Below are 72089 nucleotides of genomic sequence, written 5' to 3' on the forward strand. Positions count from 1 at the left end.
CCACAGGGTGTGGGTCATCAACAAGAGGAAGAAATCGTTGAAGACGCAGATCCTGTAAGAATTCAAAGGCCCTCTTTTATTTATAAGCTTTATCGTGCTTTAAAGAGTATTGGTACTCCATTGAACTACGTCGATGAGTTTCTTAAGGACAAGGGATATGGGAATGAGTACATCTTTTTGCGAAAAATGGAGCTTTTGGGAATTGCTCCTAGGGGGATGGCAGAAGAAGCCCTTGCAAATATCCCAAGTGATCCGCGTGTTGGGGGATTTAATCCGACAGATGGAAATGATGATGACAAATTGTACAACCAATTTCAACCGAGAATGGGTATTGCAGCGGAAATTCGAGGAAAAAGGACAGATTTGTTTGGATCAAAGGAACAGAAGGATCTATACTCCAAATTGTTGAAACGTGGGGTGATAAACCCTAGGAGTGTGAATTTTGATTTCCTGGATGCTGTGAATGTGAGGGAAAAGTTCAGTTTTCTTCAACTAGAATAGTTCTGTTCTGACACCACAGAGGCCTATGCTCAATTAACTGCATATTTCTATTCAAATCTTAGTTTCTTGGATGCGAATAGAATATCTTTTAGTGTCCGAGATCAGGACTTGGTGGTTGATGTGGATATGCTAGCAGATGTGATTGGGGTTGAGAGAGGAAGGTATCAACCCATCAATGTCTCTATTGCTCGTGCAACATTGGAACTTGTTAAAGACAGAAGGACAGAGGGAATGATTTCCTACTCAAGAATGCGTGCGAACAACATTCTGCTTCACAAGATTGTGATCAATTGCCTCAGACCGAAATCAACTTCCAAGACTGATGTTTCAAACTCAGAGGCAAAGTTGATGTACACCATCAATGCTGGGAAAAAGTTTTCTCTTCCTCACACCATTTTGTTCCACATGTATAGAGCAATGGTGAAGGACAAGGGCCAACTTCCTTATCCAGGTCTTGTGTCAAAGATATTCAAACATTTGAATATTCAGCCTCCACAAATTCTCTGTGTTCGACCGTGTGACAAAATGGTGGTAGGACTGAAAATGGTGTCCAAAATGCGTCTGAAAGAACTTGACAAGGTGTTGGAGAAATTTAAGGAGAAAACTCCTGTCAAAACTTATCAAGTCTCTTCTGCAGCGAAAAGAAAAGGGAAGGAGCCCATGGTTGCTCCATCCAAAAAGAGAAGAGCTCTCATCATTGAGGATGAATATGATGAGGATGACCTCACCATTTCTACTATAGCATTGAAGAAGCTAAGTCGTTCTATTCCAGAATCAATGGAACGACAGGAGAAAGAAGTAGAGGAGAGAGAAGGACAGGAGAAAGAAGAAGAAGAGAAAGAATAAGAAGAGAGAGAAGCAAAGGAAAGAGAAGCAGAGGAAAAAGAAGAAGAGGAGAGGGAAGCTGAAGAAAAAGCAGAGGAGGAAAGGGTTGAAGAAGAAGAAGAAGAGAGAGAAAATCAAGAGGAAGAAGAGCATGAAAAACACTCTTCTCCACCTGAAGCCATAGAAACAGGGGGAGATGGGGAGCAAAGAGGAACGACCTCATATCCTGTTACCAGTGAAGGAGTCAGCCGCTCTCCAGCAGATCCATAGGACATTTATGCCTCTCAATTTCCTGAGGAGGGTCATGATGGTTCATCGCCAAATCTGCGTGATTATGCTGATATACCATCGTTTGCCTTTACTCCATCAAATCGTGCTGAAGCTAGTACGCAGACTGATAATACAGCAGATTTTCGTAGAATACTTGATGTTCTCTTGGAAATGCAGGGTCAGATATATGCTTTGGAGTGCGAGGTTCAGAACTTGAAGAATGCTGGACAAGTTTCTTCCGTTTCCTTGTTTGATCAGATTCAAGCCCTTTCTACTCAGATTCAAGCCAATGCTAAAGGTGAAGAGGTGGCTCATCTAAGGGAAGACTTGAAAAAGCTGGAAAGCATCGTTCAGTCTATGGGAGATTTCCAGCTTGTTCGCGTTCCAAGCAAATTTGACTTCATTCTATTCCATCTCAACCTTTTTTTATGATGACAAAAAGGGGGAGAAATGCAAGCTTTGAAACTTTGAACTTAACTTGTTGAATTTTTAGTTTGTTTTGTTGTTTGACTTGTGTGTCTGGATAAGGACTGAATGTGGATTTGGATTTGACTGCTGCTTTTATATTAAGTATTATTGATATCTTATGAATGGCTTTACTCTCATGCAAGACTAACCTATTTTATGTGGTTGCAGATTATAGTGTTATCATTAAGCCATGAATCTTTATGAGATAACCATATTGCTTGAGTAATGTTTTGCAGGTCAAAGTTATTCAAATCCGCAGGAAAGTTTTGTCACCATCAAAAAGGGGGAAATTGTTGGAGAAATCTTTTTGGAATATTTTTAAGCTGACAAAACGTTTCTATTAGTCTAGTCTGAATATTTGCAGACTCTACTATTCAAAGTCTGAAGACTTCCGGACTGCCAGACTCAAGACCTAAAGTCTATTCTCGGATGGTTTCTAATCCGTTGAAGAAAGGCTATCCAGAACCGAGTGCTTCATTAAGGATTTAGCCTTATCGACTGGAGAAGATCTCTTGGCTGGATGTGACATAACGGATTCCTTTATTCGAATCAAGATTGATTAAGGATCTGATGATTGGCGAAGTATTCTTGGAATGTTCTACTTATGGAAACCAAGATCCTGATTATATGGGTGAGCAGGATTGATGTGCTATCGACATGTTCCTTTAATAGCTCGAATGATCTTCCTAATTGATTCTGTCTAACGGGAAGATTGGAAGAATTCCTTTGGTAAGTGCCAACGGGTATGATGGCATAAAGGAGTATAAAATGAAGACGTTCCAGTTGTTCGAGTGAGTGCACGATAGAAGAATTCCAAAGTCTGAAGCTCCTTGATTCGTAGTCAATTCATTTGCTGAGCGAAATCTTGTACACAAAAGAGAGTCTATATTTCGAGATACCTTGAGGAAGTGTGGTAGAATATCTACACTGTGGAATCAAGGGAGAGCATTGCTGTAACATCTCTTTTGTTCATAGTGAAATCCAGCCAGTGGGCTGTCAGTGCAGAAGAGTGGATGTAGGCTTGAAATAAGCCGAACCACTATAAACCTTGTGTTCAATTTTCTCTTCTCTACTCTCTGTTTTACTTTGATAATAGTTCGTTCTGTTAACTAAAGGAGATCCTCATTTCTATTGTCTGCCTAGTATTGCTTTCATATCTTGAGAAATTATTTTTACACCTATTCACCCCCCCTCTAGGTGCTTATACTAGCTATATCATCTATATCTTAGGTTGTACTCTTGATTGGATCCTAATGTTGTCCTATCGTCTAGAGTTAGCAATTAGATTATGATGTTGTGTCTTCATATCTATTTAGGAGCAGTTTTTACTAGATGTTGTTTCTATTGGCTAGTGTCATCGATTAGATTTCAACATTATATCTTCATATCCATCTAGAAGCAGTACCTGCTAGGTGTTGTTTCTACTGTTTAGCATCGTCGATTAGATTTAGATGTTGTGTCCTCATATCCATCTAGAAGCAATACTTGTCAAGGGTTGTTTTCACGGTCTAGCATCGTTGATTAGGCTTTGGCATTGTGTTCTCGAACCCAATTAAGAGTAGTGCCTTACCGATATTGTTTTCAATATCTAATGTTGTCAAATTAGCTTCGGTATTGTACAAACCACTTTGATTTTAATGGGCTTTCATTAGTATGTTGAAGTGAGTTTAGATCAAACTATTGATTACATTTCATCATTGGTTATTATTAATTCTAAGCTTGTATTAAGCAACTCCATTAGATTTGGGACCACATAATATATAGCTCCGTTAGCATTTGACCCCTCTATCCAATACTAGCACATAACCTAAGTTCTCTCTAATAAAAACAAAATATAAAACTTGATGAAAGATATTCTGTTGTGGGATCCAAAATCGGCGAAACACACTATTATACTTGTTTTTGAAAAATTAAAAATAATTTGATATATATAAGAAATGCTTCTAATATTTAATCGAATATCCCAATTATCAACACCTAAATTTTCACTTGAAGGCTTTCATTCATAATAATACTAGGGATGGAATTTGTCGATATCAATAGAATTGGACCCCTAAGTCAAAACATTAGTTATGTCTAGTTCCACACTCATATTTCTTGCTGTATTTCTCTACTTTTAGATATCAGGGACATTTAGGTATAGGAATAGCATTTTGCATCAAATGTATCAGGGGATTTACTACAAATGTAATTAGCCTAATATAAGGCCTGGCATGCAACATGAATTAGAATTCAGAGGTGAGGTGCCTAAACTCTATTTAATTTTTAGGATTGACCCCACAAGAGTGTTAGAGAATACTATCTCTCTCTCCTCTAGATCTTTCTTTCTCTAGATTTTTCCAGCCTTAAAATTTGACTAAAGCTAGCTACAAAATATTAAAATTATATGAGATATTTGGTGTGAGAAGTCGGTGAATGAACCGACTTTACACCCTACAAATAGGGGCCCTTTCCCATTGAGTGTGCAACGTGTGAAGTGTGGGGTGTGTGAGGCATGCGTTGTGTGTAGAGAGTGCTAGGAGTGACGTGAGGAGTGTTGTATTGTGTATATGCATTATTTGTAAGAATAAGTGTGTGAGTGATATGTGAGAAGCAAGTTAGGTGAGTGGGTCTCGTGAGTGTGATAGTTTGAAGAGTTTGTAATATTGTCTATAAAAGGAGCAATTATTTTACTTGTATATCCACTTGCTTCTCAACAAGTGGTGTCAGAGCTAAGTTGTTAGGGATTGTAAAGCCAAGGAGTGGAGGACCTTGGAGTTTTGTTAGGGCACAATCTGGGATTGTGAAGTCGGTAGGTCCAGAACTAGGCTTACTTGGTATAATGCTTGGCATTACAACCAAGTCATCATGGCAGATTTCTCGAGTTTGATAAGCTGTCAAGAAGCTCAACAACTCCAATTATAACAATTGGAGTACCCGCATGTAATATTACTTGCTAGGTCAAGATCTATGGGATATCATTGACATCAATAACACCACACCACCCATGAATGACAGTGAATTAAGAAAATGAAACATCAAATTAGGTAAGGCTCTTAACGTGTGACATCCTGAAATTCGAACCCTCTGAAGATAGAATGAATATGAATTTCATCAATGCATTGTTGGTTGATCTCACTCGGAATTGATAACTCCTAAGATACTAACCCTAAGAGGATAGGCTAATGAGGGCAGAACTCGTACAACTAAAGAACTTGACTTGGGAAAACAACTTGACCGTGAGACTTGCAAGAGGACGATCCTGTAGATAGGCAGGCCGATTTCAAGGATGACTAGAAGTCGATTTGCGAATAGAACATAATGGAACGACAGGTGATTCTGTTTACTATTATCGAGCCTGTGAACAATCCTAGGTCGATCCTTAGTAATCGTATACTTTGAAATAAGAATCTATCATCTGCAATTTTATGTAGTCAATGACATCCATGTGTCGAGAATGTCCGAGATGGACTTTGGATGAAGCTACTTCGATGGTCAACAGTGCCAGTTAAGCCGAGTATTTGGAAAAAGGGATTTTCGGACCGAAGGAAGCCAGCCCATTAAGACGTGGGCCGGGCTAGGCAAGCGTGAGCCTCAAGACCATGGTGGGCCTAAGGCAAGCAAGTGAGCCCATTGGGCCCAAACCACTATTTTTCTTCCAAGTCCATCATCAAACCTTAAACTCATTTGAGTCCAATCAATTCCCAAGCCCGTTCCTATTCATTTCAAGCCAATTTCTTAGGTCCACCCATCAATTTCGGTCCAAGGGTAGATTGGGAATTTGTGCAAGGTGGAAATGACCAAATTGCCCCTAAAAGCATGTGGATAAAGGCAAAAGAAAAGAGAGAATATGATGTCATTGCATGGGGACTTGAAGCAAGCATTGAAGGGCTTGATGGGGGCTTTGACAACTCTCACTTCACCCTCTCTGTCTCTCCTCCTTGAGCTCTCCCTCGATGGAGCTCTCTCTCTCTCTCATTTTCCTTTCCTTCCAGTTTCTGCTCCTGCAGACCTTCCTATGAAAACTAGAGTTGATTGTTGGCTTCCCGGACAAATAAGCTCTCGTGCCATCCACCATTATCTTTAGGACACCCATACCATCCGCCCTGACTTGGCCATTTGCCGGTTGGAGCCGCCGTTTGACCCGCCGGCTGGCTATAAGCTAACGGCAGTCTGACCGCCTGGCCCTATTCTGCTCCAGCTAACCTTCTTGCGAAAACTCGAGTTGTTCATTGCCTTCCCATGAGAATTAGCCCACGCTCTACCCACCATTGTGTTGAGAAGGCCTAGACCATACGAACGAGCCCAGCCGCTCGTTGAATGGAGCCACCATCCATCGGCTGGAAGCAGCCCCACGCCGAACTACCTGGAGTGAACTATTTCGCGTTTTCAGCCTAGTTTATCCCATTCCGACCCTTCCTTCACCTAACCCAGCTACCGGCCACTCCTTCTTGACCCCCGGTGTGGCTAGTTCCCGGCCATCCTCTCACCAGAGCTCCGGCCAAGCCATTCAACCACTCTCCTCCTCTACTATTTAGTTTCCAGGAGTTTCAATGGGAGTTCGAATCTGTGGCTACTGTTCTAGCCCCAGGACCGCCTTGGATTGTCGTGGTTGAGGTCCCTGAGCGTAGCCACCATCGCCGTCGCTACATCCATGTCTTCGGCTCACTTAATGGGTGAGTTTAGCTCCTAATTCTTCGATTAGTGCCTAAACTTGCTTAGGATTGATTTAGTTAGGATTAGTTATGGTTTATGAGGTTTACTTAAGTTGTATTAGCCCTAAGATAGGTGGTTAGATGGATGGATTAGATTAGTTTAGCTTAATCTCGCTTTATTTGCTTAATGATGCTTATGTGCTTAATTAAGTATGTTTAGCTTTAATTAGTTGATGGTTTGCTTTAATTAATGTTTTGGTTAATTTATGAATTTAATTCATTACTTATTTAATTCTAAAAATTTACTATTCACGCGACACTATTCACAATTTATTGTTCACTGATTATTACTGTTCACGCGCACTGCTCATCCAGAATGCAAAAAGTGGTCTAATTTTATGTGTGTTGATTTTATGAAGTGAATGGATGTGTAAATGCATGGGCATCCGCATGAATGGAGTGATGATATGTGCATTTGTGTGGTGATTGGAAACTTTTGGTATTTGATTAGAAAATTCCGGGTGTCGGGTTTTAACACCGAAAGTGGTTTTAAAGACTATATCAAACCGTGAGATTTAAAAAAGGAAGGATACCAATTTTTAAGGTTCGATCTAACCGGGTACCCACACATGATTATTTTCACAGAGTATCTTTAATACGAAGAAAACATGCCAAGGTCGTTATCTTAATTGAGGCATGTGAGTGCAAAGCACAATGCCCTTGGCCAAAATTGAATGATCGTGTGCTGGTTAAAAGAACATGTCCTTGGTGTGTGTCGGTGGACGTTACCCCTATATGGGATGCCATAATCAATACCGATGAGTGTCGGGTAAAATTGTCCGTGTGGGTAGTAATAATCAATACCGATGTGCGTCAGGTAAAACTGCATGTGCAGGTAGTAATAATCAATTGGAGCGCATAATTGATTAAGATAGATGCGCCTTATTATGAGATAAAATTGTGTGGCATGGAATGGAATGTGTTACATCGATTTTACCTTATAATCGGAACCTGTGTGATTGATCGATGTGTGCTGTGTGGCGCACTAATGTGCAAGAGCATATGAGAATCATGGCATCATTGGTTTTGATTGTGCATGAGTTGTGTACATTGTTTATGGCACGCACGCATGAATCGATAACATGCAGGGTGTGGCAATGGCCAAATGAGAGCGCTTGTGATGCGACTTGTATGCGATTGATGAATTGCATCATTTAATGGCCATATGCATTGCGTGTATTGTGCTGAGATTCAATGTGCAAAGTATGACATACCATGTAAGGTTACATGCAAACCGACTATTGAGTGTTGGTTGTTGATCTTTGGTTTGTTTGTGGGGTGGTTCTGAAGAGATACCTTGAGTTGAGTTGGTGTTCTAATCAGGGGACTAGGGGAGGACTCACTGAGATTTATATCTCACTAGTTATTATATAACCATTTTTAGGTCCTTAGTGTGAGAGAAACCGAAGCTTGAAGCGAAAGGGTCAAGAGCATAGGTGGCTCAATAGTTCTTTAGACCTTATGTATAAGCTTGAGGTGTTTATGAAAGTGTATTTGATTTGAAACTAGTTGTCCTACTTTTATATTACATGTTTGTTGTTGTTAGGGGATTAGTTAATTCGCTCCCGCATGTGCAATAAAATAAAAAAGGGCTAGCGACGAGTCCTGGAAACATCGCAAATTTATATCAACCACCGAAGGATGTGCGCGCGCTGAAGGTTCGGGGTGTGACATAACATCCTTGTTGTAACTGTTGAAGATGAGTAATTGTAGCACTTAAAGAATGTAAAGACCTCAAAAGAGGCCTGGGATAACTTGGCAGCATTGTTCACAAGAACGAATGATGCCAAGTTACATCGATTAAAAAACGAGCTCCTCTCAATTTTGCAACAAAATATGATGGTAAGTCAATATTTTTCCGAAATTAAATCTATTTGTGAAGAAATTTCAAAGTTAGATCCTTAGAATACCATCTTTGAGACAATGGCGATAAGAATAATAATTCATGGATTAAGGCTGAAGTATAACGGTATTGTTACGGCCACCTATGGATGGACAAGTGAGCGAACTTTAATAGAGTTGGAAAATATATTAGCCAACCAAGAGGCCTTAGATAGAGATATGTCCAAGGTTTCGGTTGAGGAGGATGAAAGTGCCCTCTTTAAAAGAGGGCAAAAGCGACTAGAAGGAATGGGACCTTGACCACAAGGAGCTCGCCGAGATCGCAACGAGAATGACAATGAAGATAAGAAAAATAGAAGGCGTAATGGACAGTGTTACCCTTGTGGCAAAATAGATCACTTTGCTAGGGTTGTTGATTCAAAAGAGTTGAAGGACACGTTGCGACATCTAAGGAAAATGATAGCGAAGAAGAGTAGGATTTCCAAGCATCATTTGAAGTAGAGGAATAAGAAGAGCTTGCAGCCTCCTCCATCATAAAGATAGAAGATGTGACGACCCTCATCATGATAAGTGATAAATTTATCAATTATGATGAAGATTGGATAGTTGATCCAGGGTGTTCAGATCACATGACTAGAAATTAAGGCAAGCTATCAAACATGTATGAGTACACCGGTGGACGAGTTGTTGTCACTATAGACAACTCAAGGTTGCTGATTACCTATTGTTGACACTTAAATTTTGGCGACTTGATTAGTCATTTATTACATTAAAAAATTAGGGGTTAATTTTATCCCCGAAAAAATAGTTAATTGCATAGCATATAGATTTAGATGGATTTGCATTTTTTGCATTTATTGGACCGGTGGTGGATGGATTTGAATTAATGATTCTGAACTTTAAATTGATAGGCCGGACTAAGCTCACGAAGCAAGCAAATTGGCCCAAGCCTGTTTTTTTAATGATCGGAAATTATCTTGTGAAAATAAGAATTTGAAATTTTCCGAGATATGATGGAATTTTTCGGATCGAGCAAGTGCAAAAACAAATATTGCGTTCGGCAAAACGAATATTGCGTTCGGAAAAAGAATCTTTGTGGATACCGATTTGGAAAAATTAAAAACCCTAATTCGCGGCCTATAAATAGGTTAAAACATATAGGGTTGAGGGGGGCACACAACTAACATTCACTGCCGCAATTGAGAGAAAGAGCTGCAACCCTAGAGAGAGAGTGGCGAAAAGAGAAAGAAAAAAGCAGAGAGCAAGGTCTTTGTCCCGGTCCTTCACCGCCACCCTTTCATCATGGCACCAGACCAATCGATCCCTCGTTTGGTGACATTACTCACCATAATCAACGAGCTCCTCTAAGGAGGCCAACAACCATCGCTCCTCCCTCCTCGCAACGTAGCCGCAGATCCGTGCCTCACCAGTCCAGTAATTTTACGGCCACCGGGATCCTGCAACCTTGGTGTTCCAACGAGTTCTTTACTTCTCAGCCCTGGTAGTCCCTGCACAACGACGTCGAACTGGCCCCTACTCCGACGTGAGCCAGCCGAGTTGCAGCCCACGACGCTGACTCTCGCCACCTGCTGCTCCCTCCTCGTGACTGTACCAGTGACTACGAGCCGTTCTATCCCTCCTAGCCACTGCCTCACCTGAAGCAGGCCCGTACCAGATTGAGCCGAGGATTCCCCGTTGCGAGCCGTTGCTTTCCCCCCTGCCGTGCCATTCCTGTCAGTGACACGACTCAAACGCGTCGCTGCCTCAGTCCAGGCGACGAAGCTCGTGATCCGATGACAGCATAGCAGCCAAGCCTAGCTTTACCAAACAATCCCAATTGCATGTAGCTGTGCCAAAAGTGTGATGCGTGAACGTGGCGGTGAAGAATCACTGAAGGAGTGCACTTGAATTATTCACAAGCAAGAAGAGCCCAAGTGGCAAAATTTTGACGTGATGATTATGTGTAAGAGGGTTCGGTGGGTGCAGTAACTCGTCACCTCGCGTGCTCAATAGACCGACGTACCCAACTGAGATCGACTCTTCTCGACGTGCACCACCGCTATCGGCTGCAAGCCACTGTGCTCCCCGCGACCAAAAGCGATTCTGGTTTCTCTGACCAAAATCTTTGCCATCGCATTTCCTGGAGTTCAAGGTTGGTGTTTTGAGTTTGCCGTCGATTGTCGTCCTCTGCACCAGTTGTTGATCGCACGCAGCAGTCCGGCTACGCTCAAGCTACCCCACCACCCTTGTCAAGTCGAAGGGGGAGAGTTTATAAAGAAATTTCAAGTAAAGAAAGAACACACCAACAGAGGCAGCGTACTCCAAATTCACGCATGAATATATTGGAAATCTTGGGCTGTTTGCAAGACCTCATTCGGTCAGCACAGCAGCGGCGGGCGTGCATAGAATTATGGGAAGTTTGACTCAATGCATGGTCTCACAAAACAAAAGCATTCACGATCAAGTCATCAATGCTAGTCCTTTCTCCAAAAAAAAAAATCAATGCTAGTCCGAGCCGGAATCACTTCCTCGGTGGCCGAAAAGCACCTGGTCGCCAATCACCGTGAAAGCCTCGCACTAGGAATCCCATCACACAGACCACTGCAAAGCAGTATGAGCCGCAAGCTTGTTGAGCACCCCATCATACGTCCGAACTTGGAAACGTCACCCGCGTGATATCGTGAATTAGGTAAGACTCTCGATTAATTTGATTTTTATATATGTCTACCAAATTCGTGATATAGCAATCTTTCTTTGAATGTTTGATCGGTATTGTCGTATCCAAGAGATCTCTTGATCCCTCATGAATTGGGAAATCTTTCCTAGTTTCACAATGTGCATACGATTGATAGTCCGATTTCACGCTTGAAATACGACTCGCAATCGCACGGAAAAATCACCAATCCGATCTCACGCTCAAGATACGATTCGTGATTTTATTTAAAAATTGGTCAATCCGATCTCATGCACGAGATACAATTCGTCAATTTATTTCCCAAAATTAAATGGACATGGATGATATCTTTCTTGATTTGTTGCTGTGCTGTTCTTGATGCCTTTATTTGATTGCTTTCGTAAAGGAAAAACCCAAAAAATATATTTGAGTTAGATTAGATGCATTTTAGAACATTCCTCGTTTTAGGGTTATCTTGCATGTTTAGAATAAGAAATTTATTTATTTCGAATTTCTTAAATAAAAATCCAAAAAAAAAAATGCATTCATTTAGGACATTAGTTTTTTTTAATTTAAATTGCATGTTTAATTATTTGGCAATTTTAGATTTCGAATTTCATACAAAAATTAGAATTAGGGCATTCTTTGCACGTCATTGCATATGATGATAGATTACATGCTTATTAGAAAGATAAAAATCATGTGCACGTCATATAGAATTAGGTTCATACAATGCACGTCATTTAGTGATTTTTGTTAGGTTCATTTAATTAGAAATTGCCCGTCATTAGAATTAAGTCACTAGATTAATTTAGATTGCCTATTTAAGTGTTGCATTTCTTTAATTTTAAATCTCATGGAAAATACAAAAAAAAAATATTTTTTAGAATAAATCCATCTTATGCTTCAGGATAGACTACATGCTTATTTATGTCATATCGCTTAGGTCATATAGCTAAGTCACGTTGCCATGTCATATCATTTCATGTTAAATTAGTGGCATGCATTGCATAAAGCATGATTCTCATTAAATAAGTGAAAACAAAAAAAAAAATTGCGTGTTAATTAGAAATCATATCTATGACTGTTGATGTGAATTATGATTTAACAATGCAGATGCTTTTGTTGCTATGAGGTAAGTCTTGCAATTTATTTATTGCTTTTCTTGGATGTTAAATTGGTGGTTTGTGCACCCACATGATAACCTCATAGGTAAGGGAAGTTATTAAAATTAATTAAAGCTGCTTGCCAAATATTTTTCAAAATAAAAGAGAAAGGTATCGAAAGGGCATTAGAGAAAATAGTGTAATCAAGTCCCCGAACTCATAATCTCCGGTTTGCAGGAGTAAAGTAAATCTCCTGTTACTTTACTTGGGTTTCTAATTGACCCACCAAATATAGATTAGTGGCGACTCTTGATTAAAAATCAATTGCATGTTAAGAACTTCAACCTAAGTCGCGAATTTGTATGGGCTTGGGACAGCCCTAGTTAAGTCTAGGCTTAACAATCCATTAGCCAAATCCTAGGTGGATCACCCGAAAATTTGGTCGCGACACCTATGTCAGCCAAACTATGATAACATCCCTATTCAATTTGCATCAAATTGAACTGAAAAATGTGTATCATGTGCCAGTAATAAAGAAGAATCTATTGTCGATGGCACAACTTACAACCTCAGGCAATTATGTGGTGTTCGATCCAAGAAATGTTAGGGTGTACCGTAGTTTGAAACCAACTGGTACACTAATCATGGAAGGGTGTTGATTAGAGTCTGTCTACAAGATATCAACTCAAACGGTATACATGGACAAAATTCGAAAGAGTGAAATGCCCGATTTGTGGCATGCGCGGCTTGGGCACGTGAACTACCATAAGTTAAAAGTGATGATGATGAAAGGAATGCTAAAGGGTCTCTCTCTCCTCCCCTCCCCGCCTTGAAGTCCAAGAAGACATTGTCTATGCCATATGCTAGTACAGAAAGGCACATTAGCTTCTATATGAGGAGTCCACATTTAGAAAAAAGATGCCTCTCGAGCTCGTCTACTAAGATGTATTTGGACCAGTGAAGCAATCGTTGATTAGAGGATCAAAGTACATGATAACATTCATTGATGACTTCTTTAGGTACGTCTGGATCGATTTTATAAAAGAAAATTTTGAGGCATTAAATAAATTTAAGGAGTTTAAAGCAAAATTAAAGAATGAGGTAGGCAAAAAAATACCATGCCTCTGCATAGATAATGGGGGAGAATATACATCGGATGACTCTACAAAATATTTTGGAAAATGGAAAATACGTCATCAGTTAACCTGCCCAAATACACCTTGACAAAATGGAGTTGTCGAAAGAAGGAATCAACATTTGGTGGAGACATATAGGAGCATGTTGCATGCGAAAAATGTTCCACCCATGTTTTGGACTGAATATATGAAGACAACAACGCATGTGATCAACAAACTACCTCAAGCAATGCTTGGCTTTACGTCATCATATGAGAAGCTGTGGAATTACAAGCCTACAGTAAGTCACTTTAGAGTGTTTGAATGTATATGTTATGCATTTGTGCCAGACTATCTTCACAACAAGTTTGATAAGAAGACAATTCGATGCATATTCATGGGCTACAATGATCAAAGAAAAGGATGGAAGTGTTGTGACCCTATAACAAGGAGGTGTTACACTTCCAAAAATATGGCGTTGACGAACTATCATCTTGGTAGTCATCACAATCTAATCCAAAATAAGTTGAAGAAGAGGTTCATGAAAGAATTGAAGAAAATGATGAGCTTGAAATGGGCCAACCAATTGAAGAAGGGAGTGATCTTATAGCTAGAAGAAAAGAAATCAGAGCATAGAGTCCATAGCGAACTAGTGTGCATCCGAGAATTACAGAAGAGCTTCGATCAAGTTAGATGGAAGAACCTAAAGAGTGGGAACCTCAACTTAGGATATCAATATGACAAAGAAGATCAAATCCCTAATATGCAAATGCAGCACTGATCAAAGATGTTGGAGTAGTCGAGTTGTCTACATACGAGGAAGCCTCGCAAGGCATGGAATGAAGGCCATGAAGGAAGAGATTCAAGCACTTAGAAAGAACGAGACATGGGACCTAGTGCCAAGATTTAAAGAGGTAGGTCCTATATCTTGCAAATAGGTTTACAAAGTTAAAACTCAACTAGATGGGTCGATAGAAAGATATAAGACACAGTTAGTTGCTCGAGGATTTTCTCAAAAGTATGGCCTAGATTATGATGAGAACTTTAGTCCAGTAGCAAATATTACTACAGTTCGAGTCTTACTAGCACTTGCAGCAAGCAAGTCATAGAAATTATGGCAAATGGATGCGAAAAATGCCTTCTTACCTGGAGAACTCGATTGATATATATATATATATATATATATATAGCATCTAGATGGTTTCAAGAGTAAGACTCATCCAGATTACGTTTGCAAGTTAAAGAAAGCCCTTTATGGCTTAAAACAAGCCTCGAGAACATAGTATGGGAAGATTGCTAAATTCTTAGTACAAAATGGTTACTCGGTAGGCCAAGTAGACCCAAGCTTGTTTGTGAAGGTAGAAGATGGCAAGCTCGCAATAGTATTAATCTACGTGGATGATCTAATCATCACTGGAGATAATGGACATCATATATGCCAAATCAGAGTCCACTTCTCAATGCCATTTTAGATGAAAGAGTTTGGAGAATCGAAACATCTCCTTGGACTTGAGGTTGAGAAGACCAATAAATGACTATTCCTATGTTAGTAGAAGTATGCATGAGATCTCCTAGACAAGTTTGGGATGTTTGATTGCAAACCTCATTGATGGAAATATAAAGTTATGTGCAACTAAATGACAAGAATTGGAAGATTTAACTATGTATAGGCAATTGGTGGGTAGCCTTATTGACCTAACCACAACATGGTCTGATATTGCCTTCATAGTAGGAGTAGCAAGCCGATTCATGAAGAAGCCATGAAAGCCTCAATTAGACATAGTTAAGCTCTATTTGAAGGGTACATTTGATTTTGGGCTCTTGTATAAGAAAGAAGTATCACATGAGGTTGTAGGCCGTTGTGATGCTAACTTTGTTGGAGATTGTGACACATGGCGATCAATTACTGGATATATGTTTAGCCTCGGATCAACAATAGTATCATGGTGCGGTAAAAAATAAGTAATTGTGTCATTGTCTATGACAGAAGCCAAGTATAGAGCAGTAGTAATGGTAGCTCAAGAGAGTACATGGCCGGTACAATTAATGGAGGATCTTTATCAATCAATAGATCACTGGACAAGGTTACATTGTGATAATCTATTAGCCTTTAGTGTGACATCCTGAATTTCATGTTCTGATTTCGATTGGATAAGATGGGCCTTTCGTCAACGTGACTATAGTGTTTTTCTCTGAGTTGGCCACTCACGAGATAACTGGCCTATCCGGTGAAGCCATTCTCGGATTTTAAACGCAATAGACTTGAGAATTCGACCAGGAATTGACTACTCGACCGTGCTAGTCTGCAAGGGTCATTACGGCATTGTCAAAATCGATCAGAGATCGGAGATAGGGCGATTTGACTGAGATATGTGATCAAGTGTGGGTGATGCCACCTGATTGCAAAATTCTCATCGATCGGCACTAAACCAATTTTCTGTTGTTTTGGGTACCCTGTGCCCGTATTTGAAACCTTGAGATTTTCACGATCATCGAGAGTTGCTAATGGATCGGATGGGTTCATTGTGGTTCGAAGAAAATCGACCACGGGTCAATTGCGCCAAATAGTCCTAGAAGCTACCCGGTAGGTAAGGTCACACTAAAAGCACGTTTGATTGAAAATAACCGCGAATTTGAATTCGATTTCAGAAATTGAAAGTCCTGTCGTGTCATGAGTCATTCTAGGAACGTCGACTCACCTTTTGAGGAAATTCTGGAGAGTTCGGGATTTTTCGAGAAATCGGGATGGACGATTCGGAGAACGAGCGGAATCTCGGATTGATCAATTTGAAGAGATATTTGGCATCCGGTGTAAATGAATCGGTGAATGGAAGTTGTTTGGGCTTATTCGATTTAAGGTGGATCTCAACCGGATTTGTTTGTTCGAAAATCGGATTAGGAAAAAGAAAATGAATTAAATTCGGAATGAAGAAAATAAGCCGTTTTTGTTGCCCGAAATTTATTGTTCGAGGAAATTTGATGCAAGAAAGCAAGTGAGGATCAAATACCTTAGCCTGGGAATTTTCAGAGATCAAATTGACCAAACAAAAGCAATTGGGACAAGAATTATTGGTTTAAGGATAATTTCTTTTAAATTCTCCTTTTCTTTTTCCTTGGCCGAATGCCCCCACTCACTCGCACGCTCACATTTATCTCTCTCTCCTCGTGCGAAACTCCCCACCGACGTCTTTTTCCTTCTCTTGCCGTGTCCCATTTTTCTTTGACTTTCTTTGTCAAAATTCTTCCCTTATCCTTCCACGGTCGACATCCCATTCATCTCACATGCCAGCTGCTTCCCATTCTCTTCGATCGGACGTCATCTCCACGAAACAACCACTCTTGCCTTCCTTTCATTGTTCTTTGGACCGACAGCTCTCCACTTTCTGCCCCATTCCTCGACGCCAGCGCATCCGCAAGACTGCCGGACCTTCAACAATTCACGAAGCTACTCTTCTCTCTCTCTTCTTCGTCGTGCTTCGTCCAGCAGCTCGTCTCTCTCTATCCACACGGTAGTCCAGCACCACCGATTGAAGCAGCTCACGGCAGAAGTTGCTCCACTCAGTGTTCTCCTCTCTCAGCTCACGCCAGCGAGCCACCTTCCCCTACCAGCGAAGTCCTCCTTCGTTTGTCTCCGTTCTCTGAGCAGCCCAGCACCTTCGGTCCCTCATCTCTGCCTCCACTGAACACCTCTCATCTCCTGCCGTTGTTCGCGCCTGCCCACCTCATGCCCTCGGGTCCACAGCTTCTACTTTTGAAGTCACCGTTGCCGATTTGTTGACCCCGAGTCTCCTCGGCCAACCGTTCGCGTGAGACTTCCACGGAGCAGCTCCCATCTTCAGCTTCAGTCCCCAAGGCCATCGAAGCAAATTGAAGACTCCACCGCCTTCTGCTCCTTCACGCGTCCACGGCCCGGCCCGTCTTGGTCAACAATAGCAACCGCGAAGCCTCTGATTGACCAAAGCCAGCGAAGCCGGAGCTGCACGCGTCTTCCCCAGCTCGTTCGTGACTCCATCGAGCCTCCTCGAAGAAGCCCAGCCCGCGGCCTTCATTCAGTCGTGCGAAGTTCCCCAAGGCCTAGCATTGTGGGCCCATCATCAACAGCAACTCGGGCCCAAATTTCAGTCTTCAAGCCGCAGGATTGAGCCCAGTAATTTCAGCCCAGCTTATAATTTACTCAGCCCATCTCTCAAGCAACCCCATTGGGCCCAAATCAACAAGTTCGGCCAAAGTCCGGCCCGCGAAGAGAGCCCAATCGCAGCCAAGCCCAAGCCCAAGAGCGAGCCCAGTCCAATGCAAGAACAAATCTCAGTTGGACTGAGATTTGTTGGGCCAAGTTTAGGCCCGGTCCGAGTATCCGCCGACGCCGTCGAAAAGTTGAATTTCGGCCGCCGTCGCGCCATCGTCGCGGTGATCCGATCTCCACTTTCATCCAAGTGAGTTTTACTCACTAATCTTTTATTAGTTTTGCTAATTATCTTAAGGTTGGTTAGATTTAATTAAGTGCAATTAGGTGGTTAGATTAGGTTAGAACAATTAAATTAGTGACTTGAGGATGCATGTTAGGTGGTTAGACTGCTATTAGCAAGTAGAAATGTTTGGTTACTTATTGAATGTATCTCGGGATTTTTCCCGACCCGTTTGGCTCCAATAAGGCAATATGGGCCTAAATTGGATTTTTAATGTTTATTTATTTATTTTCGAAATTTATTTATTTAATTAATTATTTTTCCGGAAATTCAACCGGGATGGCCGGTGACCGATATTTCGTGCCGATTGTCGTGGTGCGGACCGTTTATTTATTTGAACTCTACGTTGTGTGGAATTGAATTTATTGTGGAATTTTAGGAATTGTCCTAAATTGTTTGTTATTGAATATTTGATTGGTAATGGCCAAGCATGGGTATATAGCGCCATACGTTGATGGGCTATATAGTAGGGAAAATGGTGAGACCAATCAGGTACGATATTGTGGACATACGTGGTTCGGTGATTGGAAGTACGGCGAAAACGGGCGCTTTGCAAAACGCACGTAAATGACATAGACAAACGTGGTTCGGTGGTTATGGGAATATCATTTGGTGAAAACGGCGTCTTAAAGAACGCACGATGTTGTCTATAGCCGATGTCACCTTGGCGAAAACGGCGCCCTTGAAAGGACACGTGGTTCGGTGATCAAGGTTATCACTTTGTGAAAACGGCGCCTTAAAGAACGCACGGTGTCGGTGATCGGTATGTCATTGGCGAAAACGACGCCCGAGAAACACATGTGATTTGGTGAATGAGTACACCACCGGGAAAGCGTGGTATGAGTGGGAATGACCTAGAGAGGGTCGATCGACATGTAATCGGCTTAGTCGATTGATCAATCTTGATCGAATGTCGTGAATTGTTGGAATATCTCGTGTTTAACCTTGAATTGCAGGTTGGAACCGAGGCCAAGGTAAGTCCTCGACTCGTGTTGTCTTAGGCAACCGTATGGCGTATTGGTTTATTAATCGAGTCTTAGTGGGTAGGACTCGGCTGAGACGTGGTCTCATTGGTTATTGAATAACCATTTCGGGACCCGAGGAAAAGCGAGGAGGAAGAACTGGAAGGGGAGAAAGTATTTTGAAGTAGAAGATGATCCGAGAGAGGATCTTGAATATAACCAGATGTGGATTGAGATCCCATCCCTTTTGTGAACCCTGTCTTAGTGTAGATAGGTGTGAGACTTTTATGTTGTAAATAGTATTGTAAATATACTATGAGTTGTGCTGTTAATGAAAGTGTGGCATGTGAATTTCAATATGAAAAATATGGCCTACTTTTCTATCCCATTGTTTTATTGTCTGAGGATTTATAACTGCTTCCGCATGTGCTTAATATATAAAAGGGTCGGCGATGCATCCTGGGACGTCGCTATTAATCGACCAAGGTAAGGGATGTGTGCGTGCCTGAGGATCGGGGCGTGACATTTAGCTTAGCAAAGAATCTAGTTTTCCAAGCGATGACCAAGCATGTAGAAGTGCGCTATCATTTTCTACTGGAAAAAGTATTACAAGGAGAGATAAAGATGGAGTATGCCAAAACAAATGATCAAGTTGCGAACATCTTCACCAAAGGTCTTGAAGCTGCAAAATTCGGAGAGTTTCGAAGGCAACTTGATATGATTGCGAGCTCCATGCTAAGAAAGAGTAGTCGGTGAAGGGTAGTGTTAGAGAGCAGCGTCTCTCTCTCCTCTAGGCCTTCCTTTCTCTAGATTTCTCTCTCTAGGTTTTTCTAGCCATAAAATTTGACTAAAGCCAACTATAAAGTATTAATATTATAAGAGATATTTGGTGTGGGAAATTGGTGAATGAACCGACTTTACACCCTATAAATTGGGGTTGTTGCCCCTTGAGTGTGCAGTGTGTGAAGTGTAGGGTGTATGAGGCATGTGTAGTGTGTAGAGGATGCTAGGAGTGACGTGAGGAGTGCTGTATTGTGTATGTGTGTTGTTTGTAAGAGTGAGTGAGCGAGTGGCGTGTGAGAAGTAAGTTAAGAGAGTGGAGCTATGAGTGTGATAGGGTGAAAAGTTTGTAATATTGTCTATAAAATTAGTAATTATTTTACTTGTATATCCACGCTTCTTAACAAAGAGTCTCGCCTTTATAGGATTTTCAGCCACTCTCTCTTTTCCTTTCTCTAGGAAAATAACCAATTCACTCCTAAAAATATTATATGGATATCAATTTAGTTCTAAATTTATAAATTTACCAATATAGTCATAAACTTTTGTGCAAAATTCCAATGTAGTCCTTCTGACTAATCGCTTCAGAAATTACTAAAATGGCGATCTACTCAGTTGTCCATGTCAGATGGCCCGTTGTGCCACGTACAATGCATGGAAATAACTAGACTCACATGAGCAATTTCATACTAAAATTGACCTAAATGATTATATCGGAATTTCATAGAAATGTTTAGGGTTACATTAAAAAAATTGAAAAGTTTAGAATTGAATTGGCATTCCCATAATAAGTTCAAATCTTGTTGCAAATCATTTGGATATAATTTCAGTTGTGACTCCAAGATTAGGGGAGTTAGCTTAAACCTCAAGATAGTGGAATTGGACACAATTCCAAGATTTTGGGAGTGCACTCAACTTAGATTGTGAGAGCTAATCTTAACTCCAAGATTGTGGGCATTTTATGAGATTCCAAGTAGTTGGCTATAATTTGAACAAAGTGGATTGCAATCCAAAGGATTGTGGAAATTTGAATCAAGAATTTCAAAACTGGAGATAGGTTGCCGACCGAATTAATCAAGCTTCGAGATTAGTACTTCGATTTCAAGATGTGGGGTATATTGGTCGGTTGTAATTGATAAAATCTGAGTGAAGATTGGAGATTGAATAAGATAGAGTTTGGCATATGTTTTGCTGGAATTTGACTCTGCAACAAAATATCTTTTACCAGAAGTCATTATTTGATTTTTATAAGAGGAGACAGGTTCTATGGCGATTCCGGACAAGAAAAATCACAAGTAAACAAGAGAATTGATAACTTCACTTCAAATGAAACTGGACGAACATAAACTATGTTTGAATATAATCGATGACAATGCTTGAGAACATAAGCATTTTAAACGGAACCAAATGAATACAAATTATATTGGAATCTAATCAACATCAAAGCTTGAAAACGTAATGATGTAACACCATAATTTAATTGATGATGAGGCACCTGTGATATACAGTAAAGATACAAGTTGGAATTTAATCATCGACATAAATCTGGAAACTACAACTAAGAAACACACTAGAATTTAGTTGACGATGTAAGTCTCAAAATTTTAACTATAGTATCGAAAGTAAAAGAATAATTGGAAGATAACATTTTTGTTTGTTTGTATGTAGGGGGAAGGGGCTCTCTAGTATATGAGCGCTGGTATTTGTAGTGTTCACACACTAATCGTTTAGGAGCATTCCTGTTGCAATTATAGCCATTCCTCCACATCTCCCAAAATCTTGTGTCCATGCCCTCACAATGTCATAATCTCGTCTTCAGGCAGTGTTCGCTTAAAATAGCTTTTTGATCCATTGTGTCCTCCTGCTGCCATGTCCATGATTACTCCACAATTTCCTAGATTTTGTTGCTTCATTCTCTAGTGATTTCAAATTCGAAATCTCGACACCCTATGATTATCCAATCTTCTCTTGGCATTTCAATTATGATCTGTTGACCCTTTTAATTGATACCCTTGCCAAACATTGTCATATAGTGACAACTAATTAATGGTCATCGATTTACATCAACATCGATAACATTTCTTATGGTTGTTGACAATGGCTCGCGTGTCTAATATGTTGTTAAAATAATGTATTGGAGGAAAAATATGTAACACTTTTTGTTGTAACTAGAACAACATAAATAGAGATAATAACATTGAGAAAGTGGATAACAAATTGATAATAACTACCAAGCCAATGTGTTTATAATTTTTACACATAAGGATGATTGATTACAAATCAAGTACATATTTGCTAGATGCTATAAACTCGTAATGGAATTAAATAAGAGGTGTTGTACTAAATATTGAATCTTCTTAAGGTGATTAATTCTTGCCAAAAGTGCCAAGCAAGTTTATGGACTATGCCTCCCAAGATACAATACCTCGAATCTATTTGAATTAGTACTATGCAAACAAGACTTTGTCAAACACTTCTCGAAATCGACACACTTTGAAGACAACTTTTTTTGAAGAATTCCTTATACAAAACTAAAGAGACTTGTCTATTTAAAGATAAAGAACTCTATTTACATGAACCGAAGAGACATTTTAATATTGCCGCATGAGAATTGAAGAGATGCGTCTATTAACGCATCCATTACGACCGCAACACATGAACTAAAGAGACATGTGAACTTAAAGAGACGTCTCACTAATGTTGAGCCATTAATAAACTATAATTACAACAATCCCCCACATTAATGGCTCAATTGAACATTTTTTACTCGAAGAATTCTAAGTGTCACTATGGAAGTACACTGAATCAAGATAGATAGCTTTTGTTTTGAATCTTCTTTTATAAATGCCTATTGAAATTACTTAATTAGTTGATGGCCTAAGTCTTGAATAGTTAATTGTTTGTGTAAGCCTAGACAATAGACCTCACACAAAATATCTTTAAATCAAGTTTGATTTTTAGTTGCATTCATTATTTCAGCCATAAACCTCTTGGAATTTATGCGTGTTGTAGAAAATCCATCCTTTAAAGATTTTTATAGAGTTGGTCAACTTCACATTTATAGGCGTGTTCTTGTTAAAGGTATTTAATGATACATGATTAGGATGGTGAATTCCAAGCTATAGGAATTATAAAATGTATAGCATACCCTCAAAATGGTTTAGGAAGCACTATTGCATTATAGGAGTGGGAGACAATGTGCATACTATAGTTTCCAAAATTTGCATTGTCTTATCAAACCTAGTCTGTGGGATCTCCAATTGCTAGGTTAGGTTTCCACCTTACAATATTTTTATTGAGCTGAGGCTTTTAACCCCATTCTTCTCGATATGCAATTTATCAGCTCTCTCAACAAACATTTTGTCAACGAATCCACAATATTAGCATTTGACTTCACAAAGTCTAAAGAAATTATTCTATTTGAGAACATCTGCCTTACGAATTATGTCTATGATGAATGTGTTTAGACTTATTAGTATATATCACATTCAATGCCCTTACAATCACCACTTGATTGTCATAGTGAATATATATTGTAGGCACATACTTTGGCCACAATGAAACATCCTCTAAACATTGTTGAAGCCACTTGGCTTTTTTAGCAACTTTATCCAAACCAACAAACTTTGTTTCCATTATGGACCGCACTATTAAAGTTTGCTTTGAGAATATCCACAATACTGCGACACCTTCTAGCATGAATACATATTCGCTAGTAGATTCTGATTCATCACAATCCAAAATCTAGTGGCCATCAATATAGCCTTCTAGAAAAACTGGATATTTGTCATCTTACGAAACGTAAGTAGAGTTCGTGTGACATAAAAAAATCCCATAGTATACCATGACACATTTATCGTGTGACATAAAAAAATCCCATAGTAACACATGATTATAAACCGCCATATTTTTCATATTGAAATGACACATTTATCGTAATCTTTTTCTTGTAACATAAAAAAACCCTAATTTGTACTTGTCACGATGAACATAGTTTAGGGTTTTGATATTACTGGGCTTGCTGGTCTTTTTCTGTGGCCCAAAGGACTGAAGATCACATGGGCTGCTGAGCTGGGCCTGGCGAGAGAAAGACATCTTCGGTCTTCGCTGGAGGTGCTGCGACTTCAGCCAAAAAAGAGTTTAGTGTAAATGTGTTAGAGTCGAAGATGAGTGGTCTTCGCTGGAGATATTTTGTGATTTTTTTTTGTGGCTATTTCCCTCTCTTTTTAACATTTCAAGTTTTTTAGTGTATAAACTTTGATAAAATTTCAGTAGAGAGCGAAATTAATATAAGCCTCTTCCATGTTATTTTATGGAGAAATTTCAAATAAAAGCCTAAAGAGAGCCATTTTCTCAAAATAGGATTTAGTGTGGACGTTATCTTAATAAGGGCTTGAGGTGATTAATTTAGTCTCAAAAGAAGGGCTTTAAATGGGATTTTTTTATCAAAAAAAAGGTCCACAATGAATCTTATCTCGAATGAGGGCATCAATTTATGTTTTCTTAAAATGGGGTATAAAGGGGATCTAATCTCAAATAATTAATCGAAATGGTCAATTCAGTCTTAAAAAAGAGTTCAATGTAAAATATTATGACTCCAACATCATGGAGCCAAGAATGACAGATATGATAAAAAGGAGATGCTATGTCAATGATATTAGGAGGAAAATTGCACTTAAAAGAACCCTTGAAGATCCTAGCTTCAATTGGGGCTTCTTCAAGGTTTCTAAGTTTGGTCAAAGTAGAAATTTTTTAAAATATTTGCCCCAAATGTCATCGGTTTGCTATTGGTATAAACTCATGAGCTGCATGTGCAAGTTGCCTGAGAAAGATTTAGGCAACCAATGAGGTCTTTTTCTTTGGGAGCTCAAGAGCAATTAATGAGGTTATGTCCTTATTTGACATTAAATCAATCACTTTAGTTCCTTATTTAAGAAACAAGTTCACTTCAGTTTTTTTTTTATTATAAGAAAATGACCTCACTTTCTTCTTTTATTTATAACTAAGTTGGTTATTTCATGCTTTCATTTGAGATAAGTTCACTATGGTCCCTTTCTTAAAAAAAAAAGGGCCTAACTTTAATTGATTGACTCAAAATATTCAAACACTAAGGGTTTGTTTGGCAATCATTTTGCTTTTAGGAATAATTTTTACTCATAAATAGTTTTATATGATTCTATTGCTTAGACAAGTTTTTGAGTATTCGAACACGTTTGATAACCGCACAAAATTTCTAATTTTAGAATAGAAAAAAGAACATAAATACGTTTCATATGACCCTTAATTTTTTTATGACATATAATTTATTTTTTAATAATTTATGAATATTTTCTTTTTTAAGAAAAAAAGAAAATAGCTTGATTTTAGAATTATTCTGGAAAAAAAAGAAGTAACTTTTTCAATTTCCTGATTCTATATTAAATATATTTATGAGAACAGATTTATTAGGGTAGAAAAATTAATTGATATTATTAAATGAATTTTTTATCTTATTTTTTGCTTTTAGGAACAAAAGAATAAAAATAATCAAAAAATTTTACGAAAAAGACCCTGATGGGACTAGGCTGGGCAGCCGCTTGAAAAATAAAATAAAATGAAACAGCCGCGCCTCTCTTGTCTCTCCCTTACGATACGATCACGAGTTCGTCCGCCGTCAAGTTCCACCACCGCGCGGCCGTCGGGACCCGCCGCGATGACCGGCGAACACTGCGTGCCGCGACCACCCCACTCTCTCTCTCTCTCTCTCTCTCTCTCATGTCTAGTCACCGGCAAGCACATCTCCACGATTCTAGGGCCCTCAAGAGCTTCGACGCTAAGGACGACGGCGAATCACGACGGTCTCTTCCCCATATCTTCTGTCCGGATCGGCCTCCACGAGCATTGACGGCGGCGATTCATGCCTCCGGGCCCTCCAAAAGCTTGGACGCAGCGACGCGGTGGCGGTGCGGGACTCTCTCTCTCCCAGGTTCGAGTACAGTGAAGGTTTTTCTTTAATTTTTTAGCCGAAATTTCTTTTTTTTTTTTAAATTTATTTAAATGTGATTTCTTACAAGTTACTCGTGTTCTTTGTTGATGTTGAACAGATTGAATCGGATCGAACGTTGGACGACAAAAACAACGTGTCGAAGGATTTGTGTTGGTGATGATTCAGGGTATGAGTCTCAAACTAGAGTTCGTTTGGTGAATTTTGGATGTTATGAGCTGAAAGAATGGTGGGATGGATGGGAATTTCTGACTGTGGTTGATACTTGATGTTGATGACTGGTTGTCCTTGGGCTGAGCTGAGTTATTATTGTGCAAATTTTACTTACTTCAATTTGTTGTTTCAGAAACGGACTCAAACTCTTCAAAATGAGAGCGTGCTATGCCAACTTCTGCAAGCCGAGCGTCTCCTCCCCCACCAAGTGATGTTATTGAAGCTTCTCCTTCACCCAAGCCACCACTTCCTCCATCAAGGCCTAGTGGAAGTAACGCTATTAGCAGAATCAGTCTAGTGTTAGGGCTCATTGTCACTGTGGCCTGGCCCGTATAGTGTGAAGATAGCATGAACTTGAAATTCATACTACTTTGGAGATTAATGTGACATGATGGGTTTAATTGATGAATTTCAAATGGTTATCCCAGATTTTTCTATAGTTTGTGTAATTTTTAGGATCTTGAGATCGACGATCCAATCCTTTGGACGGTTTCATCGATCTTAAGTAGGATGCCAATCCTAACAAACTTTCTCATTCCGGTGGAAAATCTTTATTAAGAAGATGGGAGGTGCCGGAGGATGTTAAGAAGAGAAAATTAGCCTTCTCCAAAGACGAACATAGGAATCCACAAAGAAAAACAGAGAAAACGTTTGGTGTGAGATTGGTGGAATTGAGACAGTGTTTCTATGTTTGAACTTCATTTGCTTGTTTTGATGTTGATATGTATCTAATTGTGCAAAACTATGTTAAAACTTCACAAATTGGCCTCAGTTTGTTAAATTTGTAGGTTCTTATGATCCTCAATACATTCCTCGAAGACCTGACATTCATCCTACATAGGACTCCAATTCTGACAGTTGTTTAAAAATGCTGCGGTTATTGGAATAACTGAAATGAAGTTAACGTTAAGATAGAAATAGTTATTATAAGGTATGCATTTCATCTATATCAAATATATCCCTGCACTTGTATCCAATGTTGGACACTCATTCCCTGAGACCTGTTGTTTGTGATTTGGAAACTTTGAAAACTCAGAAACTATGACAAGTGACCCTCGTTTGGCACCCGTATCAGAGAGGCTGTGCTTTGTAATAAAAATGTAGTGTTCTAATGATTGCCAGTGTGAAATTTGTAAGCGGTCTGGTTTTGAGCGTCAATAATGATAAGATACTCTCTTATGGACTGCACACAAAGGTATATTCTGTCATTAGTATTTATTTATCATCTTAGTCAAACACCAGAAAGGATACGATATCACAATGTACCGTCTCACATCTTGTGATTGAGGAGATGAGGTAGGGTAAGAGCGATTCCTCAGATTTCTTATCCTTTCATAAACTATTCCAAAATGCAGGTGAGCAGATGTAGTCTCTCAATGATGGCCATCCGTCAAGGCAAAAGAATCTACTGGTCAAGATAGATCTTACTGTCTAAGGATTGTCTCAGTGAAATAATCAGAGGACTGCCTATTCCTTTCTTGACTAGGTTTTATTTTCTCTTTAATTCAAACATCATAGATCACGTTGTCTATTCTTCTTGCTATACCATCATACTTAACTATTCCAAACACCATTCTTATCAGTTTTCTTAAGTTTGCTTGAGATGGGAGAACAAGAGGAAGATTAAGTAGGCACACCACATGCGAAGCAACAAGCTCCTCTTTGTCATGAGTTTGAAAAGAACACATCAGAATACAAGTGCCCTGCATGTTTTCTCCGCTCATATATGCTTCCTTGTGTAAATGCTCATAAATGCCGTACTGGCTGCACTGGCAAGAGGAGTCAGACTCAGTTCACATTCCTCTCTCTCAATTTAATGACAATGTTCTCCTTTCTGGTAGACTCTATCTCTCTCTCTCTCTCTCTCCGTGTCATGTCTAAATTATAGCTCTGTTGCTGTCTTGCAAGTATGATTATTTAGGCATAGATTTCTGCTGGTAATTCCCTGCCTTATCTGAATGGTTTCTTTTCTTTAGAAAGTTAGCTTAAGCCTAAAGCTTACTTCTGTTTTCCTGTTCACTTTTTAAGAAATCTCATTTATTCTGAGTTTTATATATTCGTAATTCTTTGAAATTCATGATGAACATATACTATAATTTGCTTGAGGAAGTGAAGAGGGTCACTGAATCTGCTCACAGAGGGAGAGCTAAATTAAGGGTGTATCCTTATCTTAAGTTACCCTTTCACCTCGAAAATCTCCGGCTTGCAGCTGCTAGCAGGATGTCAAAATTCTTGTCCCTTCCAAGTGGACTGTCGAACAGGGGCAGAAATCAGTCTCGGCATGAGAATGGCATGTGAGATCAGAGTCTTGACCTTTGAGTGGATTATATCCGCAATGCTATCGATTTTGTAAAGACGATATGAGCTGATTCTTGTGGTAGGCTTTCTTTGCACCATATAAATGACATGAATACATTTGAACTCGAGAAAATTGGCTATATTTCAGAAAAAAAAAAAGGCCATCCAGAAACCGATGACTTGTGTAGAAAGAGGTTTGATGTGGTTTTTGTTTTTGGTCAATTGACGTGGGCTTATATGTATTAATATTAGCTAATTATTTCATTCCCGATATTTCACTTACTTATAACATGGCAAAATTAATTTTCTAGTCATGTGCGTGTACTAAAATGTAGATGACTATTGAATGTGGTTGGTCATATTGTAAATACGATGGTTCTCAGCAGATCTGATGATACATATATTTTTATGTATGCACCGCACTCATCTTATAATATGTCTGGCAAGAAGGCAAAGGGTGCAATTTGCATAATTTTTGGCTCAAATAGTAGCTGCATGAATCAAAGCGACCCTAGAGTGGACCCTCCATCACTTTACCCCTTTTGTTGAAAATAGCCCAATGATATGGAATATTCATGTAGCGTGTGCTTTTGAGTCATCAACCGAATATTAATGTGTGGACATTTGTTACGGCGCCGTAACAAAGTTGGATGTGTGGGAAAATTCTCTTGTTACGCGTGCTTATATCCCACCTTTTAGTCATTCATGTGATCATGTCCTGAGCCAGGTTAAGACAACATTGTGAACATCATCCTGGCAATTGCACTTGCAAACAGCTAAAGAAAATGGCTCAAAGAAAAGGTAAACTTTATCATGAAACGAGCTTTCAATAGTTGTTAGTTAAATGACTAGTTCTAATAGCGCTCTCTCTCTCTCTCTCTCTCTCTCTCTCTCTCTCTCTCTCTCTCTCTCTCTCTCTCTCTCATTCATTCATTATTTGTCAAATCAATTTCTATAAAAAGAAGCCAGTAGTTTCCTCCACTAGTAGTGTCTTCCTTTGCCTTTTTTAATGTTGATACGTATCAAATTATGCAGAACTATGTCAAAACTTCACAAATTGGCCTCAGTTTGTTAAATTTGTAGGATCTAATGAACTTTGATCCATTCCTTGAAGACCTCACAATCATTCTGCCTAGAACCCTATTCTGACAATGTTGTTTTAAAATGCTGCGATTATTGAAATAATAATGTTAAGGTAATGTTTTAGAGAATATAGAAATAGTTATTATGAGGTGTGCATATCGCCTATTTCAGATATATCCGTGCAATTGTGTCCAGCTATTGGACACTCATTCCCCGAGACCTGCTGTTAGTGATTTGGAAAGTTTTAAAAATCTGATAAAATGACAAGAGAGCATGTTTGGTACCCTTATCGGAGAGTTTGTGCTTTGTAATAAAAATTTAGTGTTCTGATGATTGCCAGTGTAAAATTTTGCAAGCGGTCTGGTTTTGAGGGTTAATAATGATAAGATAACTCTAATGGACTGCCTACAGGGGTATATTCTGTCATTAATATTTATTTGTTGTTTTTGCCAAACACCAGAAAGGATAGGGTATCCCAATGCAAGCCGACTCACATCTTGTGATTGACGAGATGAGGTGGGGGGCTGAGAGATTCCTTGGCCCGTTATAAAAGGTTCTGAAATGCAGGTGAGTAGATCTAGTCTCTCAATTATGGCCATTTGTCAAGGCCCAAGAATCCACTGGTCAAGATAACTCTTTATCAATCACACACCTCTATTTCCCATATGATCTAATTCTTGCTTTCCAAGGAATGTCTTAGTGAAATAATCGGAGGACCACCTATTCCTCGACTAGGTTTTATTGTTCTCTTTAATTCAAATCATCATACATCACATTGTCCATTCTTCTTGCTATCCCATCATCCTTAAGTATTCCAAACACGATTCTTTTCAGATCTCTCAAATTTGCTTGAGATGGAAGAACACGAGTAAGAAAATGTAAGCACATGACATGAGAAGTAACAAGATCTTTTATGTCGAGAGTTTGGATAGAACCCATCATAATACAAGTGTCTTGCATGTTCTTTTCACTTGTGTAGCCTTCCGTGCATAAAATGCTCATAAACACCATACTAGTTGCATTGGCAAGAGGAATCAGATTCACTTCATTCCTCTCTCTCTCTACAATGCATGCGTGTGCATGTTAAGATTTTAGCTTTGTTGCTCGAAGAATTAGCTTAAGCCTAAAGCTTACTTCTGCTCTCATGTTCACTCTTTAAGAAATCTTTCATTCATTCTTAAGTTTTATATATTCATAATTTTTTGGAATTCATGATGGACATAGACTATAATTTGCTCGAGGAAGTGATTAGGGTCAATGACTCTGCTCACAGAATGGAAGTTAAATTAAATTTGTATCCTTATTTCGACTTACCCTTTCACCTCCAAAGCCTTTGGCGTGCAGCTTCTAGCAGGAGAACAAAACTCTTTTTCCTTCTAAGTAGACTTTCGAAAAGGGGCGGAAATCAGTCTCGATATGAGCAAAGGTGTGACGTCAGAATCTTGACCTTTGAGTGGATTATATATGCAATACTATCGATTATGTCAACTTGGGTTTTGGCAACATTATGAGAAAAGTAAATGTATAAATAAACCTCCACTTGGGCTGCAGAACTGGATTCACACTGAAATTCAGTAAACTGATCAATTTTTCGTCGATGAAATGCGGGTGCTTTAATTTACTTAAAGTGATAACAATATTTTTACCTTAAACATTGAGTCTCTACATGGCTTTAAATGTCAAAATTTAGAAGGAAAACCCTCATTTTCCTTGAACATGTTTACGTATGTATCACCGGTGCAAAGTTGACTCTTCCGGGCGAGTCACACTAATAACTTTTTCTTTACCATTTCAAATTATTGAATGGAGGCTCATGCTTTTTCCCCCATTGTTGAATGTGGATCTTCTAACACCTTCAATTAACCCCGTTATCTCTTATGTAACATGCTGTTCAAACTTACAACGAAACCTAATACCAAGTGTCGGGCTCATTCTTGATCTAAGCTTATTTTTTTGCCTTTTTTTTGCTTTTTTTTTTTTGGTTTGGTTTCTTCCTTTTTGGTTTTTGTTCCTGTTTGGAAGAAAAAAGGTATCTCTCTTCGCCCCCCCTCCAAAAAAAAGTTATTTGGCAGATAGACAACTAGTTTTTATGTTAATTAGTTGTATATTTCTTTTTCTTTCCTAGGAAACCAATAATCTAAATATAATCTTAGCACAAGAAAGAGTGAAGAGAATCATCTACTAGTTTTAATGAATGCATTTGGTGCATTAGTTATAGCCTTAATATATGTCATTACGTGGTGGTCCATATATTTTAGCTGCTTATTTTTCATTTTATTCGCTTTTTGTTTGTCCAATTATTATTCATTCATCATGTCGTCATTTTAAAAGGTATTTTGAAAAAAGAATTAACAATATGACGAAGTTAAGTACAGTAAAAATTATAACTTTCATCATTGTCATTCAAATTGAAAAGAAAAGCTCCACTAAAACATCATTGTATGGAATATTATTTTTTCCTTGATTACATGGAATAATAGTGGAATATGGACCGTAGGTAATGTGTACATCAACCATAATATTTAACTTGAGTTGTTTACACCTAAAATTTGACTACCTTATTTGTATAATAGTGGAATAATAGTGGAATATGAATCGTAGGTAATGTGTACATCAACCATAATATTTAATTTTTGAGTTGTTTACACCTAAAATTTGATTACATGGAATAATAGTGGAATATGAACTGTAGGTAATGTGTACATCAACCATGATATTTAATGTTTCTGGTTCTTTTTGAATCGCCTAGTGGCCATCCATGAGGATGAATGCCATGCATGCTTGTTCATGATATCGCTACGTGGAGGCCATGCAAAGGGCGGCGGGACTATATGAGTGGATCCGGGGCTCGCCGCCGTATGCGTCGCGGAGCCATTCGCCTATGAATACGAGCAGATCGTCATCCTCAACGACTGGTACAACAAAAGCACTAATGACCAAGCCTTCTATTGGGATGGAGAGCCTGCGGTAATTAAGTTAATTTGATTTCCTCGATAATGGAATAAAACAAACGCCAGCTTCACTCATTGCTCGTGGGTTTTGGTTCTCTTTTGTTGCTTGGATTGCAGTCACTACAAATTCAAGGGAAGGGAAAGTTCGACAGCTCCAAATCGCCCCTCCAATCTTGGATACAACCGCTCATAAGGTGACCGATCCTGCATATATGAAATGGACAGTCATCCCCGGAAAACATATCGCTTCACGATTTCGAGTGTGGCCATTCTATATGCTCTCAGCTTTCAAATCGAGGAGAACTTCCATCTCCAACAAATTATTCCTCTTGCTTTTTTTCTTCCTGGCTTTCTACAATGATTTCGAAGTTTAAAAAAGAAGACTCTTCACTATTGTCATTTCATATTGGATTACACACGATATCAAGTATTGGGGGAGATGATATGCTTCGGGTTTTTCTGAAGGAGAAAGAGAACTCGACTTTTTTGATTTACTAGTGATGATTTGGTGTGCCCATTCTCTGACTCAGATTAGATTCGGACTTTTTAAAAGACTAAAACTGAAGAAATTTCGGTGATAGATTTGGAAGATGAACATGTTTTGTTTGCAAAGATTTATGCTCGGAGCATATCTCAATATGTTCTTTTGATTCGCAGGGTCACAACCTTACCATAGTTGAAGCAGACGGGCACCATATTCCTTGTCCAAAACATGTTCATCTACCCAGGGGAGACATACTCCGTCTTGATCAAAGCCGATCAGGATCCGCCGAGAAACTGGATCACGAGCAACATTGTTGGCCGGAATGCTGCTGCCACGACCCCTCCCGGTTTCAACGTGCTCAATTACCCCCCGAACCATTCAAAACGTGTCCAGCCCACAGCTCCACCTGCCGGCCCGATTAGGAGCAACGTTGCTCCACAATTGCCACGGAGCCTGGCAATCAAAGCCCAACGAGGATATGTCCGCACTCCGCCCAAGGCAGACCGAGCGATTGTGTTACTCATCAAACGGAACAAGATCAACGGTTATTTCCATTGGTCCGTGAACTATGTGTCGCTCACCCTCCCACGCACGCTGTACCCAATAGCTCTGGAGGAGAATCTCCACCCTGTGTTCGATCAGCCCCCACTGCCCGACCAGCAACCTGGCTTTGTGGATTACGACAGCTACCGCCTCACGAACAAAAACAGTGCCACCTCCAGCGACTCAATCTACAGACTAAAGTTCAACACTACAGTGGACATCATTTTGCATAATGCAAACACTATGACGGCGAACAACAGCGAGACGCTCCCATGGCACCTTCACGGCCACAATTTCTGGGTCCTTGTGAATGGGACGGGGATATTCGACATCACCAATGATCCGAAGAAGTACAATTTGCGAACCTGATCATGAGGAACACAGTGGTGGTCCATCCTTACGGGTGGACTGCCCTGAGATTCGTGGCGAATAAGCCGGCATGTAGGCGTTCCATTGCCAGATAGTCTCATTTCTGTTAGGGCATGGGTGTCGTGTTAGAAGTATAGGTATAGAGAAGGTGGGCAAACCGGAAAAGCAAGAAGACTAGTATTTATTGAATAAACCTACTTCTGAGGAATGAAATTATCGACATTTGCTTATTTTGTTCTACTTTTTGTTTTTATTGACTAAAGCTTTCCGCCTTTCTTTTAATTCTGAGCAGAAGCAGGAAAATATGGCACCGGAAAACCTGCTGAGCAACGAAGAAGATCAAGGAGATAGCAGTTGGGAATGGGATGGCTATGTTTATGATGAACCTTCAGATTATCCTTCATGTTTTCACATTTTCGCTTCTCAAGTCAAGACTTTGAATAAGATTAATTTCTTAATCGATGATTATGCATTTGATTGCCCTTTAATATCATGCTAGAATCAAAGGTGATATGAATAAATTATTCCGATGTGCCCCTCCCTCGAATCTGTTGACTGCTTCTTAACATGATATTTCACTTTGTTTCTATTCAAGGCATTATCTCCAAGGGTTGGAAAATTAGCCCCGAATATTTTAATGATGAAATTTTGCATGTACAACGCTATAGCTATTGAACCTCCTTGATTGCATTTCATTTTTAAACACAGGATATTGCCATCAATTTAACCCCAATATCTAAGGCTTATTAAGCATGTCCTTCCATAATGACTAAAATATAATTTTTGAGTATCCAATTTGTCTTTTAATCAAGAGAAATTATTTGGTGACAATTTTTAATATATTATATAAGAAAACAGTCTATTCGTGACCATAAAAAATCAAATAACAAATAAATATAAATTGTTGTGGGGCACACTCCTTTAAGAATTCATAACTCATAGCAAAGCAAACTGTTAATCTCACTGTAGTCTAAAGACTGTTATGCTAGGAAAACCCTTCAATTAATTATGAAAATGGATAGGGATCCCTCAAATTTATGATAGTAAATTCGCTTCTTGAATTTATTCTTTTAAATGGATGGTCTCATGAGAAGATGCTTACCAAACTACATGCGACTATACTAAAGGATAAAATCATAAGGCTCTCTAAGAAACATGGGTAGGAGGATAAAATTTAATGAGTGAGTTCAGAACCTTACATCGTCACGTCAGCACCAATTATATCACATAGGACAACGTCTATGTAATCAATTTTGACAAAAATTGACCGAAATTACTATATTGGCAAATCATCAAAAAAATTTTACCCAAATTGAAAATTTTGGGATGGACTTAGCAGTCATATGATAAGTTTAGAATTTTTTGAACAATTTTCCAATCCAAAACTACTCATATTACTGATAAAACTAATGCGATATAAACTGCTTTCTTGGTGAATTTACTGCTAACATATTCATGTTTTATGCTTGTGGGTTCAGAACCAATTACAACAATCATATCCTGCAAAAATCAGAAAACAAGGATTGTAAACCCTTTTACAACCCACTTGTTTGAGTCTTTCATTTGTAAACCCATTATGGACGGACTGGGAAATTTGATGTGACCCATGTATAATCAATTTCAATAATTTTGGGTTATTCAATGATTTGTGGACCCATTTTCACTGGTCTACCTCGGCTTAACTTTCTCTCAATTGTTTTTTTTTTTTTTTTTTTGGTAAGGAACATTTTCTCAATTGTTTTTGGGTAAAGAAAAAAAACATTTTCTCAATTGTTAATATATGCTTTTATCAAAAATTTGATTTCTATATATACATCTATATTAACTTTAAATTTCATTTGATATGCAAACCATTAAGGGTTTATGCAAACTATCTTGCATGCATGAAGACAAGTGCGATTACTCACATTTTTTTTTTTGGTCAGAGCGATTACTCACATTACTAAGCACAAAATGATTCTATAATATTTGAACTATCAATTGTGATTTTCGCTCGCATTTTATACGGTCCAATGCCATTGATTGGCCAAAGTGAAGCAAAGATAATTGTTTAAAATAACGTATTTTGAATTCATCATGGTTAACATCACCTCTTTTTTCTTTTTCTTTTTCGTTTTCCATATGCTATGTGAACACAAAACATGTCTCTTTGCTTATTGTTGAGTAAGGGTTTAGGAAATTAAATGGGAACTTATGCATAAGCATGTATGTAGTAGTGACTGAGAAGCTGCATAAAATCGTCCGCTACCCAGCTTAATTGCGCACTTCGTACGATAAGATTTTACAAATTAAAAACTTTGAGAATCCAATTTCAAATTAGAAAAGTAAAGGGACCTATTGTAGGCTTTTTCTTTTGAAAAAGAAAATAATTTGCGGAGTACGGACCTGGCAACTGTTGAATGAGTCTGCCCGCACTTGAAAACTCAAGTACGATCGCCCATTTGAAACGTCAGGAAGTCGACTGCCGTGGAGAAGCCGCCATAGACTCTTATATGAGATTTGACTTTGTCAACTTGGAAACTTCATGCTACATCCATGTTCCTACGACATAACCCCACCAACTTCACATGCTCAGTCATTGGAAAAATTATCAGAAAAACTTTAAATATATTATATTTTTGTCAATTTAGTCATAATATTTTGATAATTATTAATTCAATCCTAAACATTTTAGTTGTGCTAATTTAATTTTAAATCTTCTGATAATTTGTTAATTTAGTTTTAAATATATTGATGATTTGTTAATTTAGTTTTAAACATATTGATAATTTATCAATTTAGTCATTTCGATTAATTTTAACCAAAAGTCGCTAATATAGTGGTCCAATCAGTACCTATAGGATGGCTGGCAAGTACAAAAGTGGACAATTTTTGCAATTTTTTTTTTTTTAAATTTCTTCCTTATTTTATTTTCTTTTTTCCAATTTTGGGCTAAGGAGGGCCAGCAATCCTCACCAGATTTGGCTAAAGGTGTCATGGCCGATCTGGCGAGGGCTGCACTCGTGGGCCCTAGGCAAGACTGTCCCTTGCTAGATTTGGCCAAAGGTCACACGCGGTAGGCCCGCAGCCTCACCACAACCCCCGCCAGCAGAGATCTTAGGCCTTAATCGAAGCTCGGTTCGTTCCCCAAGATATCAGGCTTGCCGCTGCCTCATCCACTCTAGTGTGCAGCAGCTTGATGACGAGAGGAGGGGGCTAGCGTTGGTGCAGTGCGGGCAATTTTCAGAAAAATAATTCTTTGAAACTGCTTGAAAACTCGTATATTGTCACACAAGTTCCTGCCTGTATTGGCTTGATTTAGTAGACTAAGTCCATGCAATACTTGTTCTAAGACTTTGCAAAAGTCAATGGTAGGTTAGCGACGGAGGACGATTCGAGGGAGACTTAACTCCAAAGGTGTGGTGATGAGTCATGTATGATCTGGCATTGGTTAGATATACAAAGGTAGATTGCTACATTCATATAAGAGTTACAAATTTAAGGCACCGTAAGAAAGACAAATAAAAGTTAGTAAATTAATTGATAACAAAAGTTGATGAATCAAAAGAAATAGACTAATACGCGTTTGTAAGTAGCTCAAATTAGTTTTTTTTTTTCTAGGCTTAAATTAGAGTTGGTTATCCCACAAATTGGTTATTTAATCTGAAAAAATTGGTAAGTTACACAAATTAAAATTAATAAAGTCAATTAAAAGTTAGTAATTCCCGTCATTGGCAAGAAAGTCAAATAAAAGTTAGTAACTTCACCGAAAGTGTTAGGAAGTTACTAACAAGTTACCAAAAAATTAAGTGATTGGTAATTTATTTTTCAACAGTTTTTTTTTTTCTTTTTGTGGGAAAAGAATTTACTTACTAAATAAGCTACTATTTGCATAGTCAAAGTAAAAAAATTTGCTCGAACAAAAGGATAGTAATTATGTTAGCTATATGCCCTAAAGCAACCATGTAATAGTTACATGTGAAGAATTTAAGTTGCATTATTTATTTAATGGCTAAGAAATATTTGTTCACCGTCCCATTTATATAAATGAATCCATAAAATTAGTTGGAACTGAACATATTTTTAAGGTATTAAGAAGGTGTGACAAGTTTATAGTTAAATTGAATCTTTAATTGATTCCTGAAGGATGAATCATTAAAAGAATATTAATGATCCTGCTGAGAACGGTGTGTTCTTAAGCTTCAACATTGAGTATTGGATACCTCAATGGATGATGAGTCACAAGTAATTGAGTATTTTGATATCCGAGCTAAAACATAGGTGTTGATCTCGGAAAAGTTCACCGAACATGATATTTATAGAACGATTAGTGACAAGGAAGCTTTAAGTGTGGTTCATGACTAATTGTCCGTGCTTTGGTCTTATGTAAAATCCTTAGATTTGAGGCACGATGCCGACTTGTATGGTGGATGGTTGTGGTTCACGAGTATACGCATTGATGCTTCATTGAACCATCTCTATACTTGATGGTCACAATTTGTTCACGTATGAAGGCACATGCATGCACAATATGGAATATGTTATATATATATATATATATGTAGATATAGAAGACTGAATATTGATGTCCTATGCAATCATATTGTGACATTGTATTGAAATCCTTAGCTGGGGTTGTAACCAAAAATGAATAGTTCATGTCTCGAATAAGTACATGTTAGTTAGATTTGGAATATAATTGAATTTGTGGTTTGACAAACAATTCCATGGCCTTTGATTGGGACATAGTGAGACAGAATGATTGAATTGCATGGTTGTCAAAGCTAACATGCTCATTATTTTCTTGAAATATTTATATTATCTAGGTAGCCATGACATATTGTTAAATGTCACTCGTTGTTTGTAGGAATGGAAGATTGATCCGGACAATTGGTTCTCTTAGTTGTGCTAATGTGTTAGTATAAGTCCTACTACCAGTTTAGTGATGATCCTAAGGATGTCACCTCCATAACTAATACAGAATGATGTTTGAACGGGAGAGACAATATTGCGAATGTGTTTACAAATGAGACAATCAGATTAAGTTGGGCTAAAAATCTAAGTTCTAAAACAGTTTAAGACTTTATGGCCAAATCAAATATTTGAAATGGGTTTCAAACTTTACAGCTGAATAAAAGAATTGAAGCAAGTTCAGATTCAACGACCGAATTAATAATCTAAAACGAGTTCAAATTCAAAAGCCGCGATAATGATCTGAGGTGAGTTTAGAATCAATTGCCACATTAATGATTTGAAGTGAGTTCATAATCAATGGCATCACTAACGATCAGAAATAAGTTCAGAATTAATAGCCAAATTAATGTTCTAAAATTGTTTCAAAGTTAAAGGCTAAATTAAAGATTGTCACATTAATGATTTGAAACGGTTTCAAGATCAATGAGCAATTCAATGATATGAAACTGTTTTAAATTCAAATGACTAAATTAATGTTTTTTAACGGTTTCAAATTTAACAGTTAAATTAAAGTTTTGTAACGATTACAAAGTTAATGCCCAAAATAAGGTCTTGTAATGGTTACAAATTAATGCATGGAATAATACTCTATAATGGTTATAGAATTAATGCTTGAATTAATGCTCTGACACGGTTTTAGAACTTACATCCAGATTCAAAGTATGAAGCGAGCTCACACGTTACAGCCGAATTAATGCTCTGAAATGATTTTTGAGTTCATGACTCAAATTTAATTAAATAAATGTGATAGATGACTGATTATAAGAATGGGCGATTGAGAGAGGATTAAGAGTTGGTTGAGTGATGATAGAGATAAATCAAATAGTCACACATGAGAGCAACTGCTAGCATAATTATTGTGGTGATTTATCTCAAGTTTCTCTCTTTCGTTCAATGCGATTTGGTGGTGCGTTTGAACCAGAAGCTCGAAATTTGTGGGGCTAGAATTGAAGAACATTAGAATCGGAGTACGTAAAAACTAGTGCCATAAGAGATCGGACATTCGTAGTCAAAATCTATAGAACGTCAGAACCAATGCTATGAGGACACCAAGCATTTGCCATCTAGATCTTAACCAGATTAGAAGAATGTCATAACCAACGTTACAAGAAGATCAAATGTTCGTAGTCAGAATCTGAAGAACATCAAAACTAATGCTACAAGGACATCAAACGATTGTGGTTAGAATCAAAAGAATGTCATAACCAAACTTTTTAAGCACGGAATAAGGGTAATGTGATTAGCCTCCTTCTCATTTCTATGTGCTTTTTATTAAAATGCACGAACACTATTTTAGAAATATGTGTATGGGTATTTTTACTTCAACTACGAATTATTTTGATTCAAATTCACCTATGCACGTATTCTTGTTTTTGAAAGCAAATCCCAATAAAGTATTTTTGAGATCGACAACCTTTTGATGCCTCTATTTACTATCCAAAAGTAAAACACCAGCCAAGACATATCAAATTGCAAAATGCTAGATAATCCCAATAGTCCTTCCACAGAACCCGATCCCTATGTTGAGTCGAACCAAACAACATTGAAGTCACCTTTCAAGTGAAATTTACCTAACATATCCAATTTAGACTTTCTAAGTCATTTGGATAGTTTATCTAACCCCATTCTATTGGGCAAGCATCTGTGCATTGTGGATGATGAATTAGTTTACACTAAACATTGGTAATTCATGCAAATAAGAGTTGGTAATTTTCTATAATAGTAAATGTTGATAAATCATTGAAATAGTTGATAATTTAAGACAACCTAGTAATTGTTTATTCTTTCGTAAAAATGTTTTGATAACTTACCAATGTGTTATCGATTAAAAAAATTGTTGGCTGAAGTTTTGTTACTAACGTGTGTTGATAGTTATCCGCGCTTTTCACAAGTTTTCAGCTTAAAACAATGTAATTTTACCCTTGGGAACAGTAGACTCATCCAATTTTGGCTCACATAGTAAACTTGTTTAACATTGACACATACTTCTTATTTTATAGGACAAAAGCAAGAGAATTGTTTGATATCCAAATGGAGAAAGCAAGTGAAAAACGTCGGAGAATTATGATCACGACTTCTTTATTACTTGAAGCTTCAATAGCAATCTTCCATCACGAAGAAAGGAACTATCAGCTTCACACCAGTTGCAGTGGCGCATGTGTCCAATATTGGGTAAGCCAATATGCGCTTTTAATCAAGGAAGTGTTACCTGTGACTGCCAAATGTAAGTACAAGTGCTAAAATTATATAGAAACGTCTATCAACAAAATATATGAGTTTGAGGAAAAGAAAATATGGAGAGAGAGAGAGAGATCTCACTTACTAAATAAATAATTATTTTCGTAGTTGGAATTGGAAAGCTCTCTTGAACCAAAGCATGGTAATCATCTTCACAATTGACAATTTTTCAATAATTCTATCCACTACCCGAAAATAGGAGATACTCCAAGATTTTTTAAAATGTAATATGGTGCAAAATCCCATAAATGCCACAACGAAACCTGGTCCCATTCCTGAGTAAAACCAAACAATAATGGAGCCATCTTCGTTAGCCTTATCTTCGCTCAATTTGTGATCATCTCCTCTACCCACATCAAGCTCATCTCCAGGACAAACTTTCAAAAGAGGATGTCCGCAGAGTCCATCATTACCGCGATAAATAGATTGATCGTCTAGAGTGCCCAGACGATTGCCTAATGGAATAGGACCAGATAAATTGTTGTAGGAAAGATCCAAATGACTTAAAAAGTCTAAATTGGATATACTAGGAGGAATTTCACCAGATAGCTTGTTATTGGATAAATCAAGTGATTGTAAATCTTTCAAGTTGCCAATATCTGAAGGAATTTCTCCAACCAGCTTATTTTGAGAGAGGTTCAAATTTTGAAGTCGAGTAAGCATCATTAACCCTTTTGGTATTTGTCCATCTAATGCATTGCTTGAGAGGTCAATAGAAAATAAATATGGGATTGTGCCAGTGAATTCAATGCTTGTTCCTTCTGTATCAACCATAGTGAGAAACCTCCCCATGGATCTGAAATACAATGTGGAATTTGCCCACATTCGCGAGAAGTTGTTGAAACAACAAGGAATGCCTCCAGAAAAGTGGTTATGCTTTAAGCTTAAGTATTGGAGATTAGCAAGATGACACAACTGCAAAGGAATGTTACCAGTTAAGTGATTTCTCCCAAGATCAATTATCTCAAATGATTTAGGGTTGCCAAACAGAGGTATTTTACCAGTGAATTGATTGTCACCAAGATCAAGGATTACCAAATCAAGCTTTAGTAAACATTTCGGAAGCACTCCGTCCAAGCCATTTTCATGTAGCCCTAGAACTTTTAATTGCTTTAAATGGCATAGCGACCTTGGAAGTTGACCATATAACTTGTTGTCTCCCAATGAAATCCATTCCAAAAAAGCTTGTGACTCCCTCCAACATCGCGGAAGTCTCCCTGATAGTTGGTTCTTAGAGAGATCCAAAAAAGACAATTCATCTGACATGCATAATGAATTTGGAATTTCACCACTGAGATTATTTCCAAAAAGTGACACTTGTGTTAATAGTGGCATCTTTTTCCCAATAATTCGGGAAATGTTGCCTCTGAGCATATTATCTGAGAGATCCAACTGTTCAATGCTCAATAGAACATCAGATAGCCAATGGGGAACTTCATCTGAGATGCTAGCATTTGACATGTCTAATGCTGAAACTTTTTTCTGCGTTCGAAGCCAGTTTGGGAATTTTGGTCCCACTTTACAACTCGACATGAGAATCTCTTGAATTTGGAATGGAGGAACCCACGAAGCACTAATATTTATGACAAGCCCTGTTGAATAAATTTTCAACACAATCAAACTAGTGAGATTTGCAAAGTGAATTTGGCTAACAATTCCATCAAATTGATTATTACCAATATCCATCACCTCTAGATTGGATAATAACCCAATATTTTCTGGAATCTTCCCACTCAAATTGTTGAAAGAGAGGTTCAACATTCTCAGAGATGACAGTTGGCCCATAGCAGCAGGAATAGGACCAGAAATCGAGTTTTGTGAAAGATCAAGGAATATGAGATCTTTGAAATTCCCAAATTGATTGGACAGGTGACCACTGAAACTATTGTCATTAACATCAACAGTCTTTAGGTTACTTCGTTCACAATTCAAAGTACCATCTTGGGCATTGAAAATCCTCCCACTAAATTTGTTAGAACGCAAGCTTAGCACTTGCAGATTGCAAAAACTGCTCAAGTTTTTCAACAGTTCACCTTCCATCCTATTTGTAGAGACATCAAGGAATTTAAGCCATCCACTATTTTCAAGGATGATAGTGGGGAATATGCCTTGGAGATCATTATCACTTAAATCAAGATGTTCAAGTTTGCTAAAGTTTTGATACCAAGGAGGAATAGATGAATTCATGGAGTTTTGACTCAAATCGAGGAATTTAAGAGAAGTAAAATTGACAAGCAGAGAGGCAGAAGCATCTTCCAACTCGCATCCACTCAATATTAAAAACTCCAAGGAGGAAAGCATGTTTATAGGAGCTAACCATCCTTTGGGGTTGAGAAGGGGGACATATGACAGGTCCAAGTACTTTAGGTAAGAAAATGTCGATAGCCATCGGAGGTTCTCTGTTCCTAAGGAAGGCTTCGACCAAATCCAACCACTAAGATCCAAGTACCTTAAGTTGGAAAGGTTACTAAGTTGATTGGAAATATGTCCATAGCCTGCAAATGAGAGGTTGAAATACTCTAGCTTCTGAAGAGAAGTAAAGGACTCTTGGGTTTTCTGGATTGTGAAATTGTTGAAACTAAGGTCTAAATACTTCAAATACTTCAGCTTGTTTAGAGCAGGATGTATCTCACCTCCTAGGTTGCAGTTCTCTAGGCCATCACAAGGGTTATGAAGATCGAGCTTCAAGACATGGCCAGTCTTCTCGCTGCATTCAACTCCTTCCCACTTGCAACAACTCTCACCAGTCCACGACTTTAGACGTCTCGAAGGATCAATGAGATCCTGCTTCAACTTCAAAAGAGCTTCTCTCTCAATGCCAAGGCAGCTTACATTTGTTAAGGTTTTGGAATGACTGAATCTCAAGGCTTGAATGACAAAGAGTGCACACAAGAGTGTAGGCACAAAGCTACTGTAGACAAATGATGTCATTGTTGTTTAAACATGTAGGTAAGAACTTCCATTTATAGTGGCCAGAAAAATATTTCCCTTAAGGAAGATGATATAAATATATATATATATATATATATATTTCATTCACAAAAAAGGAGGGCTTAAATATATTTTCAAAGTCCTTTTCTCTGATCACTAACCATCAAAAGGAGACCCAAAATTTCTAAGTCGTGCCTTCACCACCAAAAGGAGACTCAAAATTTCTAAGTCGTGCCTTACAAGACCCGTGAGTGATCAAGACATCATATTTTTAAAAGAGTGCACACAAGAGTGTAGGCACAAAGCTATTGTAGACATACGATGTCATTGTTGTTTAAACATGTAGGTAAGAACTTCCATTTATAGTGGCCAGAAAAATATTTCCCTTAAGGAAAGATGATATATATATATATATATATATATATATATATATATATGTTCTTTTTCTTTTTCTTTTTCATTCACAAAAAAAGGAGGGCTTAAATATATTTTCAAAGTCCTTTTCTCTGATCACTAACCACCAAAAGGAGACCCAAAATTTCTAAGTCGTGCCTTCACCACGAAAAGGAGACTCAAAATTTCTAAGTCGTGCCTTACAAGACCCGTGAGTGATCATGACATCATATTTTTAAAATATACTTTTTGGCATAAAAAGAAGCACCACTTCGGTAATATGGGACCCTGAAATATTTTTGTCATGACTCGGGGGCAGCAGTTTAAGATTTTGATGTGATCCTTTTATTTTTCTTTTCGATTTTGCTCCCGTGATCAAAGCTGTGTAAATTAAAGTGGGTATTTGTCTATGAATCTGTACAGATATTCCATTCATTCATTTCATGAACCAAGATCTTATCGTGACGCTAATTTTGAATAAGCCTAATAGATTCATTTCATCGCCTCTTATCTTCAAGTAGTGACCATTTGGGATGAGTCCATGAATGCTTTATGAGCTCTTCCTCTTAAATATGGAACTTGGGGGGCTAGAAAATGTTAGATGTTGGCAATGAGCCATGAAAGTAAACATCGGACAACGCCAAAGCTATCTTAATTTCCTTTTCAGCGAAACTTCCGTAGTGTTAGGATTAAAGCTTTCGTAGTGGATCAAGGCCCATGTGATATTCACCTTTTTCTTTTGGCAAAGTTTCTAGTTTTCAGACCAACGAGGAACTGATTTGGAGTCTATTTCCTTTTAGAAAAAAGATTATTCTTTCTTCCTTTTTAAGATTTGCATTTGCCTATATTTCTCGTTATATCATTCAACATCCAACATAATAAACACGCACATGACAAACACATCATCTATGTTTCAAATATTTTCATTGTTCCAATGGACGAAAATAACGATTTCTTATTGTTCTCTAATGTGCATGTGTTGGTGAAACTGATGACAGGCCATTGCCGGAAATTGAGTATGCACACTAAAACGAATTATGAAGAAAGACAACTGATATATGCTAATATGCATAAATGTTGCATGTTATACAGATCACGTAGACAGAATTTATCTCAATCATTAATTATATAGGTCTCCTAACAAATTTTAGTGGTCCAGATGAACTTGGCCCCCACAATCTATATCGCATATGGAATATGCTCTGAATGGGTTCACAATTGACAATCGTGCGGTAGGTGACATGACTTCTTAGTCAATGTGGACTGGAATTTTTGGCTCATAAAAGTTGGGCTATTCATCATTGTACATTAAAAATATGCTCTTATTTTATAGGAGACGTGCGAGAGAAATATTTCTATTTGATGACCAAACGAAAAGAAAGAGAAGAACTCTGGGAGAATATGGAACACGACATGTGAAAGTGAATAAAGTTAGGCCATTCATCCATCTACATTAAACATACACATCTTATTTTACAGGATAAAAAGCAGAACTGTTGAACAAGTCAAAGATACAATAAGATACAATATTCTCCTTTCAAGATATGATCTTGATCTTTTCCTCATTTTCAGCACAAGATACGATCCTTTCCTCATCTTCAGAACAAGATGAATATTCCTTGGACGGTGCTATTTCGACCTTCTAAATGACTAATTCTACTTCCATTTACACTAAAAAGACAAAATTGACATCAATCTTTTTTTTTTTTTGAACTGCAATTGACATCAATCTTTCAATTGTAGTTTTAAGTAAAGGCCCAGCTCCTTATTTTGATAATTTTTTTTTTCTTTTCAATGTAGGATAGTTACCATGATTAAGCATTTCATGTGTTTATTTATTTATTTATTTTTATTTTTTTTGCGTATTAAAGAAAAATGAAGTATTCCTACCTAGGAAACATCGACACTCTCTTAGAGCCTTTATTTTGTGTTTGACACCCCAACATGTGTCCGACACTCTCGAACACTCTCCGGCACTCGGTCAATATGTGGCGGAGAATCCGACACCTAATCAACTTTCCTAACAATCGAGTCGAAATTTCTAAATGCGAGTTTCCAACATGTGATTCCGACATGCAATATTAATTTTAAAAATTTTCAATACATGAGTAGTCAAAATGCATATGTGTGAAAAAAATTAAAAACAATAATAAAAATAATAAATGGGAAAATCAGAAAAATTTAGTCTTCTCTTCTCTTTTGAGTCTCATTTTCCATGATACACAATTCATCCTCAAGTTTTTTTCTCTTCCAATACGTCTAACATGTGAGTCCATAATATGAATTACTTGTTTTTTCTCCAAGTTTTATGGATTATTGGAATGGAGTTGAATTTGTTAAATTGAAACAATAAAATATTTTAATAAATGGTGAATTAATGTTTTTAGTGTAAATTCATTCTAGACTCTTTTATTATTTATTCAGTTGTGAATTTGAATTAAAGAAACCGAAAAAAGTTTCCTATAATTCCAGTGAGGGAAAATAAAAACAGAATTTGTGGTAGGTATATTATCCCACACGCACGGTCCTTCCTTGGCCTCAGAACAGGGATTGCCTATTACCCACCAAATTCCTTTTCATTTTTTGACTCATATCATAGAAAATTTTAGGGTAGCAGAATTTTGGTGCACAGGTTCCATGTAATGGCAAGTGCAAAGCATACTACCAAGATTAATCAGAACATTCCTAATTTTAAAGAATCATACCATGTAGAAAGGAAAAGGGGAGAGAGGTTTTTAGGTATTCATAGTAAATTACACAATATTATTTCTGGAGAGAATGCGTTCTACCCCTTAACATTTACAAACACTCCCTTATATAAGCAAACACTAAAGACAATTTTACAGATTCTTAATGGTCGACAATGGCCAATTATTTGACTCTTACACTAACAGACGAAGATCTTGCTTTCAGCATACTCTTATCTTACATCTTTCATTTCTGCTACAGTTCAAAATAGTGCCAAATAGTGTCAAATAGTGCTGAATAGTGTTTCTAAGCCAAATTTTCTTTCTCTTCACGTGTTTGCTTCAAACTTTCTTTTTCCTTTGGTGCTTTAGTCTTCTTCTCGTGGAGGCTATTTCACATTGCTTTAGAGATCTTATGGATTAGCTCATCATCGTCCGTGATGTCAGAGTCATCCCTATCTTTTTGCCTCCTGTACTCTTTGATGAGTTTTTCAACTTCGAGAGCTTCGAGGTGGTGAGTGTTTGTGACTCCTAGGGGCTGGTTAGAGCTGGATGCAATATCAGTAATGCTTTTCCCTAGATTATTTTTATATTGTTGCCTAAATGCTTCGAGGAGCTTCTCTATTTCTTTAATTTGTGAAGAACCTTACGTATTTAATTCAAATGGCCTTTGTCTTTTGGATGATTGATGAGAGCTTATCGAAATATTAGTGGAGCTAGCTGGGATAACGAGTTGGGGTAGATATCCAAGCTAATGTGATGGACTTTTTGTTAAGACTTACTTTGAGTGCAAGTTCCATGATCAAAAGGCCTGTCATAGTGGTCCTTCCCATGGGTCTCGTGATGAGGCTAGATCTTGTGAACTTACTGGTGAATCAGAAGTGTCCAAGATATCCATTCCCAAGAAACAGGGTCATCTCTTGTTAGCCATGCTTATGGTGGAATAACTTGATTTTGTTGGCACAATATCAGTTACACTTCTCGATATTGTCAAGGATAAGATGAAATTCTACAAGAAAGTGTTGTAAAAATTTCATTTGAAACAAGTTGGGGTATATAGTGGATACTCCAATATTTGCTGGAGATTTACTTATATCTCCATTGGGTTGGATAAATGCCCATGGCCTAAAAAATAAAATGATTATATAAAGCTCTGGTCAGGCCTACATACTTTGAGTTGGGCTTGAAAAATATTTTTCTATTCACCTAATGGTTTGAACCAACTAAGCATTTTCCCAAGATATTTATACTTAGCTTCTCCTTGAATGATTCTGCTAATAATAAAAGGCATCTGGGTTGTCGGAAACTCAATGACAATGGTATAAAGATTAAACAAGTACAAATAAAATCATTTAATTTTTCTAGGAATTTCTCTTTTGAGAAGAAAGTGAGAGGATGAATAAATAGATAGTTTGGATGCAATCCATCTGGCCTAAGGAGAAGACCACCATATTCACTTAAAATATGGAAATGATATTGTCACATAGGTCTTCTAAGATTTTCAACAAGAACATTGTCTTGGATCAGCTAAGGGATTTTTTATGGATATGAATACGAAGGCCATTTGGGTTTTATCTCTCAGGTCTTAAAACTGCCTCTTGGATTTCTTACTACATACATAGTTATGGACATGGTAGCTGCAAATTCTTTTGGTTTGGATAGAAAATCAGCAAGTACATTCTTTTTCTCGTAATATGTTTGGTTTCAAAAGAATATGTTGACAACCATTTTACCCATCTAAGAAGTTGTGGATGCGGAATTTGTTTTCGCTTGAACTTCAACATTTGAGAGAATGAGGACATGTCCATCTTCATAAGGAAATAATATCCTATAAGATGGAATTCAAACTTCTTAATGCCATATTTTACCGCCAAGATTTCTTTGAAGGTAGAGTGGTAATGCATTTCCGCTTGAGTGAATCTTCCACTCTTATGTCCACAAACTTGTCACTTTCCATCAATTTCTTCAAGAAGAACAGTAGCCTAGTATTCATCACTAGCATCTATTTGTAAATCCTTTTTTCCATAGAAGGGATTGCAAAGGAAGAAGATGTTGTAGAATTTCTTTAAGCCTACATATAGACTTAGTTTGTTGTGGTCCCCACGGAGGAGCATCCTTCTTGAGCATTTGTTGCAATGGACTTACAAACCCTATGATTTTTGGGATAAAATCCTAAAGATAAGTTACAATTCCAAGGAATTGTTGAACCTACTTGTGGGAAAGATTTTCATTAGAGAACTTTTGCAATTCTTCAGCAATATGAGGAACAAGATAATAAGTTCCAACCACCCCTTGTGGTGGCGTCGCTAGCTCAAGCTCCCTCCCTCTCATGAAAGGAGAGAAGTTCGAATCCCAGAGGCGTCGCTAGAGGTCTTAAGCGTGACGTCGTGGTGGTGGGTCCTACGCTACCATCACCCCGGGTTTACCTTGCTGGCTGTTGACTGTACAGGGGTTCCCGAGTCACTAAAAAAAAAAAGATAATAAGTTCCATCTTTAAGATGCATCCCAAGAAATTCAATTTCTTTCTCAACAATGATCATCTTTTTCTAGGATAACATGATGCGATGTTTTCGCACCAGATCTGCAAATTGGGCTAATAATTTACAATGAGAATCCTCATCTGGACAATAAAGGAGGATATCGTCAATGTAAATTTGAGCATTGGCCACGATTGGCTAGAAGATTCTGCATATAGCCTTCTAAAACAATGAAGGAGCTATTTTAAGGCTAAAATGGAGCATTGTCCATTGGAAATGTTGATTCAGAATACAAAACCCAGTTTTATACCTGTCTTCATGATGAATTCCCAATTGCCAAAATTCAACTTTAAGATCGAACTTGGAATCTACTTTGGCTTGGGTGAGGCTAGAGAATAAAGAACTCCGATGTGGTAGAGAAAATTTTTCATCTTGCAAGAATTGATTAAGAGGCTAATAATTGATAACCAGCCTAATTTTTCCTCTATTTTGCTCTGCTCACTTGTTGACATAGAATGCTTCACAAACCCATTGAGAATTTGAGGGCTCAATTAATCCTTGATGAAGCAAATCCGAGCATTCCTTTTGTGCTAAAACCAAATGTTTTGGATTCATTCCAGAGTGACTGGCTTTGGTGGGATTAACATCCTCGTTTTCTTGAAAGGAAGATCGATGAAGAAATCATGATTTTTCCATAAAAGGTTGGAGCATTTTTGGACAAAGTCTGAGTGAGAATCTTTACAAGCCCAAGGAGGGTTTGGACAAAGTCTGAGTGAGAATCTGTACAAGCCCAAGGAGGGTTTGCAGAATTGGATCTAAGATGCTCATTTGAATAGTAAAAAATATTTGGATGTCTACAAATTCTTGAAACTACCGTTTGAACTGTAGGCCACTAGGCACAATTTTGAGTTTAAGAATTTGTGTAAAGATATCCTAACCGAGAATGATATCTTTGATCTTGGTAATAACATAATAATAGGGAAAGAACTATATGGTGATGGGTTTACTTTGTACTCCTGTAGCAAAGGTATTTCTAAAGGCAGAGTTAAAATACTAAGTGTATGACGTTCAATGTTTTTTTGGAAGTATCTTTGTATCAAGAATAGAAGCACTGGCTCCAGTGTCGATGAGGGCAATAAGAGAAATAGGCTTATCATACTTAGATGGGTATATTTTTACAAGGACATATGGGAGGATAGAAGGAATGTATGCACAAAGATCTTGGACTATAGGCATTCGGATAAGAAGAATACCTATTCTTTGGGTTCTTCTGACAAGCTTTTAGTGTCACTAGTATGTGACCATGTCTGGATAGCACATACATTGTGCTTGATTGGTTCATCTTCTAGGGAGAAAACCGATTCAACATCATCATTGCGGAGTGATACTCCAATTTGCTTCTCTATCTTCTGGATTAAATGGGAATTTCTTTCTTTGGTTTTTGGAAAATTCTTGGCAAAAATGCCCTTTCTTGTTGCAAATGTAATACCTGTCGGATTTTCTACACCTTCCAGAAGAGCTTCGTTTAGAGCATTTTTTTAGCAAGAATTGCCATTTGTGCCTTTTCTTCGTATGTCCTAAGGAGAATCTTTTGAAGTGTCTTCGTTTTTTGCATTGATCTCCACAAGAAGGTTTATCACGAGAGTCTTTCTTTGAACACTTGATTCTTAACTCAAGCTTTTGACAAGCCTAGTCAAGTTCCTTATTGCTCTTGAGATAACATCTGAAAACCTTTCTTCAAATGCATATATCATCAAGAGTAAGGTGTATCTCCTACTGGAGTTCTCCAAGAGGGACATTGGCAACAATCTTCTGCTTATTTTGAATGGATGTTTCCATAATTTGACCAATCTCCCTTGGAATGGAGGCCAAAAATACTTGCTTCAGGTTAGGATTAGCTCCAAGAACATAGAATAGTATAAGCATTTCTTGGAAATGCCTATTGAGATGCTTTCTTTGTAAATAGAAGCACTTTCCTTCAAAAAATTCTCTTTTTCTAAACTCAATGAGATAAATTCTCTTTTTCTAAACTCAGGAGATCTTATGATTTACCAAGAAAGAATCGGTGGATAATCCATATTACATAATGAAAATTTGTTTAAAGTAGAAATGTCATTTAATCCTAATCAGAAATCGTTTTCCACCAATTTTTTAAGCTTCCAGTGAATCTGCTCACAAACTCGGTCAATATGTCGTACCGATGTTCAACATAAAGTGTTTTGGTGTTGAGCTAAGCATGGAATTCCTATAATCTATCTAGCCATTTGGAATATGGAATGTCATCGAGTATGGAGTAGTATTTTGAAGTAAAAAAAACTTCTATTTAGGATTTGAGTCATGAGGGGGTACTACTTCTAACTTGGATGAATTTGATTCCATCTCTGCCCATGAAGATAGCAGGCACACGGGATACTGATGTTTGTGGTTCAAAGGTTGAAGTATTTTCAGGGGATAGGGAATCCAAATCTCAGGTTGATTCAAACGTATTTTGGTTGGTTGAATCAAATGTAACAATAGTTGGTATCCCTTATTTACTTTGATCTCACACGAAAGCCTCAAGTGGATTTGAAACCATATGAGCAAAGGGAGATTCCTAAAAAGGTTCAAGAGCTTACTTCTTTTCTTCACTAATTTTTCTTTACTTTTCTATCTCTCTATTATGATTTCAAAGCATAACAATATACTTTTGATCTTGCTTTGGAGCTTCGTCAACAATCAAAGCAATTGATGTAGCCTTAAAAGGGCCTACTTCCATTAAAATCGTTTGCCAAGGCTGAGAAAGTGGATCTAGAGGATGAACAAATTTTCCATCCTGCAAAAGCTTGATTTGTCTCCTTAGTTTTTCCATTTCAGCCCTCTAGTTTTCCAAATAATAATGAGAGACATATCTATCGGATTCCATATGTTGGAATTTCTTCTGGAATGTCTCAAGCAATTTATTTTTGACCAAAGCCGTTTGATCAACCTTTTGATCGACATGATCAAGACAAGCTTGGATAGTTGAAAGCTTGGTGTCAATTGTCTTGAGAACATTATTTTGGGCCAAAGCATCTTCTGACTGCTAATTCAGGACAACTTAAGTGGCCATAACTTTCTTTTGTCTTCCATAGTCGTCATTATCTCTAGGATTCAAGATCTTAGGGATATGATAGAACCGATTGTGAGCATCTATAAATTCTTCTAGTGCCGAAAATGGGACACTAGAATGAGATCTTTCCAAAGGTGGAAAGTCTAAGGGTTGGAACATACAAACAAATGGAAGGACAGGTGGTGATTTGAGTTTTGGGGAACATGAGGGCTGAGGTGCCTGGGGTACTTCTAGAGGAATGGAATTCTTTTTAGCCCAATTGTGGATGAGTTTATAGAAGGATGAGACAATTGGCTTTTGGGATGAGGGTTTCTTTCTAGGTGATGACTGAGGAGTTGGAGGTTCACGTGGTTCAAGGATTTTTGGAGGAGGGTGTGATCAAGGTGGTCCGTACAAGATCAGAATTGATATTTTCTTCCATCTTCACCAAGAGGTCTGATAGTGGGGTCTCCGTCAAGGTACCTCTGGTAAAGTTTATCTTTTGACCATTTCTTTCTTTTGGATGGCCTATCATCTTCTTCTTCTTCCGGAGGATTTATACAAAGGGAACATTAACAATCAAGATCCCAAAGGCGGTGTCCTGTATGAGGGTCTTTATAGTAGTGAATAGGACGTGCCTCCGAATCAAAGGACTCAATCATGGATTATGGATCTAGATGGACATCATCAATTGAAACATTAGCTACAAAGAGTTGCATCATAAGAATAATGGAAAAAACATAAGAAATGGGTTATTCCTTTTCCTTACTAAATTTGATGACAACCATGCCATCTTTTTTCTTAGTAAACTGGGACTCTATGGATTGGATAGGCCTGGAGTTTAGGTGTATTTTTTCATAGTTAGTTACCCACATGTCTAGGAGTAACTTCACTAATTGATCTCAAGGGATTTGTCTAAGAACATGGATATAAGAGGTTTGATCATTATCTACTTACATAAATAAGGCATCTTTAGAACCAAGAAGGTTGAGGTCAATGGCATGGTACTGGACCTGATAAACCATTTGATAATGCAAGTAGTAGCAATAGAATCTAGAGTCTGAGGTGCTCCGGTAATCTGTAACTGAATCGTAAGGGTTGAGAGAAGTCGAGGGTTTGAAAGAGCCATATTGAAATTGGGAAATAGTGTAACAAACATTGTCCCTGCATTGAGGGTGGTTTGAATGATACCAATGCAAGCATGCTGGTAGTCCAAAAAGCGAGTGTCTAAAAGAGCCACTCAAACAACCATGGGTAAGACCTTCCTTCCGGGAAAGGATAAAGCAAGTCTAATGGCAACAAAGTGAAGGTGCGTATAACCCTATTGTATCCATTGTCGTGGAAAGTTAGAAGGGATTTGAAGGGTGACAAAGTGTTCCTGCTAAGTAGTTAGAATAAAATGTTGGTTGAATTTCAAGGACTGGACATACACTTTAACTTCTTTAGGAGTATGTTTAATAAGCTACTTGATAGAATGAAAAGGTGAAAAAGAGGACGGCTTAGCAAAAGTAGAATACGGATTTATAAGTAGAAGGCGAGTCTAAGAGTATGACTAAGAGAAACAGGAGCATTTATAGTGGATGGTGTAGAAATTTCGGTGGATTCAATCATGGTAAGGAAATTCTCTCCCTTTCTACATTAAATATTCAACTTCAAACTAGAAATAGGCAAAATGGTTTTCAAAGTATTCCTTTGAGACCAAACATATTGCGGGAAAAAAGAATGTGCTTGCTAATTTTCTATCTAGACCAAAAGAATTTACAGCTACCATGTCCATAAATATTTATGCTATAAGATATCCAAGATGTGGTTTCAAGGCCTGAGAGATAAAGCCCAAATGGCCTTCATATTCATATCGACTAGAAATACCTAGGTTAATCCAAGACAATAATCTTGTTGAAAATCTTGGAAGACTTATGTGGCGATATCATTTCCATAATTTCAGTGAATATGGTGGTCTTCTCCTTAGGCAAAATAGACCACATCTAAACTATCCATTTATTTATCCTCTCACTTTCTTCCTGAAGAGAAATTCCCAGAAAAGATCAAATGGTTTTGTTGATATTTGTTTAATCTTGATACCATTGCCATTGAGTTTTCGACATCTAAGATGCCTCTTATTATAAGCAGAGCCAAATATAAATATCTTGGGGAAATGTTTAGTTGGTTCAAACTATTGGGTGCATGGAAAAATACTTTTCAAGCCCAATTCAGAGCATGTAGGCCTGACCCAGAGCTTTATAAAATCATTTTATTGTTCAAGCCATGGCTATTTGTTTGACCCAGTAGAGATATGTGTAAAACTCTAGTAGATATTGGAGTATCCACATACAAACCCTAACCTATTCCAAATGAGAACACTTCCTTATAGAATTTCATCTTATTCTCAATGGTATCGAAAGGATATTGTACCGACGCAATCAAATTATTCCACCAAGAGCATGGCCAACAGAAGATGACCCTATTTCTTGGGATCATAGTAATGACTATCACGCAACCTGTCCAGCTATACAAAATGGATGTATCAGACACTTCTGATTCGTTAGTAAGTTCATAGGATTCAACCTCATCATTATCACATGGCCAATAGGGAGGACCATTGTCACAAGACCATTTTGATCATGGTGAATTGCAGCTTGCACTCAAACTAGGTCATGACAAAAAAAGTCCATCACTCCAACTTGGATATTTACACCAACCCAACACCCCAGTCAGTTCTACTAATCTTTCGACAAGCTCTCATCAATAATCCAAAAGATAAAGGGCATCTGAATTAAATATATAAGGTGCTTTACAAATTGAAGAAGTAGAGAAGCTCCTTGAAGCACTTAGCCAATAGTATAATGATAATCTGAGGAAAAGTATTACTAATATTCTATCCAGCTCTAACCAGCCACTAGAAGCCATAGACACTCACCACCACGAAGCTCTCAAAGTTGAAAGACTCATCAAAGGGTACAGGAGACAAAAAGATGGGGACAACTCTGACAGCTCAGACGATAATGAACCAATCCATAAGTACTATCTTTAAAGCAACGTGAAAAAGCCTCTAGGAGAATAAGACTAAAGCACAAAAGGAAAAAGAAAGTCTAAAGCAAACATGTGAAGAAAAAGAAAATTTGGCCAAGAAACACTATTCGACACTATTTGGCGAACTATTTGGTACTATTTGGCACTATGCATGTACTATTTGGCACTATATGGAACTGTAGCAGAAACGAAATATGTAAGATAAGAGTATGCTAGAGCAAGATCTTTGTCTGTTAAGAGTATGCTAGAAACAAGATCTTTGTCTATTAGTGTAAGAGTCAAATAATTGGCCATTGTTGGCCACTAAGAGTTTGTAAAATTATCTTCAATGTTTGCCTATATAAGGGAGTGTTTGTAAATGTTAAGGGGTAGAATGCACCCTCTCCAAAAATAATATTATATGGTTTGTTATGAATCCCTAAAAACCTCTCTCTCCTCTTCCTTTCTGCTTGGTATGATTCATTAAAACTAAGAATATTTTGATCAATCCTAGCTGTATGCTCTACACTTGCCACAATGTGGAACCCGTGTACCAGAATTCTGCTATCCTAAAATCTTCTATAATATAAGTCAAAAAACGAAAAAGAATTTGGTGACTAATAAATAGAGTCCTTATTTTGAGGCCGCATGAGTAAGATAGCATATCTACCACAAATTCTGTTTTTGTTTTCCCTGACTAGTACCATAGCCAAATTTTTTAAAAATGATAATTTATTATGCATATATAAAAATATACATTTAATATACGTGTCATAATGTGTTGAAATTATCTATTTTTTGAGAAACGACATGTTGGTGTGTCGTGTCGTATTGTGTCGCATGTCAGTGTCAAGCTTCTTAGATTCCTACCACATTTTAGATTATCTGTGTAAAATTATCTTGTTAACAATATGGAAAAAAGACATTCTTTGATATAGTATAAAATTGAAAAGTCTCTTCTTCATCATTAATCTTATAACAACCTATCTATTTTTGTCCCTACCATATCTAAAGCTCACTTTCTTGGTAAGTTTTTTTTATTATTATTATTAATTTCATTAATCAAGTTTCTTTATTACTTCAAACAAAATATATTTTTTCTTACTATATTGGTGAGATACTTTTATACAATGGATGTAAGATGCTAGAGGAATATCTAAGAATACATTAAAATATTATGCAAAATGAGATATTTTGATATATTTTTGTTAACACTTCATTGATGATATTCATTTTTGCCAATCCAAAGTAATGATATTTCACTTGCATTTAAAAATATATATATATATATATATATAAATATATCTTACTTTATGCAATGTTTTGATTTAATTAAATTTAATCTACTTAACAATTTATCCATAAAATTAATCGACAATACAGATAAGAAGTGGCAAAAGACCTATTCAAGTACCATAACTTGGCACAAATGGACACTTAAGTGCCATAACTTACGAAAGTGACACATTCAAAGAGAAATGGATCACTTAAGTGCCACTCCAGCCAAAATGCTAACGTCCACAATTTCCGGCGAAATAAGTGAAAAATGATGCCGTTTTGCATGCTGACGTGGCCAAATAATACAAAAACGACATCGTTTTTTATGCTGACGTGGTAAAATAATAATATACAAATTAATTAAATTAAATTTCTTTAAAATAGTTAAAAATAAAAATTTTAATATTTAAAAATTTTAAAAATTTTAAAAATTAAAAATTAAAAAGGGGCCGGGGGAGGGGGAGGTGGTTGAGGGCTCAACCCTTAGCCGCCGCCGCCGCCCTCCCGCCGCCGCCTCCCACCACCGCTAGGAAGGGCCGACGACGGAGGGGGAAGGGTCGGCTAGGGTCATTTGGGCCTTGGCCGGGGCCGACGAGGGCTCGTGAACCCTTGCCCCGGATCGTCAATGGCACTCGCCCGGTCGGGCCAAGGGCCGCCGCCGCCGGGCGACCCCCAATGGGCGGCGGCCCTTGGCCTAGCCGAGTGAGGGCCGGGCCGCGGCTCTTGGCCTAGCCGAGTGAGGGTTGCTAGATCCGGGCGAGGGTTGTGAGCCCTCGCCACGATCCGGGCGAGGATCGCGACCCTCACCTAGATCCGGCGAGGGTGGGTGGCCCTTGGCTGGCCAAGCGAGGGCCGCCGACCCTCGCCCTGATTTGGGGTGAGGGCTCACGAGCCCTCACCGTCGGTCGGCCGAGGTCACCGGCCCCTGGCTAGGGCCCGACAACCCCAGCCGACCCTCCCCCTCCGTCGCCAACCCTTCTAGTTGACGATGGGGAGGTAGCGGGGCGGTTGAGGGCTCGGCCCTCGCCCGCCTCCCCCTTTTCTTTTAATTTTTTAATATTTTAAATAAATTTAAATTTAAATTTAATTTAATTAATTTTTATATTATTTTTTACCATGTTAGCACGAAAATGACACCATTTTGCACTTGCTTCGCCAGAAAATCACCACGTCAGCATTTTAGCCATATTGGCACTTAAGTAATCCATTTTGCTTCAATTTTGGCACTTAAATGTCATTTTTGTAAGTTATAGCACTTAAGTGTTCCATGGTGCCAAGTTATGACACTCCAGGAGTCCGCATCTCGATAAGAAGTAGATTTCTTCTCTTTTTGACAAGACAAATTTTTATGGAAGTAATATCTAACAATTAAAAAAAGACGTGTGCCTTTAATATAAATAGAACTAAACATATGAAATTCTTAATTATGGTATGTGGATTCTACATAAATATTTAAAAACATTTGAAAAAGGAAAGTAGATAAATTTGGGATCACCAATTTAGATTGCAACTAAATGATAGAGGGTAATTTTGTCTTTTGGTGCAAATTGAGTGGATTTAGTCATAAAGGGGATGAAAATAACATGGCCATATTTCTTGAAGTGTATATATAGACACTCACTGACTTTGTAAAATAGTGAAAATGAGAGATGATCAATACTAAAAGTACTCTTCCACTTTCTCATCTCACATCCATTTACTTTCCCATTGTCTCTTTGATCCGATCCTCTGTCAAACTAGAATTGCTTTTTTTTTTTGCTTTTTTTTTTTTTTTTTTAATAAGCAACTAGAAAGAAAGATAAAAATATCGGAAATGAGCACTTCTTTATTATTTGAAGCTTTAGTGGCAATCTTATAAAGAAAGAAGGAACTATAATTCTATAGCAGTTGCAATGGTGCATGTCTCCGAAATTGAATAACTTAGAATGAGAGTGTCAATACCCGTTTTTATCACATGCCATCTTAAGAGGTGTTTAAGGATAAATGTAGCATAAGTGTATTAATTCAAGAGTTTTTGTGATACAGAAATTAGTTTGCAATAAATGTAATACAAATATATTAACTTGGAGTTTTTGATGATATTTAGAAAAAGTCTACGCATGATATAATCTTGAGTTCAACTGATGCATTAGGTCATACCCCCGCGGATTCCAAACAGCCATTATCTTCAATTTCCTCCTCCCTGAAGAGGACACAATGTGCATTCGAGTTATCATTTCTGACAGAGCATCGTAAATCTGATATGGGAGTGATGGCTCTTCCATCTTTGACAACTTCAAAATCACAACTCTGTGATGAAAGGATGACGTGTATGAAAGGATGTTCTAAGATTAAATCTGCCAACAGTTGCCTAAGAGGAGGGGTTCTCATATCCAACTCCTTGAAAGGTGATTTGGACCCTGAATTAGCAAAATGTAGAGATGAACCCACTAGGCTGAACATTAACGGCTGACAAGTCTGATAGGCAGCATGCAAGATCGATGGTCATTTCAAAATTAACTTCCAAAATAGATCTGAGGCACCCCTCCATCAACGAAAAAGATAAATAGCATGACCAAGCGAAAAGAAAAACTAAAGTTCATGAGCACGCTTGAAGAAGGGAAGATTACCTTTGGATATTAAGGGAAAAAAAAAATCTAAGATTTCTCCAACTGTTCATCACTAAATTGCTTTAGCTGATGATTCCGCGGACCAGGTTACAGATGTTTCTCAATGATTTCAGATGTTTCTCAATGACGGTACAAAGGGTTGTGTTCTCATGTATTCTGCCACTGAAACCATCCTCAACCACAACACGATATCATTGCTTTCTTCCCAGGACTGGACAGTCAGCACAAATTGGATCTCATCATTGGAGGTGAACATAGGTACTGCACATCAGCTTTCATAAAAATTAAATTACACACGACTCACCCATGGTCACAAACAACCACGTCTGTCGAGTGAAAGCACCATTCAATTGTCCATGATATAAACTCTCTCCTGAAACAATTAGAAAAGCATAGTTTACAGATCAGAAACTCATATAATTCCAAAATTAGATTCCCAATCAAAACCTTCATATGAAAGGCAAAAACAAAAAGTCTAAAAAAAGGCTCATAAAGGTAGAAAGAATTATTAAAAGCATGAGATTGCAAGGGTCAACTAAACGGAAAAATTGCTTAAAAATCAATGAAAAATGTGTCCAAAAAAAGGGTGACATTTACAGACTCTTCAAATCTGTCTACCAAAGCGTGACCAAAAAGCCAACACTTGACAAGTCTTGCAATTCCTGATCTCACGGCAAGAAAATAACTTAGCAAATGAGATCAAAAGCTAACTAGCAGGTTAGACAAGTTCAATCATGCTCGTTTAAGAAAAATTTCCTCATTAATAGTTCAAAAAGCGAAGAAAAAAGCAATTCCTGATAACATTTTCTCAGTTAAAAGCTTTATCTAAAATACTTTTAGCAGCTGCAATGGTGATCCAGATATAAACCATACATCTATGATTCAGAGACAAAGGCGATGTTATGGAGACTCTTACCCTCCAAAAATGCCTCTTTTATCATCAGATGGCTTGATTATTTATTTAAGGAGAAATAAATATGAGAATCAGATCACATCATCACAGGTAGAGTAAACGCTGACAGTGAAATCTCTAAACCCCTGGAGCAAAATCAGATTTTAAAGATAAATCTGAAATGCATTCAGAAAGTCCCTAGCTGACCTAATGTTGTATACCCCAGCCAAGAGAATGGCGCCACACCCAAAAAGAAGAAGAAGAAGAAGAAGAATGCATAGAGCCTATCACGAGACTTTGCTACACCTAATGTGCCGACCTTAGTATCTCATCTTTACAAAATTGATAGAATCGTAAATGTAATCCACTCTAAGGTCAAGATTCTGATGTCCCACCTTTCACTGATTTCTGCCTCTTTTTGACAGTCCACCTGGAAGATACAAAAGGTTTGTTCTCCTATTAGCAGCTGCACGACGGAGGTTTTGGAGGTGAAAAGGCAACTTAAAATAAAGACACACTTAATTTAGCTCTCATTCTGTGGGCAGATTCAGTGACCCTCTTCACTTCCTAGAGAAAATTATAGTTTATGTCAATCATGAATTTCAAAGATTTGTGAATATATAAAACTTGAGAATAAATGAAGTACGTTTTACAGAGAAAACATGAAAACACAAGTAAGCTCTGGCTTAAGTTAATTTTCTGAGGAAAGGAAACCATTCAGATAAAGCAGGGCAATTACCAACAGAAATCTATGCCTGAATAATCGTACTCACCAGACAGCAACAAAGCTAGAATCTAGACATGCACGCATGTGCAGTGTAGAGAGAGAGTGAGAGAGAGTATACCAGAGGAGATCCCATTGTCATTGAAATGAGAGGGAGAGGACTGAACTGACTCTGGTTCCTCTTGCCAAGGTAGCCAGTGCGGTGTTTATGAGCCTTTACACACAAAAGCCAACCTGAGCAGAAAGAACATGCAAGGCACTAGCATTTTGATGGGTTCTATTCACACTCTTGACATAGAAGAGCTTGTTGCTTCGCATATGGGGTGCCCTAGTTTTTCTTCCTCTTCTTCTTCTATCTTGAGCAAATATGAGAGAGCTGAGAAGAATAGAATTTGGAATTTTTAAGAATGATGGGATAACAAGAAGATGCATGATGATTTCAATACAAAAGAACAATAAAACCTAGTCAAGAATGGAATAGGATTTCACTGAAAGGTACATGACAGATGAATATCTATCTTGATCAGTGGATTCCTGGTCCTTGACGAATGGCCATCATTCAGGGACTATATTTAGTCACCTGCATTCCAGATATTTTATGATTGGACAAGGAATCTAAGAATCTTGCATACCCTACTTCATCTCGTCAGTCACAAGATAAGAGACAATTCATTGGGATGTCCTATCCTTTCTCCTGTTTGGTGAAAAGAACAAATAAATATTAATGACAAAGTACACCTTCATGTGAAGTCCATAAGAATCATCTCATCATTATCAACTCTCTAAACCAGGAGAAAATATTCAGCACTAACATACACAGTCGACGTCTTCTTTTATCCAATTTCTACAGGGACTCCGGGTGCAGTGATCTCGATGAAGACAAATCTCTTATTTCAGAGAGAGAGAGAGAGGAGTCTGATGAATCGTGGCAGCCGATGAGGCTCCGGAGGCGACGGTGGAGGCGAAGGGGGCTCGGGACTGAGCAGCTACAACCAAGCGAGGGTCATGGGGGAGGCGACGTGCCAAAGGTAGATCTTAGCAGCACCTGCGACCGACGAGGGCCTTGGGAGAGGCGGAGGCGGAGGCGGAGGCGAGCGATCAGGCGTGCAGGAGAATGAGAGAGAAGGTGTCTTCGTCTTTTCTTCTCAACTCAATGAAGGAGAAGGCAAAAAAATGTTTGCAAATTGAAAAGAGGAGAGAGATTTTTGAGCAGCAAGAACATTCATTGTTGCTTTTGCTGAGGCCTTTTTCAGTTGGCTGACAGAAGGGAGAGAAAAAGAAAGGCTCACATTTTAGACTTTTCCATTTTCCAGCTGTCCAAGTCAGTGAACACGTGTCGACATTTCAGTGGAGCCACATGGGCTCGTGCGCGTCACGTAGGACAATGACGTGGTGATTGCTAACCACTTAATATTTTCTCCCAAACCAGACCACTTGCAAAATTTCACACTAGCAATCATTCAAACACTACATTTTTATTACAAAGAGCAACCACTCCAATATGGGTGCCAAACATGGGCACTTGTCATAGTATCTGACTTTTCGAAGTTTCCAAATCACAGACAACAGTTCTCAAGGCAAGTTCCCAAAATTTGGATACAAGGGCACGGATAGCACACCTGATGATAAATATTTCTATATTCTCTAAAGCATAATCGTAACATTAACTTCGTTTCAGTCAATCCAATACTCGCAGCAATTTGAAACAACATTGGCAGAATCGGGGTCCTAGGCAGGATCATTGTGAGGTCTTCGAGGAATGGATAGAGGATCATAAGATCCTACAAATTTAAGAAACTGAAGCCAATTTGTGAAATTTTAACATAGTTTTGCACAATTAGATACCTATCCGCGTTAAAACAGCAAATGAAGTTCAAACATCTGAATTCCTGCACACCCCCAAAACAAACGTTTTCTTTGTTTTTTCTTTGTGGACTCCTCTGCTTGTCTTTGGAGTAGGCCAATTTTCTCCTCTTAACATCGTCCGGCACCTCCGGGCTTTTAAATAAAGATTTTTCCCTGAAAAGAGAAAGGTTGTTAGGATTGGCATCCTAATTGGGAACGAATTAAGGTGTCTAAAGGACAGGATCGTGGATTGTGAGATCCTTAAAATTACACAAACAACAGAAAAATCTGAAATAACCATTTGAAATTCGTTAATTATAAACATTCTGCGACATTAAGACTCCGAAATAGTGAGAATTTTAAGTTTATGATATTTTTATACCTTATCGGCGGGCCCACGGTGACATTGAGCCCTAACGCTAGACTGATTCTGCTAATAGCCTTACTTCAGCTAGGCCTCGATGTAGGAAGAGGTGGTTTGGGTGAAGGACATGGGAACTCACCTGATCAGCGACAAAACAATAGGTACGTGTTTCTCCTGCCAAAATGGGGCCATTTGTTTCACAACACCACGGAGCCCCAATCTGCAATTTAATGTAACCCAGGAATCATCGTCTCATAAACTGATCGTGACAATCTTCATCTAACACTTGACCGCGAGACTTTCATGACATTGTTTCTATGTGATTAGCTAATATACTCTTCCGTCGGACTCCACGCCAATGGATAGCGAGATTCTCCTTCAGCAAGCTGTCGGTAACTTTCACGACAATGGTATCTCCCCATTGCGCCCGACTGATCGGTCCCGGGTCTTGTCGAAGTCCAACTCGGGTTTCACATCCCAGTGGAAGGAAAGCAATCTGGCCTCTGGCCTTCGCCGATGCCATAATCGCCAAAACACAGAGAAGCAATCCAATCAATATATTCATCTTCCGCCGTTACAGGATCGGAACTGCACGCAGATGAAAATTGGTCGTGGGGTTGAACGTCGACAACCACAATGGGGCGGGTTTAGAGCAGTAATCAGAGCTTTTTGTCTGTTGCAGTTGTAGCTGCTGCCCTGCTTTTATGTTTCTAGGAGGATGCGCACGGTGGTGGTTTTTCACCTAAGGTGGCGTGCTTCTTTTTCTATATCTAATTACAATTTGACATCCGACCAAAAAGCCAAAAAAAATTATAATTCGACACATATATATACTGACCTGAAATTAAATAAAACAAATTAAAATCTGATTCTCTCCCTCTTTTTTCCTTCATCACAGCCACCACTCTGCCGTAACCTCCATCCACGAGCCTTCCAACCCGCCGCGGCTGTCCCGCCCAGCATGGTGAGTCGCCTCCCAACGCCTTCACTGCAGCAGATCCGATCTGGCTGGCTAGATCTGCAGCCACCATGGCAACGACCGGGGGGGAGACGTAGCCCAATCACGACAGGGATCTCGACCTCGCCTGTTCTGGAAGACAGAGGCCCCCGAGAACAAACGAAGAGAGGCACAGAGCCTAAAGGAAGAGGGAAGGACGGCGTTGGTCTGAGACGCTTTTTTTTTTTTTTTAAATGGCTTAGGGGAGGACTCGAATCTGGCACACTGGTTTAGATGCGGATGCATATAGTATTATTCGATCCTCTTCACAAGCACATGGAACGTATTCCCCACCGGCGACCTCACGCATGTAAGAAAGAACAAATCAATTGACTATCTTCACCTTGCCCTTGCCTCAACAGGAGGAGCACGAGATCGATAAATGACAACGACTTGTCGGCACTTCTGATGTCGTTCTCGTTCTTACGCGGGGCCTGGAGAGTCATTTACCAAATTTTGTCATATTCTCGTCCCGCAATTTAGCCCATTACAGAAATACTTATATATAGGGGTGATCGGTTCCCGGTTCGGTCCGGTTCCAAGGTGGAACCGGGAACCGGACCGGGAGAATCGGTTCCCAATTTTGGGAACCGTGGACCGGACCGTTGGTCTTAGGACCAAGAACCGGACCGGACATCGGTTCCGGTCCGGTCCGGTCCAAAAGAATTGGCACTTTATTTTTTCACTAAAGAATAACCATTCACTAAAGAATAATCATGCTCCGGACCGATCAATCAAATTCGGTTTCCAAGCAATCTAATAAAACTACTCACACATGTTTCCACGTGCAAAATATTCAAACTTCACTTGTGTGAATATTAATCATAGTTTATGTGTTTCATGCTTAATTTTAAGCATAAAACCCATTAACAACGTAATTAAAGGTTGTGCTTGGCTTAGGTTTTATAGACAATCTCTCTTCTATACTTTGAATGTTTAGTTGATATGAGACTTTTTAAAGCTTGAAGTGCCTTGTCGTTTGTAAGTGAGGGGAGAAAGAGAGAGACTGTGAGCATGAGGAGAGTTTTTTCTATAAATAAAGAGTAACAACGAGAGTTTTGGTGGTCTCTTGGTTGTTACATAAATTGTAATTCCGATTGCAATAAGTTTCATATATAATATTAATAAATTATATGTGTTTATATATTATATGAATATAAATTATATATAAAAAATTTGGTCGGTCCGGTCGGTTCGGTCGGTCCGGTTCCCACCTGGAACCGGAACCGGACCAACCGGCCGCCGGTTCCAAGATTAGGAACCGGGAACCGGACCGCCGACCATGGGAACCGCCCAAAACCGGCGGTCCGGTCCGGTTGTCCGGTTCGGTTTGGGCGGTTTCCGTTGCACACCCCTACTTATATAACTATCTTTAATTTACAGTAAGAGCAATTATCTTCCTTTTATTATTAAAAAAAAAAAAAACATACAATTGATAACTATTATGGTGTTCAATTCTTAAAAAAAATTATAGATTACAACAAACTGTTATTCTAATATTATCTCAAAAATCATTTGTTAGTAAATCCCATTTAATTATCGTCATCACAAATTAACGATTATTAATCTACACGCTAGCGAAAAGAGAAAGATACTCTTTTCGAGCTTTAGATTAGGCGCGTCATTTTTTTTTCCTTTCCCAGGAGAAGAGGTCCAGTCAACTCTGCATTTTTTAACTTTTTACCCCCTTCCATGGGTGGAATATTTTTTACTGAGCACCCAATCTTCCAACAACAAACATATCAGCTGCAGCATCCACTTTCCTCTCACATATGCAGAAAGAGCTTATATTTGATTGGATCTGATCTTGTTATGGTCTTTTAGAGCCCTTTTCCCTTGACGTGCTGAGGAAGCTCGCACGCCTTGCCGGCACCTTCTTTGAACAGTACGCCTTTCTCGCCCATGAACGGAGGAGAAACCTGGATCGACCCACGCAGTCCGGCCTCTCTTTGCAATATGGAATGCGAATAGTACGGGTATGTTCCGAGCTGCATGAAGTACAGTGTCAGTGTCCATACACATCGTGTATTCAACATTTTAAAGGGCCTTGAGCTTAGGAAATCGCATGACATCATTCGAGACTCTTTGTACCGTATATACGGGACTCACCCGTTCGGTGGCCAATTGGTACCTACGAGTCTTTCCAGGCAGAATGGGTCCCTGCACCCCTCCCATCTGCAAAAGCCGAAAGCAAAAAATTGCCATGAATCGGAGAAGGTAGTGTGGGCAGTTGCATGGTACCAAGTCACGGGGTGACGTGGGAGACATAGTTTGTGATTGGTCCATGAACGAGAACTGGACAACGTAGTTTTGATCGACGGCTTTGCTACGTATACATACCTGGCGAACTCCCTCCCACTGGATCCGCGAGGTTCTCCTTTCCCAATCTGTTGGTGACATCGATGATGAGCCTGTCTCCTTGATGCGCCAATATGGTCGGCCCGGGAGTTCGCCCATTTATGGTGATGGACAGCTTCTCGATCGGTACTCGTATCTCACCCTCGGCCAAACCCATGGCTACAAAAAGACAAAGCAACACTGCAAGTGGTGCGCTCATCTTCTGTGCATTGCACCCAGTCTGTGTTGTGATTTTGGAATTTATAGGAGAGAGAGAGTGAGGGAAAGCCCAAAGCTAGATTTGGAATTTATTCACGTAAGTCACTTTCCTTGTTTTATTTTTATCATATGAGGAATCTCACTATCATCCCATTAAGGGATGTTTTCCTTCCTAATTTTCAAAGAAACCGGCTAAGCAATTTAACCGGTATCCTTGGGAAATTGATTGGCAGGGAAGGCACCATCTCTTTATTAACAGGGACGGGTGCCGTTACCCAAGCATTTTTCTAATTTCTTTTCGATTTTTTCCTTTGCCGACGGAATGAATTTTGTTCGATCTGACACTCGGGTACGTAGTGACGAAGGAAGGCATTGGAAGAAGACTCTTTATCCTCCGGTACAGATGGGAATGCGATGTGATCACCTTGGAAGCTACAAATAATCCTGAGTGTGGGATACGTCATCTCTGATTCCGTTTCCCACAACCCAGTCAGTCCCCAGAGGAAAAAAAAAGATATATGTGAAGATGATAAAGGCGGTGTCTTTTTTTATTCTTTTCCTTCCTTATTTATTCTGTCACGAGGAGTAACTATATTAAACTTGGTCCACGTAAATCAACACCATCATAGTCATTGAATGTGTAGACCCGTCATAATTCCATGGCGGTGATAATATTAATTGTTTACGTAGACTTAACTTTTGGGGACTCAAATATATTTTTCACTACAAAATTTAGAGACTTACCGGGTAATTTTCTCTAGGGTCGGTAATGCACCCATCAAATGAGAAGCATGCCGTTAACAGTAGCAAAACTTAAGGGATATTTTGCCGATAAGTGACGTGATATCAAATCGAAACAATCATGTCAAAAGCAGTAAAGAAAGGTAAGTAAGAAATAACGCATGGAAAGTAACCCAATACAATGTTGAGTGAAGAGTGTTACATTGCCCCGTTATTAAGCTTCAAGTTAGGACCCGTTGAGCTAACGATCAAAGTTAAACGTGCCTATCTTTCATATGCAAAATGATGCATGTTTCCTATATCTAAAACACCAACTTATTCTACATGTGCTGTTGTCGAACATGTCTCTAATGTGCAAACCTAAACAGTAAAGAATGTCATGCCATGAATGGTTTTTCTTTTCTTTTCTTCTCTTTCGAAAAGCAACTCGAGAATCATGCGCAATGTAATCACGAAATTATACACGATGATGTGATCTCAAAAATGACGTAGAGATAAGCAATTAGTGAAGTGTGAATATAGATTTCATAAGTAACAACACTATGATCATCCTACATAACTTTCTGTTCTGAGACACACGAAGAATATTTTATCTGCAAGCCAACAGTTTAAGCAGAGCTAGCTCGATCAACCACTGCATCAGAGCGAGATCATTTGAAGTTCTCGGGCCAAAGGAAAGAAGCTTCACCCTGCGACTTTATTCTTCATTAGCTGGCAGCACGAAAGTAGACCTTGTTTTGATCAATATTCCTAACTTTGAAGAAGTCCATTGCCCGGCATTTGAAGGCACTTCCTTTTATGGGTCAAACTGGTTTAAAGAAATGTTTCGCCTTCTCCAACAGAATAAAAACAAAGCCTTTGTGCCCAAGTGATGAAAGAAAATCAGCAACGTCCATTGCCCTACAATACACGGACCGGTGCTCTTACATCCTCCAATCAGGTTGGATTCCATAATGTGCTTAAACTCGAGACAGAAGACAATCCTAAGGAAAAAAAGGTCAGAAACATCAAAGTAGAAAATTTGTGCGCACAGGCAACTCTTAAAACTTAACTGGAGAAGAAACAACCTAGTTTATGTGACGGCTATGCACGGCAATAGGATGAAGAGCTACGATTAATCGGCGACTCTCCGGCAAAGTCTCAATAATTCAGCATGATGATTCAGCAACAGTGTTGTTAAATTAATGTCTCGAATATGAATTCGGATAACGATTTGTTAAATCGAATTTGTTGAGAAAGATTTCCCAAGTAGATTTCAAATTGGATGAAGAAGTCATTCTTTTCTTGGACTCCTTATAGTTGCACAAATGAGGAAATAAAATAGAGATTAAAAAAAAAGTGAGGGTTTTCTATCTTTTTTTGTACTTGTAGAAGAAGGCAGAAGAAGAATCCATATTGGAAAAAAAAAAAAAAAAAAACCAAGGTGGGGCCCATAGTCAAAGTTTTGACTCTTGGCACACACACAATATGAAAGGCATGCTCTTTAGCGGAAAAGGAAAGTGAAGCCCTACAAAAGAAAAAGGAGTTGCACGTCCGCACGTCCACATGTCCAAATGCTGCACAAGCCTTGAAGAGGTAGAGAATGCAAAGCTATACATACGTGGAGAAGAGACAGACGCCTAGTTCTTGTTTTGGCGTACATAGAGCGTTTTACTTTGAGCTTGAATACACGGTAATTTTGTGTAATGAGTTTATGTCCAAGTGAGTTGTTTATTTATAAACATTTTGGGTTTTGGCTTAAATCTATGTGTGGAAAATACTCAAGCGTGTGAGTGATTGTAAACTATAATTATCCGATTATAGTGGATTATTTGCTATTGGCTCTCCCCGTAAACGTAGATACTGATACTCGGACCAAACAACGTAAATTTTTGGTATTCTTATTATTTCTTGTTTATTTCTCTGGTGATTTTGCGTTGACATAAATTGCAAGATCATGGTTTTCGTATAATATATTCCAACAATTGGTATCAGAGCTTGGGATCAAATTTCTTGATTGTGATTTGGAACTTTTGCTTGTCTGGTTATTATCTGAAAATTTTGTTATTGCAATTATGTCTAAGAGGAAATTTGAAATTGAGAAGTTTAACGGGAGGAACAACTTTGGGTTATGGATCATCAAGATGCGGGCATTATTGACAACCCAAGATTTAGCTAAGGCATTGAATGGTGACAATGAATTGTCGATTATAATGAAAGCCTCTAAGAAGGTAGAGTTAATGGAAAGAGCAAAGAGCACAATCCTGTTAAATTTGTCGGATGAGGTTTTAATAGAGATTGCCGAGGAGAAGGATGCCACAGTATTATGGGTAAAACTTCAAGCACTCTATACAAAAAAAGGTTTGAACAATCGCCTATACATGCTAAAGAGGATGTTTCAATTTAGATATACTAAAGGTACGTCTATCAGAACCCATCTATATGAATTTAATAAACTCATGATGGATCTGAAGAACATCGGTAAGATACTTGATGATGAAGAGTAGGGCATGATGTTGTTAGCCTCTTTACTAGAGTCATAGAAGCACTTTACTGATTCACTATTGTAGGGGCGTACTATAATTACCTCATAAGAGGTAAAATCCACCTTATTCTCTAAGGCGTGGTAGAGAAAGTTGCGAGATGACGGTTTGGCACAAGGAGTAGCGCAAGCACTGATGATTTGGGGGTAGAGAACAACATCGAGGGCCTAGTAGTAACAGAGGTAAAAGAAGATTGAAATCATGCCATAGAAAGTCCAAGGGATGAAGTGCTTTGTCTGTCACGGGGAGGGGCACATTATGAGAGATTGTCCAAAGCGGAGAAATAAATGTGATAGGCAAAATACCACAAGCAGTGTGGCAAACATTGCCGAGGGGAGCACTAGTGATACAGAAGTTGTTTTATATGTGACTACTACTTCATCAGGAGACAAATGGATACTAAATTCGGGGTATTCTTATCATATGACGTCTCATAAAAACTGGTTTACTACTTATCAGACTGCATATGGTGATAAAGTTCTTTTGGGGAATAACGCAGTCTGTAAGGCTATGGGGATAGGGACAATTCGAATTCGGATGCACGATGGGGTGGTGCGCACATTGACAGATGTGAGGCATATACTAGAGCTCAAGAAGAATCTTATTTCTCTAGGGACACTTGATGACATCGGGTATAGGTATACCACTGAAGGTGGAGTACTAAAGATCTCTTGAGATGCCATAGCAGTGATGAAGGGGAAGAAAGTGAATACTTTCTATCATCTACTAAGAAAGATCGTGACCGGAACCGTTGCAGTTTCATTAGGTGAGTCAGACTCTAACTTGACTCAGTTATGGCATATGTGTTTATGGCACATGAGTGAGGCAGGTATGATGATGTTAAGTGAAAGAGAGTTGTTGAATGATCAAAAAACAAGGAAGCTAGACTTATGTGAGCACTATATCTTTGAGAAGCAGCATCGAGTTAAGTTTACTACAGCTGTTCATTCGACCAAGCAACTAGTTGAATATATTCATTCAGACGTCTGGGGCCTGTCTTCGGTTCCTTCGAAAAGAGTTGTTCGATATATGTTAACATTTATTGACGATTATTCGAGGAAGGTATGGGTATACTTTCCAAAACACAAATATGAGGTGTTTGATCAGTTCAAGAAATTTAAGGCATTGATTGAGAAGCAGTCAGATAAACAGATCAAATGCCCAAAAACTGATAATGGCATGGAGTTATTTGGTAAAGATTTTACCGAGTTTTGCGAGAAAGAAGATATTGTGAGACACCGCACAATACCTAGGACACCACAGCAGAATGGCATGGCAGAATGGAAAAACATAATTTTGCTTGAGCGAGCTTGAAGTATGCTTTCGCATGCAGGACTTGACAAAGAATTTTGGGCAGAAGCAGTGAACATGGCATGTACCTGGTTAATCGATCTCCATTATTAGCTATCGAGTGGAAGACTCCTAAGGAAATATGGTTGGGGAGACCTGTTGATTACTTCGGATTACATATATTCGGATGTCCTGCCTATGCTCAGGCGAGTGATGGTAAGCTTGAGTCGAAGGCAAAAAAGTGCATATTTCTAGGTTAACATATGGGGTGAAAGGTTATCGATTGTGGCGCACCAATCCCTGATCACTTGATTTTTTAATCAATAGAGACGAGATCTCCAATAAGAATGCAATGCTTCAACAAAGGAGTTCTGAGACACAACCAATAGAGCAGATAGATCATGGCGTCATTAGTGAGGTGAAGCTTCAAGTGGAGACTCTGGAGACCTCGAAGGTAACAGAAGTTAAGACTGCAGATGAGGTTGCAGTTCCCTGAAGTTGGTGATAGTGGACAATCAGCACAACCGCAACACACTATAGCCGCAGATAGATAAAGAAGGCAAATTAAATCACCAGGGTGTTATGGTTATACAAATATTGCTTATGCATTGACTGTAGGTAATGAGGTGGAGTCAAATGAGCCTTTGTTTTACTCTGAAGCAATAGCTAGTTTTAAGTCATCATAATGGATAGGGGTTATGAGTGAAGAGATTGAATCACTCCATCGAAATCAAACATGGGAGCTAGTCAAAGTACCCAAGAGCCAAAAGATTTTCGGAAGTAAATGGGTCTTCAAATGGAAAGAGGGAATTCTTGGTGTCAAGACAGCGAGGTATAAGGTGAGTCTTGTGGCAAAGAGATATACACGACGTGACTATAATGAGGTGTT

The 72089-nt window shown here is 38.4% G+C and overlaps 1 protein-coding gene, 1 long non-coding RNA gene and 1 pseudogene across 4 annotated transcripts; 2 read left to right on the top strand and 1 right to left on the bottom strand.

Moving 5' to 3' along the window:
• The first annotated feature begins 25304 nt into the window (after positions 1-25304).
• On the top strand, positions 25305-32767 carry LOC104452802. The gene is made up of 6 exons (XR_005546405.1): positions 25305-25668; positions 25787-27385; positions 27483-28998; positions 29741-30706; positions 32030-32247; positions 32349-32767. It is a non-coding gene; the product is annotated as an uncharacterized LOC104452802 (long non-coding RNA).
• A 54-nt stretch (positions 32768-32821) lies between these two features.
• LOC104420215 lies at positions 32822-33842 on the top strand (annotated as a pseudogene).
• Positions 33843-40422: 6580 nt separating this feature from the next.
• On the bottom strand, positions 40423-43773 carry LOC104420216 (receptor-like protein EIX1). Of its 3 annotated transcripts, XM_039301655.1 has the most exons (3): positions 43452-43773; positions 40904-42410; positions 40423-40789 (listed from the first exon to the last, which is right to left on the bottom strand). In XM_039301655.1, exons 1-2 carry the CDS (start codon positions 43747-43749, stop codon positions 40915-40917), a joined length of 1794 nt encoding a protein of 597 aa, XP_039157589.1. In that variant the 5' UTR covers positions 43750-43773; the 3' UTR covers positions 40423-40789; positions 40904-40914. The 3 variants fall into 3 exon arrangements, with proteins under 3 accessions (XP_039157589.1, XP_018717807.2, XP_039157588.1); XM_018862262.2 differs by having other exon boundaries at positions 40904-43773; XM_039301654.1 differs by lacking the exon at positions 40423-40789 and having other exon boundaries at positions 41590-41733; positions 41820-43773.
• Between the last annotated feature and the right edge of the window lie 28316 nt (positions 43774-72089).

Source organism: Eucalyptus grandis, chromosome 9 (assembly GCF_016545825.1).
Source record: "Eucalyptus grandis isolate ANBG69807.140 chromosome 9, ASM1654582v1, whole genome shotgun sequence".
NCBI classification, from domain to species: domain Eukaryota; kingdom Viridiplantae; phylum Streptophyta; class Magnoliopsida; order Myrtales; family Myrtaceae; genus Eucalyptus; species Eucalyptus grandis.

Excerpts from the sequence above, each read along its gene's own strand:
- LOC104420216 (XM_018862262.2), bottom strand. The coding sequence starts at position 43,749 with ATGACATCATTTGTCTACAGTAGCTTTGTGCCTACACTCTTGTGTGCA.